The following is a 70,709-nucleotide window of genomic DNA, read 5'->3' as shown; positions in this document are numbered from 1 at the left end:
TGTGGCTGTGTCCACTCGCCCACGGGAGACGGGCAGGCAGCGCGCAGTGCGGATCTGGCTGTGTCCACTCACCCACGGGAGACGGGTAGGCAGGGCGCAGTGCGGATCTGGCTGTGTCCACTCACTGACGGGAGACGGGCAGGCAAGGTGCAGTGCGGATCTGGCTGTGTCCACTCACCCACGGGAGACGGGCAGGCAGGGCGCAGTGCGGATCTGGCTGTGTCCACTCACCCACGGGAGACGGTCAGGCAGGGCGCAGTGCGGATCTGGCTGTGTCCACTCGCCCACGGCAGAGGGGCAGGCAGGGTGCTGTGTGGATCTGGCTGTGTCCACTCACCCACGGGAGACGGGCAGGCAGGGCGCAGTGCGGATCTGGCTGTGTCCACTCACCCACGGCAGACGGTCAGGCAGGGCGCAGTGCGGATCTGGCTGTTTCCACTCACCCACGGCAGACGGGCAGGCAGGGCGCAGTGCAGATCTGGCTGTTTCCACTCACCCACGGCAGACGGTCAGGCAGGGCGTAGTGCGTATCTGGCTGTGTCCACTCACCCCCGGCAGAAGGGCAGGCAGGGCGCAGTGCGGATCTGGCTGTGTCCACTCGCCCACGGGAGACGAGCAGGCAGGGCGCAGTGTGGATCTGGCTGTGTCCACTCACCCACGGCAGGCGGTCAGGCAGGGCGCAGTGCGGATCTGGCTGTGTCGACTCACCCACGGCAGACGGTCAGGCAGTGCGCAGTGCGGATCTGGCTGTCTCCACTTGCCCACGGCAGACGGGCAGGCAGGGCGCAGTGCGGATCTGGCTGTGTCCACTCACTGACGGGAGACGGCAAGCAAGGTGCAGTGCGGATCTGGCTGTGTCCACTCATCCACGGGAGACGGGCAGGCAGGGCGCAGTGCGGATCTGGCTGTGTCCACTCACCCACGGGAGATGGTCAGGCAGGGCGTAGTGCGGATATGGCTGTGTCCACTCGCCCACGACAGACGGGCAGGCAGGGCGCAGTGCGGATATGGCTGTGTCCACTCGCCCACGACAGACGGGCAGGCAGCGCGCAGTGCGGATCTGGCTGTGTCCACTCGCCCACGGGAGACGGGCAGGCAGCGCGCAGTGCGGATCTGGCTGTGTCCACTCGCGCACGGGAGACGGGCAGGCAGGGCGCAGTGCGGATCTGGCTGTGTCCACTCACCCACGGCAGACGGGCAGGCAGGGCGCATTGTGGATCTGGCTGTGTCCACTCACCCACGGCAGACGGGCAGGCAGGGCGCAGTGCGGATATGGCTGTGTCCACTCGCCCACGACAGACGGGCAGGCAGCGCGCAGTGCGGATCTGGCTTTTCCACTCGCCCACTGGAGACGGGCAGGCAGCACGCAGTGCGGATCCGGCTGTGTCCACTCACCCACGGGAGATGGGCAGGCAGGGCGCACTGCGGATCTGGATATGTCCACTCACCCACGGCAGACGGTCAGGCAGGGCGCAGTGCGGATCTGGCTGTGTCCACTCACCCACGGCAGAAGGGCAGGCAGGGCGCAGTGCGGATCTGGCTGTGTCCACTCGCCCACGGGAGACGGGCAGGCAGGGCGCAGTGCGGATCTGGCTGTGTTCACTCACCCACGGCAGAAGGGCAGGCAGGGCGCAGTGCGGATCTGGCTGTGTCCACTCGCCCACGGGAGACGGGCAGGCAGGGCGCAGTGCGGATCTGGCTGTGTCCACTCACCCACGGCAGGCGGTCAGGCAGGGCGCAGTGCAGATCTGGCTGTGTCCACTCACCGACGGCAGACGGTCAGGCAGGGCGCAGTGCGGATCTGGCTGTGTCCACTCGCCCACAGCATAGGGACAGGCAGGGCGCAGTGTGGATCTGGCTGTGTCCACTCGCCCACGGCAGACGGGCAGGCAGGGCGCAGTGCGGATCTGGCTGTGTCCACTCACCTACGGTAGACGGTCAGGCAGGGCGCAGTGCGGATCTGGCTGTGTCCGCTTGCCCAAGGCAGACGGGCAGGCTGGGCGCAGTGTGGATCTGGCTGTGTCCACTCACCCACGGCACACGGTCAGGCAGGGCGTAGTGCGGATATGGCTGTGTCCACTCGCCCACGACAGACGGGCAGGCAGCGCGCAGTGCGGATCTGGCTGTGTCCACTCGCCCACGGCAGACGGGCAGGCAGCGCGCAGTGCGGATCTGGCTGTGTCCACTCACCCACGGCAGACGGTCAGGCAGGGCGCAGTGTGGATCTGGCTGTGTCCACTCGCCCACTGGAGACGGGCAGGCAGTGCGCTGTGCGGATCTGGCTGTGTCCACTCGCCCACTGGAGACGGGCAGGCAGGGCGCAGTGCGGATCTGGCTGTGTCCACTCACCCACGGGAGACGGGCAGGCAGGGCGCAGTGCGGATCTGGCTGTGTCCACTCACTGACGGGAGACGGGCAGGCAAGGCGCAGTGCGGATCTGGCTGTGTCCACTCACCCACGGGAGACGGGCAGGCAGGGCGCAGTGCGGATCGGGCTGTGTCCACTCGCCCACGGGAGAAGGGCAGGTAGGGCGCAGTGCGGATCTGGCTGTGTCCACTCACCCACGGCAGACGGTCAGGCAGGGCGTAGTGCGGATATGGCTGTGTCCACTCGCCCACGACAGACGGGCAGGCAGCGCGCAGTGCGGATCTGGCTGTGTCCACTCGCCCACGGGAGACGGGCAGGCAGTGCGCAGTGCGGATCTGGCTGTGTCCACTCACCCACGGGAGACGGGCAGGCAGGGCGCAGTGCGGATCTGGCTGTGTCCACTCACCCACGGGAGACGGGCAGGCAGGGCGCAGTGCGGATCTGGCTGTGTCCACTCACCCACGGGAGAGGGTCAGGAAGGGCGTAGTGCGGATCTGGCTGTGTCCACTCACCCACGGCAGACGGGCAGGCAGGGCGCAGTGTAGATCTGGCTGTGTCCACTCACCCACGGCAGATGGGCAGGCAGGGCGCAGTGCGGATATGGCTGTGTCCACTCGCCCACGAAAGACGGGCAGGCAGCGCGCAGTGCGGTTCTGGCTGTTTCCACTCGCCCACGGGAGACGGGCAGGCAGCGCGCAGTGCGGATCTGGCTGTGTCCACTCGCCCCCGGGAGACGGGCAGGCAGGGCGCAGTGCGGATCTGGCTGTGTCCACTCGCCCACGACAGACAGGCAGGCAGCGCGCAGTGCGGATCTGGCTGTGTCCACTCGCCCACGGCAGACGGTCAGGCAGGGCCCAGTGCGGATCTGGCTGTGTCCACTCGCCCACAGCATAGGGGAAGGCAGGGCGCAGTGTGGATCTGGCGGTGTCCACTCACCCACAGCAGACGGTCAGGCAGGGCGCAGTGCAGATCTGGCTGTGTCCACTCACCCACGGCAGACGGTCAGGCAGGGCGCAGTGCGGATCTGGCTGTGTCCACTCACCCACGGCAGAAGGGCAGGCAGGGCGCAGTGCGGATCTGGCTGTGTCCACTCACTGACGGGAGACGGGCAGGCAGGGCGCAGTGCGGATCTGGCTGTGTTCACTCACCCACGGCAGAAGGGCAGGCAGGGCGCAGTGCGGATCTGGCTGTGTCCACTCGCCCACGGGAGACGGGCAGGCAGGGCGCAGTGCGGATCTGGCTGTGTCCACTCACCCACGGCAGGCGGTCAGGCAGGGCGCAGTGCAGATCTGGCTGTGTCCACTCACCCACGGCAGACGGTCAGACAGGGCGCAGGGCGGATCTGGCTGTGTCCACTCGCCCACAGCATAGGGGCAGGCAGGGCGCGGTGTGGATCTGGCTGTGTCCACTCACCCACAGCAGACGGTCAGGCAGGGCGCAGTGCGGATTTGGCTGTGTCCACTCACCCACGGGAGACGGGCAGGCAGGGCGCAGTGCGGATCTGGCTGTGTCCACTCACTGACGGGAGACGGGCAGGCAAGGTGCAGTGCGGATCTGGCTGTGTCCACTCACCCACGGGAGACGGGCAGGCAGGGCGCAGTGCGGATCTGGCTGTGTCCACTCACCCACGGCAGGCGGTCAGGCAGGGCGCAGTGCGGATCTGGCTGTGTCCACTCACCCACGGCAAACGGTCAGGCAGGGCGCAGTGCGGATCTGGCTGTGTCCACTCACCCATGGGAGACGGGCAGGCAGGGCGCAGTGCGGATCTGGCTGTGTCCACTCACCCACGGCAGAAGGTCAGGCAGGGCGCAGTGCGGATCTGGCTGTGTCCACTCACCCAGGGCAGAAGGGCAGGCACGGCGCAGTGCGGATCTGGCTGTGTACACTCACTGACGGGAGACGGGCAGGCAGGTCGCAGTGCGGATCTGGCTGTGTTCACTCACCCACGGCAGAAGGGCAGGCAGGGCGCAGTGCGGATCTGGCTGTGTCCACTCGCCCACGGGAGACGGGCAGGCAGGGCGCAGTGCGGATCTGGCTGTGTCCACTCACCCACCGGAGACGGGCAGGCAGGGCGCAGTGCGGATCTGGCTGTGTCCACTCACCCACGGGAGAGGGTCAGGCAGGGCGCAGTGCAGATCTGGCTGTGTCCACTCACCCACGGCAGACGGGCAGGCAGGGCGCAGTGCGGATATGGCTGTGTCCACTCGCCTACGAAAGACGGGCATGCAGCGCGCAGTGTGGATCTGGCTGTTTCCACTCGCCCACGGGAGATGGGCAGGCAGCGCGCAGTGCGGATCTGGCTGTGTCCACTCACCCACGGGAGACGGGCAGGCAGGGCGCAGTGCGGATCTGGCTGTGTCCACTCACTTACGGGAGACGGGCAGGCAAGGTGCAGTGCGGATCTGGCTGTGTCCACTCACCCACGGGAGACGGGCAGGCAGGGCGCAGTGCGGATCTGGCTGTGTCCACTCACCCACGGGAGACGGTCAGGCAGGGCGCAGTGCGGATCTGGCTGTGTCCACTCACCCACGGCAGACGGGCAGGCAGGGCGCAGTGTGGATCTGGCTGTGTCCACACACCCACGGCAGACGGTCAGGCAGGGCGCTGTGCGGATCTGGCTGTGTCCACTCACCCACGGCAGAAGGGCAGGCAGGGCGCAGTGCGGATCTGGCTGTGTCCACTCGCCCCCGGAAGACGGGCAGGAAGGGCGCAGTGCGGATCTGGCTGTGTCCACTCACCCACGGCAGGCGGTCAGGCAGGGCGCAGTGCGGATCTGGCTGTGTCCACTCACCCATGGCAGCGGTCAGGCAGGGCGCAGTGCGGATCTGGCTGTGTCCACTCACCCACGGGAGACGGGCAGGCAGGGCGCAGTGCAGATCTGGCTGTGTCCACTCACCCATGGCAGATGGTCATGCAGGGCGCAGTGCGGATCTGGCTGTGTCCACTCACCCACGGCAGAAGGGCAGGCAGGGCGCAGTGCGGATCTGGCTGTGTCTACTAGCCCACGGGAGACGGGCAGGCAGGGCGCAGTGCGGATCTGGCTGTGTCCACTCACCCACGGCAGGCGTCATGCTGGGCGCAGTGCGGATCTGGCTGTGTCCACTCACCCACGGCAGAAGGGCAGGCAGGGCGCAGTGCGCATCTGGCTGTGTCCACTCACCCACGGCAGGTGGTCAGGCAGGGCGCAGTGCGGATCTGGCTGTGTCCACTCACCCACGGTAGGCGGTCAGGCAGGGCGCAGTGCGGAGCTGGCTGTGTCCACTCGCCCACGGCAGACGGGCAGGCAGGGCGCAGTGCGGATCTGGCTGTGTCCACTTGCCGACTGGAGACGGGCAGGCAGGGTGCAGTGCGGATCTGGCTGTGTCCACTCGCCCGCGGGAGACAGGCAGGCAGGGCGCAGTGCGGATCTGGCTGTGTCCACTCACCCACGGGAGACGGGCAGGCAGGGCACAGTGCGGATATGGCTGTGTCCACTCGCCCACAGCATAGGGGCAGGCAGGGCGTAGTGTGGATCTGGCTGTGTCCACTCACCCACAGCAGACGGTCAGGCAGGGCGCAGTGCAGATCTGGCTGTGTCCACTCACCCACGGCAGACGGTCAGGCAGGGCGCAGTGCGGATCTGGCTGTGTCCGCTCGCCCACGGCAGACGGGCAGGCAGGGCGCAGTGTGGATCTGGCTGTGTCCACTCACCCACGGCAGACGGTCAGGCAGGGCGTAGTGCGGATATGGCTGTGTCCACTCGCCCACGACAGACGGGCACACAGCGCGCAGTGCGGATCTGGCTGTGTCCACTCACCCACGGCAGAAGGGCAGGCAGGGCGCAGTGCGGATCTGGCTGTGTCCACTCACTGACGGGAGACGGGCAGGCAGGGCGCAGTGCGGATCTGGCTGTGTTCACTCACACACGGCAGAAGGGCAGGCAGGGCGCAGTGCGGATCTGGCTGTGTACACTCGCCCACGGGAGACGGGCAGGCAGGGCGCAGTGCGGATCCGGCTGTGTCCACTCACCCACGGCAGGCGGTCAGGCAGGGCGCAGTGCAGATCTGGCTGTGTCCACTCACCGACGGCAGACGGTCAGGCAGGGCGCAGTGCGGATCTGGCTGTGTCCACTCGCCCACAGCATAGGGGCAGGCAGGGCGCAGTGTGGATCTGGCTGTGTCCACTCACCCACAGCAGACGGTCAGGCAGGGCGCAGTGCGGATCTGGCTGTGTCCACTCGCCCACGGCAGACGGGCAGGCAGGGCGCAGTGCGGATCTGGCTGTGTCCACTCACCTACGGTAGACGGTCAGGCAGGGCGCAGTGCGGATCTGGCTGTGTCCGCTCGCCCACGGCAGACGGGCAGGCAGGGCGCAGTGTGGATCTGGCTGTGTCCACTCACCCACGGCAGACGGTCAGGCAGGGCGTAGAGCGGATATGACTGTGTCCACTCGCCCACGACAGACGGGCAGGCAGCGTGCAGTGCGGATATGGCTGTGTCCACTCACCCACGGGAGACGGGCAGGCAGCGCAGTGCGGATCTGGCTGGGTCCACTCACCCACGGGAGACGGGCAGGCAGGGCGCAGTGTGGATCTGGCTGTGTCCACTCACCCACGGGAGACAGGCAGGCAGGGTGCAGTGCGGATCTGGCTGTGTCCACTCACCCACGGGAGAGGGTCAGGCAGGGCGCAGTGCGGATCTGGCTGTGTCCACTCACCTACGGCAGACGGGCAGGCAGGGCGCAGTGCGGATATGGCTGTGTCCACTCACCCACGGCAGGGGGTCAGGCAGGGCGCAGTGCGGATCTGGCTGTGTCCACTCACCCACGGCAGACGGTCAGGCATGGCGTAGTGCGGATATGGCTGTGTCCACTCGCCCACGACAGACGGGCAGGCAGCGCGCAGTGCGGATCTGGCTGTGTCCACTCGCCCACAGCAGACGGGCAGGCAGCGCGCAGTGCGGATCTGGCGGTGTCCACTCACCCACGGCAGACGGTCAGGCAGGGCGCAGTGTGGATCTGGCTGTGTCCACTCGCCCACTGGAGACGGGCAGGCAGTGCGCTGTGCGGATCTGGCTGTGTCCACTCGCCCACTGGAGACGGGCAGGCAGGGCGCAGTGCGGATCTGGCTGTGTCCACTCACCCACGGGAGACGGGCAGGCAAGGCGCAGTGCGGATCTGGCTGTGTACACTCACTGACGGGAGACGGGCAGGCAAGGCGCAGTGCGGATCTGGCTGTGTCCACTCACCCACGGGAGACGGGCATTCAGGGCGCAGTGCGGATCGGGCTGTGTCCACTCGCCCACGGGAGAAGGGCAGGTAGAGCGCAGTGCGGATCTGGCTGTGTCCACTCACCCACGGCAGACGGTCAGGCAGGGCGTAGTGCGGATATGGCTGTGTCCACTCGCCCACGACAGACGGGCAGGCAGCGCGCAGTGCGGATCTGGCTGTGTCCACTCGCCCACGGGAGACGGGCAGGCAGCGCGCAGTGCGGATCTGGCTGTGTCCACTCACCCACGGGAGACGGGCAGGCAGGGCGCAGTGCGGATCTGGCTGTGTCCACTCACCCACGGGAGACGGGCAGGCAGGGCGCAGTGCGGATCTGGCTGTGTCCACTCACCCACGGGAGAGGGTCAGGAAGGGCGTAGTGCGGATCTGGCTGTGTCCACTCACCCACGGCAGACGGGCAGGCAGGGCGCAGTGTAGATCTGGCTGTGTCCACTCACCCACGGCAGATGGGCAGGCAGGGCGCAGTGCGGATATGGCTGTGTCCACTCGCCCACGAAAGACGGGCAGGCAGCGCGCAGTGCGGTTCTGGCTGTTTCCACTCGCCCACGGGAGACGGGCAGGCAGCGCGCAGTGCGGATCTGGCTGTGTCCACTCGCCCCCGGGAGACGGGCAGGCAGGGCGCAGTGCGGATCTGGCTGTGTCCACTCGCCCACGACAGACAGGCAGGCAGCGCGCAGTGCGGATCTGGCTGTGTCCACTCGCCCACGGCAGACGGTCAGGCAGGGCCCAGTGCGGATCTGGCTGTGTCCACTCGCCCACAGCATAGGGGAAGGCAGGGCGCAGTGTGGATCTGGCTGTGTCCACTCACCCACAGCAGACGGTCAGGCAGGGCGCAGTGCAGATCTGGCTGTGTCCACTCACCCACGACAGGCGGTCAGGCAGGGCGCAGTGCGGATCTGGCTGTGTCCACTAGCCCACGGCAGACGGTCAGGCAGGGCGCAGTGCGGATCTGGCTGTGTCCACTCACCCACGGCAGAAGGGCAGGCAGGGCGCAGTGCGGATCTGGCTGTGTCCACTCGCCCCCGGAAGACGGGCAGGCAGTTCGCAGTGCGGATCTGGCTGTGTCCACTCACCCACGGCAGGCGGTCAGGCAGGGCGCAGTGCAGATCTGGCTGTGTCCACTCACCCATGGGAGACGGGCAGGCAGGGCGCAGTGCGGATCTGGCTGTGTCCACTCACCCACGGCAGAAGGTCAGGCAGGGCGCAGTGCGGATCTGGCTGTGTCCACTCACCCACGGCAGAAGGGCAGGCACGGCGCAGTGCGGATCTGGCTGTGTCCACTCACTGAGGGGAGACGGGCAGGCAGGGCGCAGTGCGGATCTGGCTGTGTCCACTCACTGATGGGAGACGGGCAGGCAAGGTGCAGTTCGGATCTGGCTGTGTCCACTCACCCACGGGAGACGGGCAAGCAGGGCGCAGTGCGGATCTGGCTGTGTCCACTCACCCACGGGAGACGGTCAGGCAGGGCGCAGTGCGGATCTGGCTGTGTCCACTCACCCACGGCAGACGGGCAGGCAGGGCGCAGTGTGGATCTGGCTGTGTCCACACACCCACGGCAGACGGTCAGGCAGGGCGCTGTGCGGATCTGGCTGTGTCCACTCACCCACGGCAGAATGGCAGGCAGGGCGCAGTGCGGATCTGGCTGTGTCCACTAGCCCACGGGAGACGGGCAGGCAGGGCGCAGTGCGGATCTGGCTGTGTCCACTCACCCACGGCAGGCATCATGCTGGGCGCAGTGCGGATTTGGCTGTGTCCACTCACCCACGGCAGAAGGGCAGGCAGGGCGCAGTGCGCATCTGGCTGTGTCCACTCACCCACGGCAGGTGGTCAGGCAGGGCGCAGTGCGGATCTGGCTGTGTCCACTCACCCACGGTAGGCGGTCAGGCAGGGCGCAGTGCGGAGCTGGCTGTGTCCACTCGCCCACGGCAGACGGGCAGGCAGGGCGCAGTGCGGATCTGGCTGTGTCCACTTGCCGACTGGAGACGGGCAGGCAGGGTGCAGTGCGGATCTGGCTGTGTCCACTCGCCCGCGGGAGACGGGCAGGCAGGGCGCAGTGCGGATCTGGCTGTGTCCACTCACCCACGGCAGACGGTCAGGCAGGGCGCAGTGCGGATATGGCTGTGTCCACTCACCCACGGCAGAAGGGCAGGCAGGGCGCAGTGCAGATCTGGCTGTGTCCACTCGCCCCCGGGAGACGGGCAGGCAGGGCGCAGTGCGGATCTGGCTGTGTCCACTCGCCCACGACAGACAGGCAGGCAGCGCGCAGTGCGGATCTGGCTGTGTCCACTCGCCCACGGCAGACGCTCAGGCAGAGCCCAGTGCGGATCTGGCTGTGTCCACTCGCCCACAGCATAGGGGAAGGCAGGGCGCAGTGTGGATCTGGCTGTGTCCACTCACCCACAGCAGACGGTCACGCAGGGCGCAGTGCAGATCTGGCTGTGTCCACTCACCCACGGCAGACGGTCAGGCAGGGCGCAGTGCGGATCTGGCTGTGTCCACTAGCCCACGGCAGACGGGCAGGCAGGGCGCAGTGCGGATCTGGCTGTGTCCACTCACCTACGGTAGACGGTCAGGCAGGGCGCAGTGCGGATCTGGCTGTGTCCGCTCGCCCACGGCAGACGGGCAGGCAGGGCGCAGTGTGGATCTGGCTGTGTCCACTCACCCACGGCAGACGGTCAGGCAGGGCGTAGTGCGGATATGGCAGTGTCCACTCGCCCACGACAGACGGGCAGACAGCGCGCAGTGCGGATCTGGCTGTGTCCACTCACCCACGGCAGAAGGGCAGGCAGGGCGCAGTGCGGATCTGGCTGTGTCCACTCACTGACGGGAGACGGGCAGGCAGGGCGCAGTGCGGATCTGGCTGTGTTCACTCACACACGGCAGAAGGGCAGGCAGGGCGCAGTGCGGATCTGGCTGTGTCCACTCGCCCACGGGAGACGGGCAGGCAGGGCGCAGTGCGGATCCGGCTGTGTCCACTCACCCACGGCAGGCGGTCAGGCAGGGCGCAGTGCAGATCTGGCTGTGTCCACTCACCCAAGGCAGACGGTCAGGCAGGGCGCAGTGCGGATCTGGCTGTGTCCACTCGCCCACAGCATAGGATCAGGCAGGGCGAAGTGTGGATCTGGCTGTGTCCACTCACCCACAGCAGACGGTCAGGCAGGGCGCAGTGCGGATCTGGCTGTGTCCACTCGCCTACGGTAGGCGGTCAGGCAGGGCGTAGTGCGGATATGGCTGTGTCCACTCGCCCACGACAGACGGGCAGGCAGCGTGCAGTGCGGATCTGGCTGTGTCCACTCGCCCACGGGAGACGGGCAGGCAGCGCGCAGTGCGGATCTGGCTGTGTCCACTCACCCACGGGAGACAGGCAGGCAGGGCGCAGTGTGGATCTGGCTGTGTCCACTCACCCACGGGAGACAGGCAGGCAGGGTGCAGTGCGGATCTGGCTGTGTCCACTCACCCACGGGAGAGGGTCAGGCAGGGGGCAGTGCGGATCTGGCTGTGTCCACTCACCCACGGCAGACGGGCAGGCAGGGCGCAGTGCGGATATGGCTGTGTCCACTCACCCACGGCAGGCGGTCAGGCAGGGCGCAGTGCGGATCTGGCTGTGTCCACTCACCCACGGCAGACGGTCAGGCAGGGCGCAGTGCGGATCTGGCTGTGTACACTCACCAACGGGAGACGGGCAGGCAGGGCGCAGTGCGGATCTGGCTGTGTCCTCTCACCCACGGCAGACGGTCAGGCAGGGCGCAGTGCGGATCTGGCTGTGTCCACTCACCCACGGCAGAAGGGCAGGCAGGGCGCAGTGCGGATCTGGCTGTGTCCACTCACTGACGGGAGACGGGCAGGCAGGGCGCAGTGCGGATCTGGCTGTGTTCACTCACCCACGGCAGAAGGGCAGGCAGGGCGCAGTGCGGATCTGGCTGTGTCCACTCGCCCACGGGAGACGGGCAGGCAGGGCGCAGTGCGGATCTGGCTGTGTCCACTCACCCACGGCAGGCGGTCAGGCAGGGCGCAGTGCAGATCTGGCTGTGTCCACTCACCCACGGCAGACGGTCAGACAGGGCGCAGGGCGGATCTGGCTGTGTCCACTCGCCCACAGCATAGGGGCAGGCAGGGCGCGGTGTGGATCTGGCTGTGTCCACTCACCCACAGCAGACGGTCAGGCAGGGCGCAGTGCGGATTTGGCTGTGTCCACTCACCCACGGGAGACGGGCAGGCAGGGCGCAGTGCGGATCTGGCTGTGTCCACTCACTGACGGGAGACGGGCAGGCAAGGTGCAGTGCGGATCTGGCTGTGTCCACTCACCCACGGGAGACGGGCAGGCAGGGCGCAGTGCGGATCTGGCTGTGTCCACTCACCCACGGGAGACGGTCAGGCAGGGCGCAGTGCGGATATGGCTGTGTCCACTCACCCACGGCAGACGGGCAGGCAGGGCGCAGTGTGGATCTGGCTGTGTCCACACACCCACGGCAGACGGTCAGGCAGGGCGCAGTGCGGATCTGGCTGTGTCCACTCACCCACGGCAGAAGGGCAGGCAGGGCGCAGTGCGGATCTGGCTGTGTCCACTCGCCCCCGGAAGACGGGCAGGCAGTTCGCAGTGCGGATCTGGCTGTGTCCACTCACCCACGGCAGGCGGTCAGGCAGGGCGCAGTGCGGGTCTGGCTGTGTCCACTCACCCACGGCAAACGGTCAGGCAGGGCGCAGTGCGGATCTGGCTGTGTCCACTCACCCATGGGAGACGGGCAGGCAGGGCGCAGTGCGGATCTGGCTGTGTCCACTCACCCACGGCAGAAGGTCAGGCAGGGCGCAGTGCGGATCTGGCTGTGTCCACTCACCCACGGCAGAAGGGCAGGCACGGCGCAGTGCGGATCTGGCTGTGTCCACTCACTGACGGGAGACGGGCAGGCAGGTCGCAGTGCGGATCTGGCTGTGTTCACTCACCCACGGCAGAAGGGCAGGCAGGGCGCAGTGCGGATCTGGCTGTGTCCACTCGCCCACGGGAGACGGGCAGGCAGGGCGCAGTGCGAATCTGGCTGTGTCCACTCACCCACGGGAGACGGGCAGGCAGGGCGCAGTGCGGATCTGGCTGTGTCCAATCACCCACGGGAGAGGGTCAGGCAGGGCGCAGTGCAGATCTGGCTGTGTCCACTCACCCACGGCAGACGGGCAGGCAGGGCGCAGTGCAGATATGGCTGTGTCCACTCGCCTACGAAAGACGGGCATGCAGCGCGCACTGTGGATCTGGCTGTTTCCACTCGCCCACGGGAGATGGGCAGGCAGCGCGCAGTGCGGATCTGGCTGTGTCCACTCACCCACGGGAGACGGGCAGGCAGGGCGCAGTGCGGATCTGGCTGTGTCCACTCACTGACGGGAGACGGGCAGGCAAGGTGCAGTGCGGATCTGGCTGTGTCCACTCACCCACGGGAGACGGGCAGGCAGGGCGCAGTGCGGATCTGGCTGTGTCCACTCACCCACGGGAGACGGTCAGGCAGGGCGCAGTGCGGATCTGGCTGTGTCCACTCACCCACGGCAGACGGGCAGGCAGGGCGCAGTGTGGATCTGGCTGTGTCCACACACCCACGGCAGACGGTCAGGCAGGGCGCTGTGCGGATCTGGCTGTGTCCACTCACCCACGGCAGAAGGGCAGGCAGGGCGCAGTGCGGATCTGGCTGTGTCCACTCGCCCCCGGAAGACGGGCAGGAAGGGCGCAGTGCGGATCTGGCTGTGTCCACTCACCCACGGCAGGCGGTCAGGCAGGGCGCAGTGCGGATCTGGCTGTGTCCACTCACCCACGGCAGCGGTCAGGCAGGGCGCAGTGCGGATCTGGCTGTGTCCACTCACCCACGGGAGACGGGCAGGCAGGGCGCAGTGCAGATCTGGCTGTGTCCACTCACCCATGGCAGATGGTCATGCAGGGCGCAGTGCGGATCTGGCTGTGTCCACTCACCCACGGCAGAAGGGCAGGCAGGGCGCAGTGCGGATCTGGCTGTGTCTACTAGCCCACGGGAGACGGGCAGGCAGGGCGCAGTGCGGATCTGGCTGTGTCCACTCACCCACGGCAGGCGTCATGCTGGGCGCAGTGCGGATCTGGCTGTGTCCACTCACCCACGGCAGAAGGGCAGGCAGGGCGCAGTGCGCATCTGGCTGTGTCCACTCACCCACGGCAGGTGGTCAGGCAGGGCGCAGTGCGGATCTGGCTGTGTCCACTCACCCACGGTAGGCGGTCAGGCAGGGCGCAGTGCGGAGCTGGCTGTGTCCACTCGCCCACGGCAGACGGGCAGGCAGGGCGCAGTGCGGATCTGGCTGTGTCCACTTGCCGACTGGAGACGGGCAGGCAGGGTGCAGTGCGGATCTGGCTGTGTCCACTCGCCCGCGGGAGACGGGCAGGCAGGGCGCAGTGCGGATCTGGCTGTGTCCACTCACCCACGGCAGACGGTCAGGCAGGGCACAGTGCGGATATGGCTGTGTCCACTCACCCACGGCAGAAGGGCAGGCAGGGCGCAGTGCGGATCTGGCTGTGTCCACTCGCCCCCGGGAGACGGGCAGGCAGGGCGCAGTGCGGATCTGGCTGTGTCCACTCGCCCACGACAGACAGGCAGGCAGCGCGCAGTGCGGATCTGGCTGTGTCCACTCGCCCACGGCAGACGGTCAGTCAGGGCGCAGTGCGGATCTGGCTGTGTCCACTCGCCCACAGCATAGGGGCAGGCAGGGCGCAGTGTGGATCTGGCTGTGTCCACTCACCCACAGCAGACGGTCAGGCAGGGCGCAGTGCAGATCTGGCTGTGTCCACTCACCCACGGCAAACGGTCAGGCAGGGCGCAGTGTGGATCTGGCTGTGTCCACTAGCCCACGGCAGACGGGCAGGCAGGGCGCAGTGCGGATCTGGCTGTTTCCACTCACCTACGGTAGACGGTCAGGCAGGGCGCAGTGCGGATCTGGCTGTGTCCGCTCGCCCACGGCAGACGGGCAGGCAGCGCGCAGTGCGGATCTGGCTGTGTCCACTCACCCACGGTAGAAGGGCAGGCAGGGCGCAGTGCGGATCTGGCTGTGTCCACTCACTGACGGGAGACGGGCAGGCAGGGCGCAGTGCGGATCTGGCTGTGTCCACTCGCCCACGGCAGACGGGCAGGCAGGGCGCAGTGTGGATCTGGCTGTGTCCACTCACCCACGGGAGACAGGCAGGCAGGGTGCAGTGCGGATCTGGCTGTGTCCACTCACCCACGGGAGAGGGTCAGGCAGGGGGCAGTGCGGATCTGGCTGTGTCCACTCACCCACGGCAGACGGGCAGGCAGGGCGCAGTGCGGATATGGCTTGTCCACTCACCCACGGCAGGCGGTCAGGCAGGGCGCAGTGCGGATCTGGCTGTGTCCACTCACCCACGGCAGACGGTCAGGCAGGGCGCAGTGCGGATCTGGCTGTGTACACTCACCAACGGGAGACGGGCAGGCAGGGCGCAGTGCGGATCTGGCTGTGTCCTCTCACCCACGGCAGACGGTCAGGCAGGGCGCAGTGCGGATCTGGCTGTGTCCACTCACCCACGGCAGAAGGGCAGGCAGGGCGCAGTGCAGATCTGGCTGTGTCCACTCACTGACGGGAGACGGGCAGGCAGGGCGCAGTGCGGATCTGGCTGTGTCCACTCGCCCACGGGGGACGGGCAGGCAGGGCGCAGTGCGGATCTGGCTGTGTCCACTCACCCACGGCAGGCGGTCAGGCAGGGCGCAGTGCAGATCTGGCTGTGTCCACTCACCCACGGCAGACGGTCAGACAGGGCGCAGTGCGGATCTGGCTGTGTCCACTCGCCCACAGCATAGGGGCAGGCAGGGCGCGGTGTGGATCTGGCTGTGTCCACTCACCCACAGCAGACGGTCAGGCAGGGCGCAGTGCGGATTTGGCTGTGTCCACTCACCCACGGGAGACGGGCAGGCAGGGCGCAGTGCGGATCTGGCTGTGTCCACTCACTGACGGGAGACGGGCAGGCAAGGTGCAGTGCGTATCTGGCTGTGTCCACTCACCCACGGGAGACGGGCAGGCAGGGCGCAGTGCGGATCTGGCTGTGTCCACTCACCCACGGGAGACGGTAAGGCAGGGCGCAGTGCGGATCTGGCTGTGTCCACTCACCCACGGCAGACGGGCAGGCATGGCGCTGTGCGGATCTGGCTGTGTCCACTCACCCACGGCAGAAGGGCAGGCAGGGCGCAGTGCGGATCTGGCTGTGTCCACTCGCCCCCGGAAGACGGGCAGGAAGGGCGCAGTGCGGATCTGGCTGTGTCCACTCACCCACGGCAGGCGGTCAGGCAGGGCGCAGTGCGGATCTGGCTGTGTCCACTCACCCACGGCAGCGGTCAGGCAGGGCGCAGTGCGGATCTGGCTGTGTCCACTCACCCACGGGAGACGGGCAGGCAGGGCGCAGTGCGGATCTGGCTGTGTCCACTCACCCATGGCAGATGGTCAGGCAGGGCGCAGTGCGGATCTGGCTGTGTCCACTCACCCACGGCAGAAGGGCAGGCAGGGCGCAGTGCGGATCTGGCTGTGTCCACTAGCCCACGGGAGACGGGCAGGCAGGGCGCAGTGCGGATCTGGCTGTGTACACTCACCCACGGCAGGCGGTCATGCTGGGCGCAGTGCGGATCTGGCTGTGTTCACTCGCCCACGGGTGACGGGCAGGCAGGGCGCAGTGCGCATCTGGCTGTGTCCACTCACCCACGGCAGGTGGTCAGGCAGGGCGCAGTGCGGATCTGGCTGTGTCCACTCACCCACGGCAGGCGGACAGGCAGGGCGCAGTGCGGATCTGGCTGTGTCCACTCGCCCACGGCAGACGGGCAGGCAGGGCGCAGTGCGGATCTGGCTGTGTCTACTCGCCCACTGGAGACGGGCAGGCAGGGTGCAGTGCGGATCTGGCTGTGTCCACTCGCCCGCGGGAGACGGGCAGGCAGGGCGCAGTGCGGATCTGGCTGTGTCCACTCACCCACGGCAGACGGTCAGGCAGGGTGCAGTGCGGATCTGGCTGTGTCCACTCGCACACGGCAGAGGGGCAGGCAGGGCGCAGTGTGGATCTGGCTGTGTCCACTCACCCACGTCAGACGGTCAGGCAGGGCGCAGTGCGGATCTGGCTGTGTCCACTCGCCCACGGTAGACGGGCAGGCAGGGCGCAGTGCGGAACTCGCTGTGTCCACTCACCCACCGCAGACGTTCAGGCAGGGCGCAGTGCGGATCGGGCTGTGTCCACTCGCCCACTTCAGACGGGCAGGCAGGGCGCAGTGTGGATCTGGCTGTGTCCACTCACCCACGGCAGACGGTCAGGCAGGGCGTAGTGCGGATATGGCTGTGTCCACTCACCCACGGCAGAAGGGCAGGCAGGGCGCAGTGCGGATCTGGCTGTGTCCACTCGCCCCCGGGAGACGGGCAGGCAGGGCGCAGTGCGGATCTGGCTGTGTCCACTCGCCCATGACAGACAGGCAGGCAGCGCGCAGTGCGGATCTGGCTGTGTCCACTCGCCCACGGGAGACGGGCAGGCAGCGCAGTGCGGATCTGGCTGTGTCCACTCACCCACGGGAGACGGGCAAGCAGGGCGCAGTGCGGATCTGGCTGTGTCCACTCACCCACGGGAGACGGTCAGGCAGGGCGCAGTGCGGATCTGGCTGTGTCCACTCACCCACGGGAGACGGGCAGGCAGGGCGCAGTGTGAATCTAGCTGTGTCCACACAACCACGGCAGATGGTCCGGCAGGGCGCAGTGCGGATCTGGCTGTGTCCACTCACCCACGGCAGAAGGGCAGGCAGGGCGCAGTGCGGATCTGGCTGTGTCCACTCGCCCCCGGGAGACGGGCAGGCAGGGCGCAGTGCGGATCTGGCTGTGTCCACTCACCCACGGCAGACGGTCAGGCAGGGCGCAGTGTGGATCTGGCTGTGTCCACTCGCCCACTGGAGACGGGCAGGCAGGGCGCTGTGCGGATCTGGCTGTGTCCACTCGCCCACTGGAGACGGGCAGGCAGGGCGCAGTGCGGATCTGGCTGTGTCCACTCGCCTACGGGAGACGGGCAGGCAGGGCGCAGTGCGGAACTGGCTGTGTCCACTCACCCACCGCAGACGGTCAGGCAGGGCGCAGTGCGGATCGGGCTGTGTCCACTCGCCCACTTCAGACGGGCAGGCAGGGCGCAGTGTGGATCTGGCTGTGTCCACTCACCCACGGCAGACGGTCAGGCAGGGCGTAGTGCGGATATGGCTGTGTCCACTCACCCACGGCAGAAGGGCAGGCAGGGCGCAGTGCGGATCTGGCTGTGTCCACTCGCCCCCGGGAGACGGGCAGGCAGGGCGCAGTGCGGATCTGGCTGTGTCCACTCACCCACGGCAGACGGTCAGGCAGGGCGCAGTGTGGATCTGGCTGTGTCCACTCGCCCACTGGAGACGGGCAGGCAGGGCGCTGTGCGGATCTGGCTGTGTCCACTCGCCCACTGGAGACGGGCAGGCAGGGCGCAGTGCGGATCTGGCTGTGTCCACTCGCCTACGGGAGACGGGCAGGCAGGGCGCAGTGCGGATCTGGCTGTGTCCACTCACTGACGGGAGACGGGCAGGCAAGGCGCAGTGCGGATCTGGCTGTGTCCACTCACACACGGCAGACGGGCAGGCAGGGCGCAGTGCGGATCTGGCTGTGTCCACTCACTGACGGGAGACGGGCAGGCAAGGCGCAGTGCGGATCTGGCTGTGTCCACTCACCCACGGAGGACGGGCAGGCAGGGCGCAGTGCGGATCGGGCTGTGTCCACTCGCCACGGAAGACGGGCAGGTAGGGCGCAGTGCGGATCTGGCTGTGTCCACTCACCCACGGCAGACGGTCAGGCAGGGCGTAGTGCGGATATGGCTGTGTCCACTCGTTCACGACAGACTGGCAGGCAGCGCGCAGTGCGGATCTGGCTGTGTCCACTCGCCCACGGGAGACGGGCAGGCAGGGCGCAGTGCGGATCTGGCTGTGTCCACTCACCCACGGGAGACGGGCAGGCAGGCGGCAGTGCGGATCTGGCTGTGTCCACTCACCCACGGGAGAGGGTCAGGCAGGGCGCAGTGCGGATCTGGCTGTGTCCACTCACCCACGGCAGACGTGCAGGCAGGGCGCAGTGCGGATATGGCTGTGTCCACTCGCCCACGAAAGACGGGCAAGCAGCGCGCAGTGCGGATCTGGCTGTGTCCACTCACCCACGGGAGACGGGCAGGCAGGGAGCAGTGCGGATCTGGCTGTGTCCACTCACCCACGGGAGACGGGCAGGCAGTGCGCAGTGCGGATCTGGCTGTGTCCACTCACCCACGGGAGAGGGTCAGGCAGGGCGCAGTGCGGATCTGGCTGTGTCCACTCACCCACGGCAGACGGGCAGGCAGGGCGCAGTGCGGATATGGCTGTGTCCACTCGCCCACGAAAGACGGGCAGGCAGCGCGCAGTGCGGATCTGGCAGTTTCCACTCGCCCACGGCAGACGGGCAGGCAGCGCGCAGTGCGGATCTGGCTGTGTCCACTCACCCACGGGAGACGGGCAGGCAGGGCGCAGTGCGGATCTGGATGTGTCCACTCACCGACGGGAGACGGGCAGGCGAGGCGCAGTGCGGATCTGGCTGTGTCCACTCACCCACGGGAGACGGGCAGGCAGGGAGCAGTGTGGATCTGGCTGTGTACACACACCCACGGCAGACGGTCAGGCAGGGCGCAGTGCGGATCTGGCTGTGTCCACTCACCCACGGCAGAAGGGCAGGCAGGGCGCAGTGCGGATCTGGCTGTGTCCACTCGCCCCCGGAAGACGGGCAGGCAGGGCGCAGTGCGGATCTGGCTGTGTCCACTCACCCACGGCAGGCGGTCAGGCAGGGCGCAGTGCGGATCTGGCTGTGTCCACTCACCCACGGCAGACGGTCAGGCAGGGCGCAGTGCGGATCTGGCTGTGTCCACTCACCCACGGGAGACGGGCAGGCAGGGCGCAGTGCGGATCTGGCTGTGTCCACTCACCCACGGCTGACGGTCAGGCAGGGCGCAGTGCGGATCTGGCTGTGTCCACTCACCCACGGCAGAAGGGCAGGCAGGGCGCAGTGCGGATCTGCCTGTGTCCACTCACTGACGGGAGACGGGCAGGCAGGGCGCAGTGCGGATCTGGCTGTGTTCACTCACCCACGGCAGAAGGGCAGGCAGGGCGCAGTGCGGATCTGGCTGTGTCCACTCGCCCACGGGAGACGGGCAGGCAGGGCGCAGTGCGGATCTGGCTGTGTCCACTCACCCACGGCAGGCGGTCAGGCAGGGCGCAGTGCAGATCTGGCTGTGTCCACTCACCGACGGCAGACGGTCAGGCAGGGCGCAGTGCGGATCTGGCTGTGTCCACTCGCCCACAGCATAGGGACAGGCAGGGCGCAGTGTGGATCTGGCTGTGTCCACTCACCCACAGCAGACGGTCAGGCAGGGCGCAGTGCGGATCTGGCTGTGTCCACTCGCCCACGGCAGACGGGCAGGCAGGGCGCAGTGCGGATCTGGCTGTGTCCACTCACCTACGGCAGACGGTCAGGCAGGGCGCAGTGCGGATCTGGCTGTGTCCGCTTGCCCACGGCAGACGGGCAGGCTGGGCGCAGTGTGGATCTGGCTGTGTCCACTCACCCACGGCAGACGGTCAGGCAGGGCGTAGTGCGGATATGGCTGTGTCCACTCGCCCACGACAGACGAGCAGGCAGCGCGCAGTGCGGATCTGGCTATGTCCACTCACCCACGGCAGAATGTCAGGCAGGGCGCAGTGTGGATCTGGCTGTGTCCACTCGCCCACTGGAGACGGGCAGGCAGTGCGCTGTGCGGATCTGGCTGTGTCCACTCGCCCACTGGAGACGGGCAGGCAGGGCGCAGTGCGGATCTGGCTGTGTCCACTCGCCCACGGGAGACGGGCAGGCAGGGCGCAGTGCGGATCTGGCTGTGTCCACTCACTGACGGGAGACGGGCAGGCAAGGCGCAGTGCGGATCTGGCTGTGTCCACTCACACACGGCAGACGGGCAGGCAGGGCGCAGTGCGGATCTGGCTGTGTCCACTCACTGACAAGAGACGGGCAGGCAAGGCGCAGTGCGGATCTGGCTGTGTCCACTCACCCACGGCAGACGGGCAGGCAGGGCGCCGTGCGGATCAGGCTGTGTCCACTCGACCACGGGAGAAGGGCAGGTAGGGCGCAGTGCGGATCTGGCTGTGTCCACTCACCCACGGCAGACGGTCACGCAGGGCGTAGTGCGGATATGGCTGTGTCCACTCGCCCACGACAGACGTGCAGGCAGCGCGCAGTGCGGATCTGGCTGTGTCCACTCGCCCACGGGAGACGGGCAGGCAGCGCGCAGTGCGGATCTGGCTGTGTCCACTCACCCACGGGAGACGGGCAGGCAGGGCGCAGTGCGAATCTGGCTGTGTCCACTCACACACGGCAGACGTGCAGGCAGGGCGCAGTGCGGATCGGGCTGTGTCCACTCGCCCACGGGAGACGGGCAGGTAGGGCGCAGTGCGGATCTGGCTGTGTCCACTCACCCACGGCAGACGGTCAGGCAGGGCGTAGTGCGGATATGGCTGTGTCCACTCGCCCACGACAGACTGGCAGGCAGCGCGCAGTGCGGATCTGGCTGTGTCCACTCGCCCACGGGAGACGGGCAGGCAGCGCGCAGTGCGGATCTGGCTGTGTCCACTCACCCACGGGAGACGGGCAGGCAGGGCGCAGTGCGGATCTGGCTGTGTCCACTCACCCACGGGAGACGGGGAGGCAGGCGGCAGTGCAGATCTGGCTGTGTCCACTCACCCACGGGAAGGGTCAGGCAGGGCGCAGTGCGGATCTGGCTGTGTCCACTCACCCACGGCAGACGGGCAGGCAGGGCGCAGTGTGGATCTGGCTGTGTCCACTCACCCACGGCAGACGCGCAGGCAGGGCGCAGTGCGGATATGGCTGTGTCCACTCGCCCACGAAAGACGGGCAGGCAGCGCGCAGTGCGGATCTGGCTGTTTCCACTCGCCCACGGGAGACGGGCAGGCAGCGCGCAGTGCGGATCTGGCTGTGTACACTCACCCACGGGAGACGGGCAGGCAGGGCGCAGTGCGGATCTGGCTGTGTCCACTCACTGACGGGAGACGGGCAGGCAAGGTGCAGTGCGGATCTGGCTGTGTCCACTCACCCACGGGAGACGGGCAGGCAGGGCGCAGTGCGGATCTGGCTGTGTCCTCTCACCCACGGGAGACGGTCAGGCAGGGCGCAGTGCGGATCTGGCTGTGTCCACTCACCCACGGCAGACGGTCAGGCAGGGCACAGTGCGGATCTGGCTGTGTCCACTCGCCCACAGCATAGGGGCAGGCAGGGCGCAGTGTGGATCTGGCTGTGTCCACTCACCCACAGCAGACGGTCAGGCAAGGCGCAGTGCGGATCTGGCTGTGTCCACTCACCCACGGGAGACGGGAAGGCAGGGCGCAGTGCGGATCTGGCTGTGTCCACTCACCCACGGGAGACGGGCAGGCAGGCGGCAGTGCGGATCTGGCTGTGTCCACTCACCCACGGGAGAGGGTCAGGCAGGGCGCAGTGCGGATCTGGCTGTGTCCACTCACCCACGGCAGACGGTCAGGCAGGGCGCAGTGCGGATCTGGCTGTGTCCACTCACCCACGGCAGACGGTCAGGCAGGGCACAGTGCGGATATGGCTGTGTCCACTCGCCCACAGCATAGGGGCAGGCAGGGCGTAGTGTGGATCTGGCTGTGTCCACTCACCCACAGCAGACGGTCAGGCAGGGCGCAGTGCAGATCTGGCTGTGTCCACTCACCCACGGCAGACGGTCAGGCAGGGCGCAGTGCGGATCTGGCTGTGTCCGCTCGCCCACGGCAGACGGGCAGGCAGGGCGCAGTGTGGATCTGGCTGTGTCCACTCACCCACGGCAGACGGTCAGGCAGGGCGTAGTGCGGATATGGCTGTGTCCACTCGCCCACGACAGACGGGCACACAGCGCGCAGTGCGGATCTGGCTGTGTCCACTCACCCACGGCAGAAGGGCAGGCAGGGCGCAGTGCGGATCTGGCTGTGTCCACTCACTGACGGGAGACGGGCAGGCAGGGCGCAGTGCGGATCTGGCTGTGTTCACTCACACACGGCAGAAGGGCAGGCAGGGCGCAGTGCGGATCTGGCTGTGTACACTCGCCCACGGGAGACGGGCAGGCAGGGCGCAGTGCGGATCCGGCTGTGTCCACTCACCCACGGCAGGCGGTCAGGCAGGGCGCAGTGCAGATCTGGCTGTGTCCACTCACCGACGGCAGACGGTCAGGCAGGGCGCAGTGCGGATCTGGCTGTGTCCACTCGCCCACAGCATAGGGGCAGGCAGGGCGCAGTGTGGATCTGGCTGTGTCCACTCACCCACAGCAGACGGTCAGGCAGGGCGCAGTGCGGATCTGGCTGTGTCCACTCGCCCACGGCAGACGGGCAGGCAGGGCGCAGTGCGGATCTGGCTGTGTCCACTCACCTACGGTAGACGGTCAGGCAGGGCGCAGTGCGGATCTGGCTGTGTCCGCTCGCCCACGGCAGACGGGCAGGCAGGGCGCAGTGTGGATCTGGCTGTGTCCACTCACCCACGGCAGACGGTCAGGCAGGGCGTAGAGCGGATATGACTGTGTCCACTCGCCCACGACAGACGGGCAGGCAGCGTGCAGTGCGGATATGGCTGTGTCCACTCGCCCACGGGAGACGGGCAGGCAGCGCAGTGCGGATCTGGCTGTGTCCACTCACCCACGGGAGACGGGCAGGCAGGGCGCAGTGTGGATCTGGCTGTGTCCACTCACCCACGGGAGACAGGCAGGCAGGGTGCAGTGCGGATCTGGCTGTGTCCACTCACCCACGGGAGAGGGTCAGGCAGGGCGCAGTGCGGATCTGGCTGTGTCCACTCACCTACGGCAGACGGGCAGGCAGGGCGCAGTGCGGATATGGCTGTGTCCACTCACCCACGGCAGGGGGTCAGGCAGGGCGCAGTGCGGATCTGGCTGTGTCCACTCACCCACGGCAGACGGTCAGGCAGGGCGCAGTGCGGATCTGGCTGTGTCCACTCACCAACGGGAGACGGGCAGGCAGGGCGCAGTCTGGATCTGGCTGTGTCCACTCACCCACGGCAGATGGTCAGGCAGGGCGCAGTGTGGATCTGGCTGTGTCCACTCACCCACGGCAGAAGGGCAGGCAGGGCGCAGTGCGGATCTGGCTGTGTCCACTCACTGACGGGAGACGGGCAGGCAGGGCGCAGTGCGGATCTGGCTGTGTTCACTCACCCACGGCAGAAGGGCAGGCAGGGCGCAGTGCGGATCTGGCTGTGTCCACTCGCCCACGGGAGACGGGCAGGCAGGGCGCAGTGCGGATCTGGCTGTGTCCACTCACCCACGGCAGGCGGTCAGGCAGGGCGCAGTGCAGATCTGGCTGTGTCCACTCACCCACGGCAGACGGTCAGACAGGGCGCAGTGCGGATTTGGCTGTGTCCACTCGCCCATAGCATAGGGGCAGGCAGGGTGCGGTGTGGATCTGGCTGTGTCCACTCACCCACAGCAGACGGTCAGGCAGGGCGCAGTGCGGATCTGGCTGTGTCCACTCGCCCACGGCAGACGGGCAGGCAGGGCGCAGTGCGGATCTGGCTGTGTCCACTCACCTACGGTAGACGGTCAGGCAGGGCGCAGTGCGGATCTGGCTGTGTCCGCTCGCCCACGGCAGACGGGCAGGCAGGGCGCAGTGTGGATCTGGCTGTGTCCACTCACCCACGGCAGACGGTCAGGCAGGGCGTAGTGCGGATATGGCTGTGTCCACTCGCCAACGACAGACGGGCAGGCAGCGCGCAGTGCGGATCTGGCTGTGTCCACTCACCCACGGGAGACGGGCAGGCAAGGTGCAGTGCGGATCTGGCTGTGTCCACTCACCCACGGGAGACGGGCAGGCAGGGAGCAGTGTGGATCTGGCTGTGTCCACACACCCACGGCAGACGGTCAGGCAGGGCGCAGTGCGGATCTGGCTGTGTCCACTCAACCACGGCAGAAGGGCAGGCAGGGCGCAGTGCGGATCTGGCTGTGTCCACTCGCCCCCGGAAGATGGGCAGGCAGGGCGCAGTGCGGATCTGGCTGTGTCCACTCACCCACGGCAGGCGGTCAGGCAGGGCGCAGTGCGGATCTGGCTGTGTCCACTCACCCACGGCAGACGGTCAGGCAGGGCGCAGTGCGGATCTGGCTGTGTCCACTCACCCATGGGAGACGGGCAGGCAGGGCGCACTGCGGATCTGGCTATGTCCACTCACCCACGGCAGACGGTCAGGCAGGGCGCAGTGCGGATCTGGCTGTGTCCACTCACCCACGGCAGAAGGGCAGGCAGGGCGCAGTGCGGATCTGGCTGTGTCCACTTACTGACGGGAGACGGGCAGGCAGGGCGCAGTGCGGATCTGGCTGTGTTCACTCACCCACGGCAGAAGGGCAGGCAGGGCGCAGTGCGGATCTGGCTGTGTCCACTCGCCCACGGGAGACGGGCAGGCAGGGCGCAGTGCGGATCTGGCTGTGTCCACTCACCCACGGCAGGCGGTCAGGCAGGGCGCAGTGCAGATCTGGCTGTGTCCACTCACCGACGGCAGACGGTCAGGCAGGGCGCAGTGCGGATCTGGCTGTGTCCACTCGCCCACAGCATAGGGACAGGCAGGGCGCAGTGTGGATCTGGCTGTGTCCACTCACCCACAGCAGACGGTCAGGCAGGGCGCAGTGCGGATCTGGCTGTGTCCACTCGCCCACGGCAGACGGGCAGGCAGGGCGCAGTGCGGATCTGGCTGTGTCCACTCACCTACGGCAGACGGTCAGGCAGGGCGCAGTGCGGATCTGGCTGTGTCCGCTTGCCCACGGCAGACGGGCAGGCTGGGCGCAGTGTGGATCTGGCTGTGTCCACTCACCCACGGCACACGGTCAGGCAGGGCGTAGTGCGGATATGGCTGTGTCCACTCGCCCACGACAGACGGGCAGGCAGCGCGCAGTGCGGATCTGGCTGTGTCCACTCGCCCACGGCAGACGGGCAGGCAGCGCGCAGTGCGGATCTGGCTGTGTCCACTCACCCACGGCAGACGGTCAGGCAGGGCGCAGTGTGGATCTGGCTGTGTCCACTCGCCCACTGGAGACGGGCAGGCAGTGCGCTGTGCGGATCTGGCTGTGTCCACTCGCCCACTGGAGACGGGCAGGCAGGGCGCAGTGCGGATCTGGCTGTGTCCACTCACCCACGGGAGACGGGCAGGCAGGGCGCAGTGCGGATCTGGCTGTGTCCACTCACTGACGGGAGACGGGCAGGCAAGGCGCAGTGCGGATCTGGCTGTGTCCACTCACCCACGGGAGACGGGCAGGCAGGGCGCAGTGCGGATCGGGCTGTGTCCACTCGCCCACGGGAAAAGGGCAGGTAGGGCGCAGTGCGGATCTGGCTGTGTCCACTCACCCACGGCAGACGGTCAGGCAGGGCGTAGTGCGGATATGGCTGTGTCCACTCGCCCACGACAGACGGGCAGGCAGCGCGCAGTGCGGATCTGGCTGTGTCCACTCGCCCACGGGAGACGGGCAGGCAGCGCGCAGTGCGGATCTGGCTGTGTCCACTCACCCACGGGAGACGGGCAGGCAGGGCGCAGTGCGGATCTGGCTGTGTCCACTCACCCACGGGAGACGGGCAGGCAGGGCGCAGTGCGGATCTGGCTGTGTCCACTCACCCACGGGAGACGGTCAGGAAGGGCGTAGTGCGGATCTGGCTGTGTCCACTCACCCACGGCAGACGGGCAGGCAGGGCGCAGTGTAGATCTGGCTGTGTCCACTCACCCACGGCAGATGGGCAGGCAGGGCGCAGTGCGGATATGGCTGTGTCCACTCGCCCACGAAAGACGGGCAGGCAGCGCGCAGTGCGGTTCTGGCTGTTTCCACTCGCCCACGGGAGACGGGCAGGCAGCGCGCAGTGCGGATCTGGCTGTGTCCACTCACCCACGGGAGACGGGCAGGCAGGGCGCAGTGCGGATCTGGCTGTGTCCACTCACTGACGGGAGACGGGCAGGCAAGGTGCAGTGCGGATCTGGCTGTGTCCACTCACCCACGGGAGACGGTCAGGCAGGGCGCAGTGCGGATCTGGCTGTGTCCACTCACCCACGGCAGACGGGCAGGCAGGGCGCAGTGTGGATCTGGCTGTGTCCACACACCCACGGCAGATGGTCAGGCAGGGCGCAGTGCGGATCTGGCTGTGTCCACTCACCCACGGCAGAAGGGCAGGCTGGGCGCAGTGCGGACCAGGCTGTGTCCACTCGTCCCCGGGAGACGGGCAGGCAGGGCGCAGTGCGGATCTGGCTGTGTCCACTCACGCACGGCAGGCGGTTAGGCAGGGCGCAGTGCGGATCTGGCTGTGTCCACTCTCCCACGGCAGACGGTCAGGCAGGGTGCAGTGCGGATCTGGCTGTGTCCACTCGCCCACGGCAGACGGGCAGGCAGGGCGCAGTGTGGATCTGGCTGTGTCCACTCACCCACGGCAGACGGTCAGGCAGGGCGCAGTGCGGATCTGGCTGTGTCCACTCGCCCACGGGAGACGGGCAGGCAGGGCGCAGTGTGGATCTGGCTGTGTCCACTCGCCCACGGGAGACGGGCAGGCAGGGCGCAGTGCGGTTCTGGCTATGTCCACTCACTGACGGGAGACGGGCAGGCAAGGTGCAGTGCGGATCTGGCTGTGTCCACTCACCCACGGGAGACGGGCAGGCAGAGCGCAGTGCGGATCTGGCAGTGTCCACTCACCCACGGCAGGCGGTCAGGCAGGGCGCAGTGCGGATCTGGCTGTGTCCACTCGCCCACGGGAGACGGGAAGGCCGGGCGCGGTGCGGATCTGGCTGTGTCCACTCAGCCACGAAGGACGGTCAGGCAGGGCGCAGTGCGGATCTGGCTGTGTCCACTCACCAATGGGAGACGGGCAGGTAGGGCGCAGTGCGGATCTGGCGGTGTCCACTCACCCACGTGAGACGGGCAGTCAAGCCGCAGAGCGGATCTGGCTGTGTCCACTCACCCACGGGAGACGGTCAGGAAGGGCGTAGTGCGGATCTGGCTGTGTCCACTCACCCACGGCAGACGGGCAGGCAGGGCGCAGTGTGGATCTGGCTGTGTCCACTCACCCACGGCAGACGGGCAGGCAGGGCGCAGTGCGGATCTGGCTGTGTCCACTCACCCACGAAAGGCGGTCAGGCAGGGCGCAGTGCGGATCTGGCTTTGTCTACTTACCCACGGCAGACGGTCAGGCAGTGCACAGTGCGGAACTGGCTGTGTCCGCTCGCCCAGGGCACACGGGGAGGCAGGGCGCAGTGTGGATCTGGCTGTGTCCACTCACCCACGGCAGACGGTCAGGCACGGCGTAGTGTGGATATGGCTGTGTCCACTCGCCCACGACAGACGGGCAGGCAGCGCGCAGTGCGGATGTGGCTGTGTCCACTCGCCCACGGGTGACGGGTAGGCAGCACGCAGTGCGGATCTGGCTGTGTCCACTCGCCCACGGGAGACGGGCAGGCAGGGCGCAGTGCGGATCTGGCTGTGTCCACTCACCCACGGGAGACGGGCAGGCAGGGCGCAGTGCGGATCTGGCTGTGTCCACTCACCCACGGGAGAGGGTCAGCAGGGCGCAGTGCGGATCTGGCTGTGTCCACTCACCCCCGGGAGAGGGTCAGGCAGGGCGCAGTGCGGATCTGGCTGTGTCCGCTCACCCATGGCAGACGGGCAGGCAGGGCACAGTGCGGATATGGCTGTGTCCATTCGCCCACGAAAGACGGGCAGGCAGCGCGCAGTGCGGATCTGGCTGTTTCCACTCGCCCACGGGAGACGGGCAGGCAGGGCGCAGTGCGGATCTGGCTGTGTCCACTCACCCACGGGAGACGGGCAGGCAAGGTGCAGTGCGGATCTGGCTGTGTCCACTCACCCACGGGAGACGGGCAGGCAGGGCGCAGTGCGGATCTGGCTGTGTCCACTCACCCACGGCAGACGGGCCGGCAGGGCGCAGTGTGGATCTGGCTGTGTCCACACACCCACGGCAGACGGTCAGGCAGGGCGCAGTGCGGATCTGGCTGTGTCCACTCACCCACGGCAGAAGGGCAGGCAGGGCGCAGTGCGGATCTGGCTGTGTCCACTCGCCCCCTGAAGACGGGCAGGCAGGGCGCAGTGCGGATCTGGCTGTGTCCACTCACCCACGGCAGGCGGTAAGGCAGGGCGCAGTGCGGATCTGGCTGTGTCCACTCACCCACGGCAGACGGTCAGGCAGGGCGCAGTGCGGATCTGGCTGTGTCCACTCACCCACGGCAGAAGGGCAGGCAGGGCGCAGTGCGGATCTGGCTGTGTCCACTCGCCCACGGGAGACGGGCAGGCAGGGCGCAGTGCGGATCTGGCTGTGTCCACTCACCCACGGCAGGCGGTCAGGCAGGGCGCAAAGCGGATCTGGCTGTGTCCACTCGCCCACGGCCGACGGGCAGGCAGGGCGCAGTGCGGATCTGGATGTGTCCACTCACCCACGGCAGGCGGGAGGGCAGGGCGCAGTGCGGATCTGGCTGTGTCCACTCACCCACGGCAGACGGTCAGGCAGGGCACAGTGCGGATCTGGCTGTGTCCACTCACTTACGGGAGACGGGCAGGCAGGGGGCAGTGCGTATCTGGCTGTGTCCACTCACTGACGGAAGACGGGCAGGCAGGGCGCAGTGCGGATCTGGCTGTGTCCACTCACTCACGGCAGGCGGTCAGGCAGGGCGCAGTGCGGATCTGGCTGTGTCCACTCACCCACGGGAGACGGGCAGGCAGCGCGCAGTGCGGATCTGGCTGTGTCCACTCACCCACGGGAGACGGGCAGGCAGGGTGCAGTGCGGATCTGGCTGTGTCCACTCACCCACGGGAGACAGGCAGGCAGGGCGCAGTGCGGATCTGGCTGTGTCCACTCGCCCACAGCATAGGGGCAGGCAGGGTGCAGTGTGGATCTGGCTGTGTCCACTCACCCACAGCAGACGGTCAGGCAGGGCGCAGTGCAGATCTGGCTGTGTCCACTCGCCCACGGCAGACGGGCAGGCAGGGTGCAGTGCGGATCTGGCTGTGTCCACTCACTTACGGTAGACGGTCAGGCAGGGCGCAGTGCGGATTTGGCTGTGTCCGCTCGCCCACGGCAGACGGGCAGACAGGGCGCAGTGTGGATCTGGCTATGTCCACTCACCCACGGCAGACGGTCAGGCAGGGCATAGTGCGGATATGGCTGTGTCCACTCGCCCACGGGAGACCGGCAGGCAGCGCGCAGTGCGGATCTGGCTGTGTCCACTCACCCACGGGAGACGGGCAGGCAGTGCGCAGTGCGGATCTGGCTGTGTCCACTCACCCACGGGAGACGGGCAGGCAGGGCGCAGTGCGGATCTGGCTGTGTCCACTCACCCACGGGAGAGGGTCAGGCAGGGCGCAGTGCGGATCTGGCTGTGTCCACTCACCCACGGCAGACGGGCAGGCAGGGCGCAGTGCGGATATGGCTGTGTCCACTCGCCCACGAAAGACGGGCAGGCAGCGCGCAGTGCGGATCTGGCAGTTTCCACTCGCCCACAGGAGACGGGCAGGCAGCGCGCAGTGCGGATCTGGCTGTGTCCACTCGCCCACGGGAGACGGGCAGGCAGGGCGCAGTGCGGATCTAGTTGTGTCCACTCACCCACGGGAGACGGGCAGGCAGGGCGCAGTGCGGATCTGGCTGTGTCCACTCACCCACGGGAGACGGGCAGGCAGGGCGCAGTGCGGATCTGGCTGTGTCCACTCACTGACGGGAGACGGGAAGGCAAGGTGCAGTGCGGATCTGGCTGTGTCCACTCACCCACGGGAAACGGGCAGGCAGGGCGCAGTGCGGATCTGGCTGTGTCCACTCACCCACGGCAGACGGGCAGGCAGGGCGCCGTGTGGATCTGGCTGTGTCCACACACCCACGGCAGACGGTCAGGCAGTGCACAGTGCGGATCTGGCTGTGTCCACTCACCCACGGCAGAAGGGCAGGCAGGGCGCAGTGCGGATCTGGCTGTGTCCACTCGCCCCCGGAAGACGGGCAGGCAGGGCGCAGTGCGGATCTGGCTGTGTCCACTCACCCACAGCAGGCGGTCAGGCAGGGCGCAGTGCGGATCTGGCTGTGTCCACTCACCCACGGCAGACGGTCAGGCAGGGCGCAGTGCGGATCTGGCTGTGTCCACTCACCCACGGGAGATGGGCAGGCAGGGCGCAGTGCGGATCTGGCTGTGTCCACTCACCCACGGCAGACGGTCAGGCAGGGCGCAGTGCGGATCTGGCTGTGTCCACTCACCCACGGCAGAAGGGCAGGCAGGGCGCAGTGCGGATCTGGCAGTTTCCACTCGCCACGGGAGACGGGCAGGCAGCGCGCAGTGCGGATCTGGCTGTGTCCACTCACCCACGGGAGACGGGCAGGCAGGGCGTAGTGCGGATCTGGCTGTGTCCACTCACTGACGGGTGACGGGCAGGCAAGGTGCAGTGCGGATCTGGCTGTGTCCACTCACCCACGGGAGACGGGCAGGCAGGGCGCAGTGCGGATCTGGCTGTGTCCACTCACCCCCGGGAGACGGTCAGGCAGGGCGCAGTGAGGATCTGGCTGTGTCCACTCACCCACGGCAGACGGGCAGGCAGGGCACAGTGTGGATCTGGCTGTGTCCACACACCCACGGCAGTCGGTCAGGCAGGGCGCAGTGCGGATCTGGCTGTGTCCACTCACACACGGCAGAAGGGCAGGCAGGGCGCAGTGCGGATCTGGCTGTGTCCACTCGCCCCCTAAGACGGACAGGCAGGGCGCAGTGCGGATCTGGCTTTGTCCACTCACCCACGGCAGGCGGTCAGGCAGGGCGCAGTGCGGATCTGGCTGTGTCCACTCACCCACAGCAGACGGTCAGGCAGGGCGCAGTGCGGATCTGGCTGTGTCCACTCACCCACGGTAGACGGGCAGGCAGGGCGCAGTGCGGATCTGGCTGTGTCCACTCACCCACGGGAGACGGTCAGGCAGGGCGCAGTGCGGATCTGGCTGTGTCCACTCACCCACGGCAGACGGGCAGGCAGGGCGCAGTGTGGATCTGGCTGTGTCCACACACCCACGGCAGACGGTCAGGCAGGGCACAGTGCGGATCTGTCTGTGTCCACTCACCCACGGCAGAAGGGCAGGCAGGGCGCAGTGCGGATCTGGCTGTGTCCACTCGCCCCCGGAAGACGGGCAGGCTGGGCGCAGTGCGGATCTGGCTGTGTCCACTCACCCACGGCAGGCGGTCAGGCAGGGCGCAGTGCGGATCTGGCTGTGTCCACTCACTGACGGGAGACGGGCAGACAGGGCGCAGTGCGGATCTGGCTGTGTTCACTCACCCACGGCAGAAGGGCAGGCAGGGCGCAGTGCGGATCTGGCTGTGTCCACTCGCCCACGGGAGACGGGCAGGCAGGGCGCAGTGCGGATCTGGCTGTGTCCACTCACCCACGGCACACGGTCAGGCAGGGCGCAGTGCGGATCAGGCTGTGTCCACTTGCCCACAGCATAGGGGCAGGCAGGGCGCGGTGTGGATCTGGCTGTGTCCACTCACCCACAGCAGACGGTCAGGCAGGGCGCAGTGCGGATTTGGCTGTGTCCACTCGCCCACGGCAGACGGGCAGGCAGGGCGCAGTGCGGATCTGGCTGTGTCCACTCACCTACGGTAGACGGTCAGGCAGGGCGCAGTGCGGATCTGGCTGTGTCCCCTCGCCCACGGCAGACGGGCAGGCAGGGCGCAGTGTGGATCTGGCTGTGTCCACTCACCCACGGCAGACGGTCAGGCAGCGCGCAGTGCGGATCTGGCTGTGTCCACTCGCCCACGGGAGACGGGCAGGCAGCGCGCAATGCGGATCTGGCTGTGTCCACTCACCCACGGGAGACGGGCAGGCAGGGCGCAGTGCGGATCTGGCTGTGTCCACTCACCCACGGGAGACAGGCACGCAGGGCGCAGTGCGGATCTGGCTGTGTCCACTCGCCCACAGCATAGGGGCAGGCAGGGCGCAGTGTGGATCTGGCTGTGTCCACTCACCCACAGCAGACGGTCAGGCAGGGCGCAGTGCGGATCTGGCTGTGTCCACTCGCCCACGGCAGACGGGCAGGCAGGGCGCAGTGCGGATCTGGCTGTGTCCACTCACTTACGGTACACGGTCAGGCAGGGCGCAGTGCGGATCTAGCTGTGTCCGCTCGCCCACGGCAGACGGGCAGACAGGGCGCAGTGTGGATCTGGCTGTGTCCACTCACCCACGGCAGACGGTCAGGCAGGGCGTAGTGCGGATATGGCTGTGTCCACTCGCCCACGACAGACGGGCAGGCAGCGCGCAGTGCGGATCTGGCTGTGTCCACTCACCCACGGGAGACCGGCAGGCAGCGCGCAGTGCGGATCTGGCTGTGTCCACTCACCCACGGGAGACGGGCAGGCAGGGCGCAGTGCGGATCTGGCTGTGTCCACTCACCCACGGGAGAGGGTCAGGCAGGGCGCAGTGCGGATCTGGCTGTGTCCACTCACTGACGGGAGACGGGAAGGCAAGGTGCAGTGCGGATCTGGCTGTGTCCACTCACCCACGGGAAACGGGCAGGCAGGGCGCAGTGCGGATCTGGCTGTGTCCACTCACCCAAGGGAGACAGTCAGGCAGGGCGCAGTGAGGATCTGGCTGTGTCCACTCACCCACGGCAGACGGGCAGGAGGGGCGCAGTGCGGATCTGGCTGTGTCCACTCACCCACGGGAGAGGGTCAGGCAGGGCGCAGTGCGGATCTGGCTGTGTCCACTCACTTACGGTAGACGGTCAGGCAGGGCGCAGTGCGGATCTGGCTGTGTCCGCTCGCCCACGGCAGACGGGCAGACAGGGCGCAGTGTGGATCTGGCTATGTCCACTCACCCACGGCAGACGGTCAGGCAGGGCATAGTGCGGATATGGCTGTGTCCACTCGCCCACGGGAGACCGGCAGGCAGCGCGCAGTGCGGATCTGGCTGTGTCCACTCACCCACGGGAGACGGGCAGGCAGTGCGCAGTGCGGATCTGGCTGTGTCCACTCACCCACGGGAGACGGGCAGGCAGGGCGCAGTGCGGATCTGGCTGTGTCCACTCACCCACGGGAGAGGGTCAGGCAGGGCGCAGTGCGGATCTGGCTGTGTCCACTCACCCACGGCAGACGGGCAGGCAGGGCGCAGTGCGGATATGGCTGTGTCCACTCGCCCACGAAAGACGGGCAGGCAGCGCGCAGTGCGGATCTGGCAGTTTCCACTCGCCCACAGGAGACGGGCAGGCAGCGCGCAGTGCGGATCTGGCTGTGTCCACTCACCCACGGGAGACGGGCAGGCAGGGCGCAGTGCGGATCTGGTTGTGTCCACTCACCCACGGGAGACGGGCAGGCAGGGCGCAGTGCGGATCTGGCTGTGTCCACTCACCCACGGGAGACGGGCAGGCAGGGCGCAGTGCGGATCTGGCTGTGTCCACTCACTGACGGGAGACGGGAAGGCAAGGTGCAGTGCGGATCTGGCTGTGTCCACTCACCCACGGGAAACGGGCAGGCAGGGCGCAGTGCGGATCTGGCTGTGTCCACTCACCCAAGGGAGACGGTCAGGCAGGGCGCAGTGAGGATCTGGCTGTGTCCACTCACCCACGGCAGACGGGCAGGCAGGGCGCCGTGTGGATCTGGCTGTGTCCACACACCCACGGCAGACGGTCAGGCAGTGCACAGTGCGGATCTGGCTGTGTCCACTCACCCACGGCAGAAGGGCAGGCAGGGCGCAGTGCGGATCTGGCTGTGTCCACTCGCCCCCGGAAGACGGGCAGGCAGGGCGCAGTGCGGATCTGGCTGTGTCCACTCACCCACAGCAGGCGGTCAGGCAGGGCGCAGTGCGGATCTGGCTGTGTCCACTCACCCACGGCAGACGGTCAGGCAGGGCGCAGTGCGGATCTGGCTGTGTCCACTCACCCACGGGAGATGGGCAGGCAGGGCGCAGTGCGGATCTGGCTGTGTCCAGTCACCCACGGCAGACGGTCATGCAGGGCGCAGTGCGGATCTGGCTGTGTCCACTCACCCACGGCAGAAGGGCAGGCAGGGCGCAGTGCGGATCTGGCAGTTTCCACTCGCCCACGGGAGACGGGCAGGCAGCGCGCAGTGCGGATCTGGCTGTGTCCACTCACCCACGGGAGACGGGCAGGCAGGGCGTAGTGCGGATCTGGCTGTGTCCAATCACTGACGGGTGACGGGCAGGCAAGGTGCAGTGCGGATCTGGCTGTGTCCACTCACCCACGGGAGACGGGCAGGCAGGGCGCAGTGCGGATCTGGCTGTGTCCACTCACCCCCGGGAGACGGTCAGGCAGGGCGCAGTGAGGATCTGGCTGTGTCCACTCACCCACGGCAGACGGGCAGGCAGGGCACAGTGTGGATCTGGCTGTGTCCACACACCCACGGCAGTCGGTCAGGCAGGGCGCAGTGCGGATCTGGCTGTGTCCACTCACACACGGCAGAAGGGCAGGCAGGGCGCAGTGCGGATCTGGCTGTGTCCACTCGCCCCCTAAGACGGACAGGCAGGGCGCAGTGCGGATCTGGCTTTGTCCACTCACCCACGGCAGGCGGTCAGGCAGGGCGCAGTGCGGATCTGGCTGTGTCCACTCACCCACAGCAGACGGTCAGGCAGGGCGCAGTGCGGATCTGGCTGTGTCCACTCACCCACGGTAGACGGGCAGGCAGGGCGCAGTGCGGATCTGGCTGTGTCCACTCACCCACGGGAGACGGTCAGGCAGGGCGCAGTGCGGATCTGGCTGTTTCCACTCACCCACGGCAGACGGGCAGGCAGGGCGCAGTGTGGATCTGGCTGTGTCCACACACCCACGGCAGACGGTCAGGCAGGGCACAGTGCGGATCTGTCTGTGTCCACTCACCCACGGCAGAAGGGCAGGCAGGGCGCAGTGCGGATCTGGCTGTGTCCACTCGCCCCCGGAAGACGGGCAGGCAGGGCGCAGTGCGGATCTGGCTGTGTCCACTCACCCACGGCAGGCGGTCAGGCAGGGCGCAGTGCGGATCTGGCTGTGTCCACTCACTGACGGGAGACGGGCAGACAGGGCGCAGTGCGGATCTGGCTGTGTTCACTCACCCACGGCAGAAGGGCAGGCAGGGCGCAGTGCGGATCTGGCTGTGTCCACTCGCCCACGGGAGACGGGCAGGCAGGGCGCAGTGCGGATCTGGCTGTGTCCACTCACCCACGGCACACGGTCAGGCAGGGCGCAGTGCGGATCAGGCTGTGTCCACTCGCCCACAGCATAGGGGCAGGCAGGGCGCGGTGTGGATCTGGCTGTGTCCACTCACCCACAGCAGACGGTCAGGCAGGGCGCAGTGCGGATTTGGCTGTGTCCACTCGCCCACGGCAGACGGGCAGGCAGGGCGCAGTGCGGATCTGGCTGTGTCCACTCACCTACGGTAGACGGTCAGGCAGGGCGCAGTGCGGATCTGGCTGTGTCCCCTCGCCCACGGCAGACGGGCAGGCAGGGCGCAGTGTGGATCTGGCTGTGTCCACTCACCCACGGCAGACGGTCAGGCAGCCCGCAGTGCGGATCTGGCTGTGTCCACTCGCCCACGGGAGACGGGCAGGCAGCGCGCAATGCGGATCTGGCTGTGTCCACTCACCCACGGGAGACGGGCAGGCAGGGCGCAGTGCGGATCTGGCTGTGTCCACTCACCCACGGGAGACAGGCACGCAGGGCGCAGTGCGGATCTGGCTGTGTCCACTCGCCCACAGCATAGGGGCAGGCAGGGCGCAGTGTGGATCTGGCTGTGTCCACTCACCCACGTCAGACGGTCAGGCAAGGCGCAGTGCGGATCTGGCTGTGTCCACTCGCCCACGGCAGACGGGCAGGAAGGGCGCAGTGCGGATCTGGCTGTGTCCACTCACCCACGGCAGACGGTCAGGCAGGGCGTAGTGCGGATCTGGCTGTGTCCACTCGCCCCCGGGAGACGGGCAGGCAGGGCGCAGTGCGGATCTGGCTGTGTCCACTCGCCCACGACAGACAGGCAGGCAGCGCGCAGTGCGGATCTGGCTGTGTCGACTCACCCACGGGAGACGGGCAGGCAGGGCGCAGTGCGGATCTGGCTGTGTCCACTCACCCACGGGAGACGGTCAGGCAGGGCGCAGTGCGGATTTGGCTGTGTCCACTCACCCACGGGAGACGGGCAGGCAGGGCGCAGTGTGGATCTGGCTGTGTCCACACACCCACGGCAGATGGTCAGGCAGGGCGCAGTGTGGATCTGGCTGTGTCCACTCACCCACGGCAGACGGTCAGGCAGGGCGCAGTGTGGATCTGGCTGTGTCCACTCGCCCACTGGAGACGGGCAAGTAGGGCGCTGTGCGGATCTGGCTGTGTCCACTCGCCCACTGGAGACGGGCAGGCAGGGCGCAGTGCGGATCTCGCTGTGTCCTCTCGCCCACGGGAGACGGGCAGGCAGGGCGCTGTGCGGATCTGGCTGTGTCCACTCGCCCACTGGAGACGGGCAGGCAGGGCGCAGTGCGGATCTGGCTGTGTCCACTCACTGACGGGAGACGGGCAGGCAAGGCGCAGTGCGGATCTGGATGTGTCCACTCACACACGGCAGACGGGCAGGCAGGGCGCAGTGCGGATCTGGCTGTGTCCACTCACTGACGGGAGACGGGCAGGCAAGGCGCTGTGCGGATCTGGCTGTGTCCACTCGCCCACTGGAGACGGGCAGGCAGGGCGCAGTGCGGATCTGGCTGTGTCCACTCACTGACGGGAGACGGGCAGGCAAGGCGCAGTGCGGATCTGGCTGTGTCCACTCACGCACGGCAGACTGGCAGGCAGGGCGCAGTGCGGATCTGGCTGTGTCCACTCACTGACGGGAGACGGGCAGGCAAGGCGCAGTGCGTATCTGGCTGTGTCCACTCACCCACGGCAGACGGGCAGGCAGGGCGCAGTGCGGATCGGGCTGTGTCCACTCGCCCACGGGAGACGGGCAGGCAGCGCGCAGTGCGGATCTGGCTGTGTCCACTCACCCATGGGAGACGGGTAGGCAGGGCGCAGTGCGGATCTGGCTGTGTCCACTCACTGACGGGAGACGGGCAGGCAAGGTGCAGTGCGGATCTGGCTGTATCCACTCACCCACGGGAGACGGGCAGGCAGGGCGCAGTGCGGATCTGGCTGTGTCCACTCACCCACGGGAGACGGTCAGGCAGGGCGCAGTGCGGATCTGGCTGTGTCCACTCACCCACGGCAGACGGGCAGGCAGGGCGCAGTGTGGATCTGGCTGTGTCCACACACCCACGGCAGATGGTCAGGCAGGGCGCAGTGCGGATCTGGCTGTGTCCACTCACCCACGGCAGAAGGGCAGGCAGGTTGCAGTGCGGACCAGGCTGTGTCCACTCGTCCCCGGGAGACGGGCAGGCAGGGCGCAGTGCGGATCTGGCTGTGTCCACTCACCTACGGCAGGCGGTTAGGCAGGGCGCAGTGCGGATCTGGCTGTGTCCACTCACCCACGGCAGACGGTCAGGCAGGGTGCAGTGCGGATCTGGCTGTGTCCACTCGCCCACGGCAGACGGGCAGGCAGGGCGCAGTGTGGATCTGGCTGTGTCCACTCACCCATAAAAGACGGTCAGGCAGGGCGCAGTGCGGATCTGGCTGTGTCGACTCGCCCACGGGAGATGGGCAGGCAGGGCGCAGTGTGGATCTGGCTGTGTCCACTCGCCCACGGGAGACGGGCAGGCAGGGCGCAGTGCGGATCTGGCTGTGTCCACTCACTGACGGGAGACGGGCAGGCAAGGTGCAGTGCGGATCTGGCTGTGTCCACTCACCCACGGGAGACGGGCAGGCAGAGCGCAGTGCGGATCTGGCAGTGTCCACTCACCCACGGCAGACGGTCAGGCAGGGCGCAGTGCGGATCTGGCTGTGTCCACTCACCCACGGCAGGCGGTCAGGCAGGGCGCAGTGCGGATCTGGCTGTGTCCACTCGCCCATGGCAGACGGGCAGGCAGGGCGCAGTGCGGATCTGGCTGTGTCCTCTCGCCCACTGGAGACGGGCAGGCAGGGCGCAGTGCTGATCTGGCTGTGTCCAGTCGCCCACGGGAGACGGGCAGGCAGGGCGCAGTGCGGATCTGGCTGTGTCCACTCACCCACGGCAGACGGTCAGGCAGGGCACAGTGCGGATCTGGCTGTGTCCACTCGCCCACTGCAGAGGTGCAGGCAGGGCGCTGTGTGGATCTGGCTGTGTCCACTCACCAACGGGAGACGGGCAGGCAGGGCGCAGTGCGGATCTGGCTGTGTCCACTCACCCACGGCAGACGGTCAGGCAGGGCGCAGTGCGGATCTGGCTGTGTCCACTCGCCCACTTCAGACGGGCAGGCAGTTCGCAGTGTGGATCTGGATGTGTCCACTCACCCACGGCAGACGGTCAGGCAGGGCGTACTGCGTATCTGGCTGTGTCCACTCACCCCCGGCAGAAGGGCAGGCAGGGCGCAGTGCGGATCTGGCTGTGTCCACTCGCCCCCGGGAGACGGGCAGGCAGGGCGCAGTGCGGATCTGGCTGTGTCCACTCACCCACGGCAGGCGGTCAGGCAGGGCGCAGTGCGGATCTGGCTGTGTCCACTCACCCACGGAAGACGGTCAGGCAGGGCGCAGTGCGGATCTGGCTGTGTCCACTCGCCCACGGCAGACGGGCAGGCAGGGCGCAGTGTGGATCTGGCTGTGTCCACTCTCCCACGGGAGACGGGCAGGCAGGGCGCAGTGCGGAACTGGCTGTGTCCACTCACCCATTGCAGGCGGTCAGGCAGGGCGCAGTGCGGATCTGGCTGTGTCGACTCACCCACGGCAGACAGTCAGGCAGTGCGCAGTGCGGATCTGGCTGTCTCCACTTGCCCACGGCAGACGGGCAGGCAGGGTGCAGTGCGGATCTGGCTGTGTCCACTCACTGACGGGAGACGGCAAGCAAGGTGCAGTGCGGATCTGGCTGTGTCCACTCATCCACGGGAGACGGGCAGGCAGGGCGCAGTGCGGATCTGGCTGTGTCCACTCACCCACGGGAGATGGTCAGGCAGGGCGCAGTGCGGATCTGGCTGTGTCCACTCACCCACGGCAGACGGGCAGGTAGGGCGCAGTGCGGATCTGGCTGTGTCCACTCACCCACGGCAGACGGTCAGGCAGGGCGCAGTGCGGATATGGCTGTGTCCACTCGCCCACGCCAGACGGGCAGGCAGCGCGCAGTGCGGATCTGGCTGTTTCCACTCGCCCACTGGAGACGGGCAGGCAGCGCGCAGTGCGGATCCGGCTGTGTCCACTCACCCACGGGAGAAGGGCAGGCAGGGCCCAGTGCGGATCTGGCTGTGTCCACTCACTGACGGGAGACAGACAGGCAAGGTGCAGTGCGGATCTGGCTGTGTCCACTCACCCACGGGAGACGGGCAGGCAGGGCGCATTGCGGATCTGGCTGTGTCCACTCGCCCACGGCAGGCGGACAGGCAGGGCGCAGTGCGGATCTGGCTGTGTCCACTCACCCACGGCAAGCAGTCAGGCAGGGCGCAGTACGGATCTGGCTGTGTCCACTCACCCACGGTAGACGGTCAGGCAGGGCGCAGTGCGGATCTGGCTGTGCACACTCACCCACGGCAGAAGGGCAGGAAAGGCGCAGTGCGGATGTGGCTGTGTCCACTCGCCCACGGGAGACGGGCAGGCAAGGCGCAGTGCGGATCTTGCTGTGTCCACACACCCACGGCAGGCGGTTAGGCAGGGCGCAGTGCGGATCTGGCTGTGTCCACTCACCCACGGCAGACGGTCAGGCAGTGCGCAGTGCGGACCTGGCTGTGTCCACTCGCCCACGGGAGACGGGCAGGCAGGGCGCAGTGCGGATCTGGCTGTGTCCACTCACCCACGGGAGACGGGCAGGCAGGGCGCAGTGTGGATCTGGCTGTGTCCACACACCCACGGCAGATGGTCAGGCAGGGCGTAGTGCGTATCTGGCTGTGTCCACTCACTCCCGGCAGAAGGGCAGGCAGGGCGCAGTGCGGATCTGGCTGTGTCCACTCGCCCCCGGGAGACGGGCAGGCAGGGCGCAGTGCGGATCTGGCTGTGTCCACTCACCCACGGCAGGCGGTCAGGCAGGGCGCAGTGCGGATCTGGCTGTGTCCACTCACCCACGGCAGACGGGCAGGCACGGCGCAGTGTGGATCTGGCTGTGTCCACTGACCAACGGCAGACGGTCAGGCAGGGAGCAGTGCGGATCTGGCTGTGTCCACTCGCCCACGACAGACGGGCAGGCAGCGCGCAGTGCGGATCTGGCTGTGTCCACTCACCCACGGGAGACGGGCAGGCAGGGCGCAGTGCAGATCTGGCTGTTTCCACTCGCCCACGGGAGACGGGCAGGCAGCGCGCAGTGCGGATATGGCTGTGTCCACTCACCCACGGGAGACGGGCAGGCAGGGCACAGTGCGGATCTGGCTGTGTCCACTCACTGACGGGAGACGGGCAGGCAAGGCGCAGTGCGGATCTGGCTGTGTCCACTTACCCACGGGAGACGGGCAGGCAGGGCGCAGTGCGGATCTGGCTGTGTCCACTCACCCACGGCAGACGGTCAGGCAGGGCGCAGTGAGGATCTGGCTGTGTCCACTGGCCCACTGGAGACGGTCAGGCAGGGCGCAGTGCGGATCTGGCTGTGTCCACTCTCCCACGACAGACGGGCAGGCAGGGCGCAGTGCGGATCTGGCTGTGTCCACTCACCGACGGCAGACGGTCAGGCAGGGCGCAGTGCGGATATGGCTGTGTCCAATCGTCCATGACAGACGGGCAGGCAGGGCGCAGTGCGGATCTGGCTGTGTCCACTCACCCACGGGAGACGGGCAGGCAGGGCGCAGTGCGGATCTGGCTGTGTCCACTCACTGACTGGAGACGGGCAGGCAAGGCGCAGTGCGGATTTGGCTGTGTCCACTCACCCACGGCAGACGGGCAGGCAGGGCGCAGTGCGGATCTGGCTGTGTCCACTCACTGACGGGAGACGGGCAGGCAAGGCGCAGTGCGGATCTGGCTGTGTCTACTCACCCACGGCAGACGGGCAAGCAGGGCGCAATGCGGATCTGGCTGTTTCCACTCACCCACGGCAGGCGGTCAGGCAGGGCGCAGTGCGGATCTGGCTGTGTCCACTCGCCCCCGGGAGACGGGCAGGCAGGGCGCAGTGCGGATCTGGCTGTGTCCACTCACTGACGGGAGACGGGCAGGCAAGGCGCAGTGCGGATCTGGCTGTGTCCACTTACCCACGGGAGACGGGCAGGCAGGGCGCAGTGCGGATCTGGCTGTGTCCACTCACCCACGGCAGACGGTCAGGCAGGGCGCAGTGCGGATCTGGCTGTGTCCACTCACCCACGGGAGACGGCAGGCAGGGCGCAGTGCGGATCTGGCTGTGTCCACTCACCCACGGCAGACGGTCAGGCAGGGCGCAGTGCGGATCGGGCTGTGTCCACTCACCCACGGCAGAAGGGCAGGCAGGGCGCAGTGCGGATCTGCTGTGTCCACTCGCCCACGGGAGACGGGCAGGCAGGGCGCAGTGCGGATCTGGCTGTGTCCACTCACCCACGGCAGGCGGTCAGGCAGGGCGCAGTGCGGATCTGGCTGTGTCCACTCGCCCACGGGTGACGGGCAGGCAGGGCGCAGTGCAGATCTGGCTGTGTCCACTCACCCACGGCAGGCGGTCAGGCAGGGCGCAGTGCGGATCTGGCTGTGTCCACTCACACACGGCAGACGGTCAGGCAGGGCGCAGTGCGGATCTGGCTGTGTCCACTCGCCCACGGCAGACGGGCAGGCAGGGCGCAGTCCGGATCTGGCTGTGTCCACTCGCCCACTGGAGACGGGCGGGCAGGGCGCAGTGTGGATCTGGCTGTGTCCACTCGCCCACGGGAGACGGGCAGGCAGGGCGCAGTGCGGATCTGGCTGTGTCCACTCACCCACGGCAGACGGTAAGGAAGGGCGCAGTGAGGATCTGGCTGTGTCCACTCGCCCACGGCAGAGGGGCAGGCAGGGCGCAGTGCGGATCTGGCTGTGTCCACTCACCCACGGCAGACGGTCAGACAGGGCGCAGTGCGGATCTGGCTGTGTCCACTCGCCCACGGGTGATGGGCAGGCAGGGCGCAGTGCGGATCTGGCTGTGTCCACTCGCCCACGGCAGACGGTAAGGCAGGGCGCAGTGCGGATCTGGCTGTGTCCACTCACCCACGGCAGAGGGGCAGGAAGGGCGCAGTGCGGATCTGGCTGTGTCCACTCACCCACGTTAGACGGGCAGGCAGGGCGCAGTGCGGATCTGGCTGTGTCCACTCACCCACGTGAGACGGGCAGGCAAGGCGCAGTGCGGATCTGGCTGTGTCCACTCACCCACGTTAGACGGGCAGGCAGGGCGCAGTGCGGATCTGGCTGTGTCCACTCGCCCACGGGAGACGGGCAGGCAAGGCGCAGTGCGGATCTGGCTGTGTCCACTCACCCACGGCAGACGGGCAGGCAGACTGCAGTGCGGATCTGGCTGTGTCCACTCACCCACGGGAGACCGGCAGGCAGGGCGCAGTGCAAATCTGGCTGTGTCCACTCACCCACGGCAGACGGGCAGGCAGGGCGCAGTGTGGATCTGGCTGTGTCCACTCACCCACGGCAGACGGTCAGGAAGGGCGTAGTGCGGATATGGCTGTGTCCACTCGCCCACGACAGACGGGCAGGCAGCGCCCAGTGCGGATCTGGCTGTGTCCACTCGCCCACGGGAGACGGGCAGGCAGCGCGAAGTGCGGATCTGGCTGTGTCCACTCACCCACGACAGACGGGCAGGCAGCGCGCAGTGCGGATCTGGCTGTTTCCACTCGCCCACGGGAGACGGGCAGGCAGCGCGCAGTGCGGATCTGGCTGTGTCCACTCACCCACGGGAGAAGGACAGGCAGGGCGCAGTGCGGATCTGGCTGTGTCCACTCACCCACGGCAGGCGGTCAGGCAGGGCGCAGTGCGGATCTGGCTGTGTCCTCTCACCCACGGGAGACGGGCAGGCAGGGCACAGTGCGGATCTGGCTGTGTCCACTCACCCACAGCAGACGGTCAGGCAGGGCGCAGTGCGGATCTGGCTGTGTCCACTCACCCACGGCAGAAGGCCAGGCAGGGTGCAGTGCGGATCTGGCTGTGTCCACTCGCCTACGGGTGACGGGCAGGCAGGGCGCAGTGCGGATCTGGCTGTGTCCACTCACCCACGGCAGGCGGTCAGGCAGGGCGCAGTGCGGATCTGGCTGTGTCCAATCACCCACGGCAGACGGTCAGGCAGGGCGCAGTGCGGATCTGGCTGTGTCCACTCGCCCACGGCAGATGGGCAGGAAGGGCGTAGTGCGGATCTGGCTGTGTCCACTCGCCCACTGGAGACGGGCAGGCAGGGCGCAGTGCGGATCTGGCTGTGTCCACTCACTGACGGGAGACGGGCAGGCAAGGCGCAGTGCGGATCTGGCTGTGTCCACTCACCCACGGCAGACGGGTAGGCAGGGCGCAGTGCGGATCTGGCTGTGTCCACTCGCCCACGGAAGACGGGCACGTAGGGCGCAGTGCGGATCTGGCTGTGTCCACTCACTGACGGGAGACGGGCAGGCAGTGCGCAGTGTGGATCTGGTTGTGTCCACTCACCCACGGCAGACGGTCAGGCAGGGCGTAGTGCGGATATGGCTGTGTCCACTCGCCCACGACAGACGGGCAGGCAGCACGCAGTGCGGATCTGGCTGTGTCCACTCGCCCACGGGAGACGGGCAGGCAGCGCAGTGCGGATCTGGCTGTGTCCACTGACCCACGGAAGACGGGCAGGCAGGGCGCAGTGCGGATCTGGCTGTGTCCACTCGCCCACGGCAGACGGTCAGGCAGGGCGCAGTGCGGATCTGGCTGTGTCCACTCGCCCACTGCAGACGGTCAGGCAGGGCGCAGTGCGGATCTGGCTGTGTCCACTCACCCACGGCAGACGGTCGGGCAGGGCGCAGTGCGGATCTGGCTGTGTCCACTCGCCCACGGCAGACGGGCGGGCAGGGCGCAGTGAGGATCTGGATGTGTCCACTCACCCACGGCAGACGGTCAGGCAGGGCGCAGTGCGGATCTGGATGTGTCCACTCACCCACGGCAGACGGTCAGGCAGGGCGCAGTGCGGATCTGGCTGTGTCCACTCACCCACGGCAGGCGGTCAGGCAGGGCGCAGTGCGGATCTGGCTGTGTCCACTCACCCACAGCAGACGGTCTGGCAGTGCGCAGTGCGGATCTGGCTGTGTCCACTCGCCCATGGCAGACGGGCAGGCAGGGCGCAGTGTGGATCTGGCTGTGTCCAATCACCGACGGCAGACGGTCAGGCAGGGCGCAGTGCGGATCTAGCTGTGTCCACTCGCCCACGACAGACGGGCAGGCAGGGCGCAGTGCGGATCTGGCTGTGTCCACTCACTGACGGGAGACGAGCAGGCAGGGCGCAGTGCGGATCTGGCTGTGTCCACTCACACACGGGAGACGGGCAGTCAGGGCGCAGTGAGGATCTGGCGGTGTCCACTCACCCACGAAGGACGTTCAGGCAGGGTGCAGTGCGGATCTGGTTGTGTCCACTCACCCACGGGAGACGGGCAGGCAAGGTGCAGTGCAGATCTGGCTGTGTCCACTCACGCACGGGAGACGGTCAGGCAGGGCGCAGTGCGGATCCGGCTGTGTCTACTCGCCCACGGGAGACGGGCAGGCAGGGCGCAGTGCGGATCTGGCTGTGTCCACTAACCCATGTGAGACGGGCAGGCAAGGCGCAGTGCAGATCTGGCTGTGTCCACTCACGCACGGGAGACGGTCAGGCAGGGCGCAGTGCGGATCCGGCTGTGTCTACTCGCCCACGGGAGACGGGCAGGCAGGGCGCAGTGCGGATCTGGCTGTGTCCACTCACCCACGGGAGACGGGCAGGCAGGGCGTAGTGCGGATCTGGCTGTGTCCACTCACTGACGGGAAACGGGCAGGCAGGGCGCAGTGTGGATCTGGCTGTGTCCACTAACCCACGGCAGAAGGGCAGGCAGGGCGCAGTGCGGATCTGGCTGTTTCCACTAGCCCACGGGAGACGGGCAGGCAGGGCACAGTGCGGATCTGGCTGTGTCCACTCACCCACGGGAGACGGGCAGGCAGGGCGCAGTGCGGATCTGGCTGTGTCCACTCACTGACGGGAGACGGGCAGGCAGGGCGCAGTGCGGATCTGGCGGTGTCCACTCACCCACGGGAGACGGGCAGGCAGGGCACAGTGCGGATCTGGCGGTGTCCACTCACCCACGAAGGACGGTCAGGCAGGGTGCAGTGCGGATCTGGCTGTGTCCACTCACCCACGGGAGACGGGCAGGTAGGGCGCAGTGCGGATCTGGCTGTGTCCACTCACCCACGGCAGACGGGCAGGCAGGGCGCAGTGCGGATCTGGCTGTGTCCTCTCGCCCACGGGAGACGGGCAGGTAGGGCGCAGTGCGGATCTGGCTGTGTCCATTCACTGACGGGAGACGGGCCGGCAGGGCGCAGTGCGGATCTGGCTGTGTTCACTCACCCACGGCAGAAGGGCAGGCAGGGCGCAGTGCGGATCTGGCTGTGTCCACTCGCCCACGGGAGACGGGCAGGCAGGGCGCAGTGCGGATCTGGCTGTGTCCACTCGCCCACGGCACACGGACAGGCAGGGCGCACTGTGGATCTGGCTGTGTCCACTCACCGACGGCAGACGGTCAGGCAGGGCGCAGTGCGGATCTGGCTGTGTCCACTCACCCACGGCAGACGGTCAGGAAGGGAGCACTGCGGATCTGGCTGTGTCCACTCGCCCACGGCAGACGGGCAGGCAGGGCGCAGTGTGGATCTGGCTGTGTCCACTCACCCACGGCAGATGGTCAGGAAGGGCGCAGTGCGGATCTGGCTTGTCCACGCGCCCACGGCAGGCGGTCAGGCAGGGCGCAGTGCGGATCTGGCTGTGTCGAATCACCCACGGCAGACGGTCAGGCAGTGCGCAGTGCGGATCTGGCTGTGTCCACTCGCCCACGGCAGACGGGCAGGCACGGCGCAGTGTGGATCTGGCTGTGTCCACTCACCGACGGCAGACGGTCAGGCAGGGCGCAGTGCGGATCTGGCTGTGTCCACTCGCCCACGACAAACGGGCAGGCAGGGCGCAGTGCGGATCTGGCTGTGTCCACTCACCCACGGGAGACGGGCAGGCAGGGCGCAGTGCGGATCTGGCGGTGTCCTCTCACCCACGAAGGACGGTCTGGCAGGGTGCAGTGCGGATCTGGCTGTGTCCACTCACTCACGGGAGACGGGCAGGTAGGGCGCAGTGCGGATCTGGCTGTGTCCAATCACCCACGTGCGTCGGGCAGGCAAGGCGCAGTGCGGATCTGGCTGTGTCCACTCACCCACAGGAGACGGTCAGGCAGGGCGCAGTGCGGATCTGGCTGTGTCCACTCACCCACGGCAGACGGGCAGGCAGGGCGCAGTGCGGATATGGCTGTGTCCACTCGCCCACGACAGACGGGCAGGCAGCGCGCAGTGCGGATATGGCTGTTTCCACTCGCCCACGGGAGACGGGCAGGCAGCGCGCAATGCGGATCTGGCTGTGTCCACTCACCCACGGGAGACGGGCAGGCAGGGCGCAGTGCGGATCTGGCTGTGTCCACTCACTGACGGGAGACGGGCAGGCAAGGTGCAGTGCGGATCTGGCTGTGTCCACTGACCCACGGAAGACGGGCAGGCAGGGCGCAGTGCGGATCTGGCTGTGTCCACTCACCCACGGGAGACGGGCAGGCAGGGCGCAGTGCGGATCTGGCTGTGTCCACTCACTGACGGGAGACGAGCAGGCAGGGCGCAGTGTGGATCTGGCGGTGTCCACTCACCCACGGGAGATGGGCAGGCAGGGCACAGTGCGGATCTGGCGGTGTCCGCTCGCCCACGGCAGACGGGCAGGCAGGGCGCAGTGTGGATCTGGCTGTGTCCACTCACCCACGGCAGAGGGGCAGGCAGGGCGCAGTGCGGATCTGGCTGTGTCCACTCACCCACGGGAGACGGGCAGGCAGGGCGCAGTGCGGATCTGGCTGTGTCCACTCACCCCCGGAAGACGGGCAGGCAGGGCGCAGTGCGGATCTGGCTGTGTCCCCTCGCCCACGGGAGCCGGGCAGGCAGGGCGCAGTGCAGATCTGGCTGTGTCCACTCCCCCACGGGAGACGGGTAGGCAGGGCGCAGTGCGGATCTGGCGGTGTCCACTCACCCACGAAGGACGGTCAGGCAGGGTGCAGTGCGGATCTGGCTGTGTCCACTCACCCACGGGAGACGGGCAGGTAGGGTGCAGTGCGGATCTGGCTGTGTCCACTCACCCACGTGAGACGGGCAGGCAAGGTGCAGTGCGGATCTGGCTGTGTCCACTCGCCCACGGGAGACGGGCAGACAGGGCGCAGTGTGGATATGGCTGTGTCCACTCGCCCACGGGTGACGGGCAGGCAGTGCGCAGTGCGGATCTGGCTGTGTCCACTCGCCCACGGCAGACGGTAAGGCAGGGCGCAGTGCGGATCTGGCTGTGTCCACTCACCCACGGCAGAGGGGCAGGGAGGGCGCAGTGCGGATCTGGCTGTGTCCACTCACCCACGTTAGACGGGCAGGCAGGGCGCCGTGCGGATCCGGCTGTGTACACTCACCCACGTGAGACGGGCAGGCAAGGCGCAGTGCGGATCTGGCTGTGTCCACTCACCCACGTTAGACGGGCAGGCAGGGCGCAGTGCGGATCTGGCTGTGTCCACTCGCCCACGGGAGACGGGCAGGCAAGGCGCAGTGCGGATCTGGCTGTGTCCACTCACCCACGGCAGACGGGCAGGCAGACTGCAGTGCGGATCTGGCTGTGTCAACTCACCCACGGGAGACCGGCAGGCAGGGCGCAGTGCAAATCTGGCTGTGTCCACTCACCCACGGCAGACGGTCAGGCAGGGCGCACTGCGGATCTGGCTGTGTCCACTCGCCCACGGCAGAGGGGCAGGCAGGGCGCAGTGCGGATCTGGCTGTGTCCACTCACCCACGGCAGACGGTCAGGCAGGGCGCAGTGCGGATCTGGCTGTGTCCACTCGCCCACGGCAGACGGGCAGGCAGGGCGCAGTGCGGATCTGACTGTGTCCACTCACCCACGGCAGAGGGTCAGGCAGGGCGCAGTGCGGATCGGGCTGTGTCCAGTCACCCACGGCAGACGGGCAGGCAGCGCGCAGTGCGGTTCTGGCTGTGTCCACTCACCCAAGGGAGACGGGCAGGCAGCGCGCAGTGCGGATCTGGCTGTGTCCACTCACCCACGGCAGACGGGCAGGCAGCGCGCAGTGCGGATCTGGCTGTGTCCACTCACCCTCGGGAGACGGGCAGGCAGCGCGCAGTGCGGATCTGGCTGTGTCCACTCACCCACGGCAGGCGGTCAGGCAGGGCGCAGTGCGGATCTGGCTGTGTCCACTCACACACGGCAGACGGTCAGGCAGGGCGCAGTGCGGATCTGGCTGTGTCCACTCGCCCACGGCAGACGGGCAGGCAGGGCGCAGTCCGGATCTGGCTGTGTCCACTCGCCCACTGGAGACGGGCAGGCAGGGCGCAGTGTGGATCTGGCTGTGTCCACTCGCCACGGGAGACGGGCAGGCAGGGCGCAGTGCGGATCTGGCTGTGTCCACTCACCCACGGCAGACGGTCAGGAAGGGCGCAGTGAGGATCTGGCTGTGTCCACTCGCCCACGGCAGAGGGGCAGGCAGGGCGCAGTGCGGATCTGGCTGTGTCCACTCACCCACGGCAGACGGTCAGACAGGGCACAGTGCGGATCGGGCTGTGTCCACTCGCCCACGGCAGACGGGCAGGCAGGGCGCAGTGCGGATCTGGCTGTGTCCACTCACCGACGGCAGACGGTCAGGCAGGGCGCAGTGCGGATCTGGCGGTGTTCACTCACCCACGGCAGAAGGGCAGGCATGGCGCAGTGCGGATCTGGCTGTGTCCACTCGCCCCCGGGAGACGGGCAGGCAGGGCGCAGTGCGGATCTGGCTGTGTCCACTCACCGAAGGCAGGCGGTCAGGCAGGGCGCAGTGCGGATCTGGCTGTGTCCACTCACCCACAGCAGACGGTCAGGCAGGGCGCAGTGCGGATCTGGCTGTGTCCACTCGCCCACGGCAGACGGGCAGGCAGGGCGCAGTGCGGATCTGGCTGTGTCCACTCACTGACGGGAGACGGGCAGGCAGGGCGCAGTGCGGATCTGGCTGTGTCCCCTCGCCCACGGGAGCCGGGCAGGCAGGGCGCAGTGCAGATCTGGCTGTGTCCACTCCCCCACGGGAGACGGGTAGGCAGGGCGCAGTGCGGATCTGGCGGTGTCCACTCACCCACGTAGGACGGTCAGGCAGGGTGCAGTGCGGATCTGGCTGTGTCCACTCACCCACGGGAGATGGGCAGGTAGGGTGCAGTGCGGATCTGGCTGTGTCCACTCACCCACGTGAGACGGGCAGGCAAGGCGCAGTGCGGATCTGGCTGTGTCCACTCGCCCACGGGAGACGGGCAGACAGGGCGCAGTGTGGATATGGCTGTGTCCACTCACCCACGGGTGACGGGCAGGCAGGGCGCAGTGCGGATCTGGATGTGTCCACTCGCCCTCGGGTGACGGGCAGGCAGGGCGCAGTGCGGATCTGGCTGTGTCCACTCGCCCACGGCACACGGTAAGGCAGGGCGCAGTGCGGATCTGGCTGTATCCACTCACCCACGGCAGAGGGGCAGGGAGGGCGCAGTGCGGATTTGGCTGTGTCCACTCACCCACGTTAGACGGGCAGGCAGGGCGCAGTGCGGATCTGGCTGTGTCCACTTACCCACGTGAGACGGGCAGGCAAGGCGCAGTGCGGATCTGGCTGTGTGCACTCACCCACGTTAGACGGGCAGGCAGGGCGCAGTGCGGATCTGGCTGTGTCCACTCGCCCACGGGAGACGGGCAGGCAAGGCGAAGTGCGGATCTGGCTGTGTCCACTCACCCACGGCAGACGGGCAGGCAGACTGCAGTGCGGATCTGGCTGTGTCCACTCACCCACGGGAGACCGGCAGGCAGGGCGCAGTGCAAATCTGGCTGTGTCCACTCACCCACGGCAGACGGTCAGGCAAGGCGCAGTGCGGATCTGGCTGTGTCCACTCGCCCACGGCAGAGGGGCAGGCAGGGCGCAGTGCGGATCTGGCTGTGTCCACTCACCCACGGCAGACGGTCAGGCAGGGCGCAGTGCGGATCTGGCTGTGTCCACTCGCCCACGGCAGACGGGCAGGCAGGGCGCAGTGCGGATCTGACTGTGTCCACTCACCCATGGCAGAGGGTCAGGCAGGGCGCAGTGCGGATCGGGCTGTGTCCACTGACCCACGGCAGACGGGCAGGCTGCGCGCAGTGCTGTTCTGGCTGTGTCCACTCACCCAAGGGAGACGGGCAGGCAGCGCGTAGTGCGGATCTGGCTGTGTCCACTCACCCACGGCAGACGGGCAGGCAGCGCGCAGTGCGGATCTGGCTGTGTCCACTCACCCTCGGGAGACGGGCAGGCAGCGCGCAGTGCGGATCTGGCTGTGTCCACTCACCCACGGCAGACGGTCAGGCAGGGCGCAGTGCGGATCTGGCTGTGTCCACTCACTGACGGGAGACGGGCAGGCAAGGCGCAGTGCGGATCTGGCTGTGTCCACTTACCCACGGGAGACGGGCAGGCAGGGCGCAGTGCGGATCTGGCTGTGTCCACTCACCCACGGCAGACGGTCAGGCAGGGCGCAGTGCGGATCTGGCGGTGTCCACTCACCCACGGGAGACGGCAGGCAGGGCGTAGTGCGGATCTGGCTGTGTCCACTCACCCACAGCAGACGGTCAGGCAGGGCGCAGTGCGGATCGGGCTGTGTCCACTCACCCACGGCAGAAGGGCAGGCAGGGCGCAGTGCGGATCTGCTGTGTCCACTCGCCCACGGGAGACGGGCAGGCAGGGCGCAGTGCGGATCTGGCTGTGTCCACTCACCCACGGCAGGCGGTCAGGCAGGGCGCAGTGCGGATCTGGCTGTGTCCACTCGCCCACGGGTGACGGGCAGGCAGGGCGCAGTGCAGATCTGGCTGTGTCCACTCATCCACGGCAGGCGGTCAGGCAGGGCGCAGTGCGGATCTGGCTGTGTCCACTCACACACGGCAGACGGTCAGGCAGGGCGCAGTGCGGATCTGGCTGTGTCCACTCGCCCACGGCAGACGGGCAGGCAGGGCGCTGTCCGGATCTGGCTGTGTCCACTCGCCCACTGGAGACGGGCAGGCAGGGCGCAGTGTGGATCTGGCTGTGTCCACTCGCCCACGGGAGACGGGCAGGCAGGGCGCAGTGCGGATCTGGCTGTGTCCACTCACCCACGGCAGACGGTCAGGAAGGGTGCAGTGAGGATCTGGCTGTGTCCACTCGCCCACGGCAGAGGGGCAGGCAGGGCGCAGTGCGGATCTGGCTGTGTCCACTCACCCACGGCAGACGGTCTGACAGGGCGCAGTGCGGATCGGGCTGTGTCCACTCGCCCACGGCAGACGGGCAGGCAGGGCGCAGTGCGGATCTGGCTGTGTCCACTCGCCCACGGCAGGCGGTCAGGCAGGGCGCAGTGCGGATCTGGCTGTGTCGAATCACCCACGGCAGACGGTCAGGCAGTGCGCAGTGCAGATCTGGCTGTTTCCACTCGCCCACGGCAGACGGGCAGGCACGGCGCAGTGTGGATCTGGCTGTGTCCACTCACCGACGGCAGACGGTCAGGCAGGGCGCAGTGCGGATCTGGCTGTGTCCACTCGCCCACGACAGACGGTCAGGCAGGGCGCAGTGCGGATCTGGCTGTGTCCACTCACCCACGGGAGAGGGGAAGGCAGGGCACAGTGCGGATCTGGCTGTGTCCACTCACTGACGGGAGACGGGCAGGCAAGGTGCAGTGCGGATCTGGCTGTTTCCACTGACCCACGGAAGACGGGCAGGCAGGGCGCAGTCCGGATCAGGCTGTGTCCACTCGCCAACTGCAGACGGTCAGGCAGGGCGCAGTGCGGATCTGGCTGTGTCCACTCGCCCACTGCAGACGGTCAGGCAGGGCGCAGTGCGGATCTGGCTGTGTCCACTCACCCACGGCAGACGGTCAGGCAGGGCGCAGTGCGGATCTGGCTGTGTCCACTCGCCCACGGCAGACGGGCATGCAGGGCGTAGTGAGGATCTGGATGTGTCCACTCACCCACGGCAGACGGTCAGGCATGGCGCAGTGCGGATCTGGCTGTGTCCACTCACCCACGGCAGGCGGTCAGGCAGGGCGCAGTGCGAATCTGGCTGTGTCCACTCACACACAGCAGACGGTCAGGCAGTGCGCAGTGCGGATCTGGCTGTGTCCACTCGCCCAGGGCAGACGGGCAGGCAGGGCGCAGTGTGGATCTGGCTGTGTCCACTCACCGACGGCAGACGGTCAGGCAGGGCGCAGTGCGGATCTAGCTGTGTCCACTCGCCCACGACAGACGGGCAGGCAGGGCGCAGTGCGGATCTGGCTGTGTCCACTCACTGACGGGAGACGAGCAGGCAGGGCGCAGTGCGGATCTGGCTGTGTCCACTCACACACGGGAGACGGGCAGGCAGGGCACAGTGCGGATCTGGCGGTGTCCACTCACCCACGAAGGATGGTCAGGCAGGGTGCAGTGCGGATCTGGCTGTGTCCACTCACCCAAGGGAGACGGGCAGGCAAGGTGCAGTGCGGATCTGGCTGTGTCCACTCACCCATGTGAGACGGGCAGGCAAGGCGCAGTGCGGATCTGGCTGTGTCCACTCACCCACGGGAGACGGTCAGGCAGGGCGCAGTGCGGATCTGGCTGTGTCTACTCGCCCACGGGAGACGGGCAGGCAGGGCGCAGTGCGGATCTGGCTGTGTCCACTCTCCCACGGGAGACGGGCAGGCAGGGCGCAGTGTGGATCTGGCTGTGTCCACTCACCCACGGCAGACGGTCAGGCAGGGCGTAGTGCGGATATGGCTGTGTCCACTCGCCCACGGGAGACGGGCAGGCAGGGCGCAGTGCGGATCTGGTTGTGTCCACTCACCCACGGGAGAGGGTCAGGCAGGGCGCAGTGCGGATCTGGCTGTGTCCACTCACCCACGGCAGACGGGCAGGCAGGGCGCAGTGTGGATCTGGCTGTGTCCACTCACCCACGGCAGACGGGGATGCAGGGCGCAGTGCGGATATGGCTGTGTCCACTCGCCCACGACAGACGGGCAGGCAGCGCGCAGTGCAGATCTGGCTGTGTCCACTCGCCCACGACAGACGGGCAGGCAGGGCGCAGTGCGGATCTGGCTGTGTCCACTCGCAAACGGGAGACGGGCAGGCAGCGCGCAGTGCGGATCTGGCTGTGTCCACTCACCCACCGGAGACGGGCAGACAGGGAGCACTGCGGATCTGGCTGTGTCCACTCACCGACGGGAGACGGGCAGGCAGAGCGCAGTGCGGATCTGGCTGTGTCCACTCACCCACGGGAGACGGGCAGTCAGGGTGCAGTGCGGATCTGGCGGTGTCCACTCACCCACGGGAGACGGGCAGGCAGGGCGCAGTGTGGATCTGGCTGTGTCCACTCACGGACGGCAGATGGTCAGGCAGGGCGCAGTGCGGATCTGGCTGTGTCCACTCGCCCACGGGAGACGGGCAGGCAGCGTGCAGTGTGGATCTGGCTGTGTCCACTCACCCACGGGAGACGGGCAGGCAGGGCGCAGTGCGGATCTGGCTGTGTCCACTCACTGACGGGAGACGGGCAGGCAGGGCGCAGTGCGGATCTGGCTGTGACCACTCACCCACGGGAGACGGGCAGGCAGTGCGCAGTGCGGATCTGGCGGTGTCCACTCACCCACGAAGGACGGTCAGGCAGGGTGCAGTGCGGATCTGGCTGTGTCCACTCACCCACGTGAGACGGGCAGGCAAGGTGCAGTGCGGATCTGGCTGTGTCCACTCACCCACGGGAGACGGGCAGGCAGGGCGCAGTGCGGATCTGGCTGTGTCCACTCACCCACGGTAGACGGGCAGGCAGGGCGCAGTGTGGATCTGGCTGTGTCCACTCACCCACGGCAGACGGGCAGGCAGGGCGCAGTGCAGATATGGCTGTGTCCACTCGCCCACGACAGACGGGCAGGCAGCGCGCAGTGCGGATCTGGCTGCTTCCACTCGCCCACGGGAGACGGGCAGGCAGCGCGCAGTGCGGATCTGGCTGTGTCCACTCACCCACGGGAGATGGGCAGGCAGGGCACAGTGCGGATCTGGCTGTGTCCACTCACTGACGGGAGACGGGCAGGCAAGGCGCAGTGCGGATCTGGCTGTGTCCACTCACCCACGGCAGACGGGCAGGCAGGGCGCAGTGCGGATCTGGCTGTGTCCACTCACTGACGGGAGACGGGCAGGCAAGGCGCACTGCGGATCTGGCTGTGTCCACTCACCCATGGCAGACGGGCAGGCAGGGCGCAGTGTGGATCTGGCTATGTCCACTCACCCACGGCAGACGGTCAGGAAGGGCGTAGTGCGGATATGGCTGTGTCCACTCGCCAACGACAGACGGGCAGGCAGCGCGCAGTGCGGATCTGGCTGTGTCCACTCGCCCACGGGAGACGGGCAGGCAGCGCGAAGTGCGGATCTGGCTGTGTCCACTCACCCACGACAGACGGGCAGGCATCGCGCAGTGCGGATCTGGCTGTTTCCACTCGCCCACGGCAGACGGGCAGGCAGGGCGCAGTGTGGATCTGGCTGTGTCCACTCACCCACGACAGACGGGCAGGCAGGGCGCAGTGCGGATATGGCTGTGTCCACTCGCATACGACAGACGGGCAGGCAGCGCGCAGTGCAGATCTGGCTGTTTCCACTCGCCAACGGGAGACGGGCAGGCAGCGCGCAGTGCGGATCTGGCTGTGTCCACTCACCCACGGGAGACGGGCAGGCAGGGCGCAGTGCGGATCTGGCTGTGTCCACTCACTGACGGGAGACCGGCAGGCAGGGCGCAGTGCGGATCTGGCTGTGTCCACTCACCCACGGCAGACGGGCAGGCAGTGCGCAGTGTGGATCTGGCTGTGTCCACTCACCCACGGCAGACGGTCAGGCAGGGCGCAGTGCGGATCTGGCTGTGTCCACTCACCCACGGCAGACGGGCAGGCAGAGCGCAGTGCGGATCTGGCTGTGTCCACTCGCCCAGGGGAGACGGGCAGGCAGGGCGCAGTGCGGATCTGGCTGTGTCCACTCACCCACGGAAGGCGGTTAGGCAGGGCGCAGTGCGGATCTGGCTGTGTCCACTCACCCACGGCAGACGGTCAGACAGGGCGCAGTACGGATCTGGCTGTGTCCACTCACCCACGGCAGACGGGCAGGCAGGGCGCAGTGTGGATCTGGCTGTGTTCACTCTCCCACGGCAGACGGGCAGGCAGGGCGCAGTGGGGATCTGGCTGTGTCCACTCGCCCACGGGTGACGGGCAGGCAGGGCGCAGTGCGGATCTGGCTGTGTCCACTCGCCCACGGCAGGCGGTCAGGCAGGGCGCAGTGCGGATCTGGCTGTGTCCACTCACCCACGGCAGACGGTCAGGCAGGGCGCAGTGCGGATCGGGCTGTGTCCACTCGCCCACGGCAGACGGGCAGGCAGGGCACAGTGCGGATCTGGCTGTGTCTACTCACCGACGGCAGACGGTCAGGCAGGGCGCAGTGCGGATCTGGCTGTGTCCACTCACCCACGGCAGAAGGGCAGGCAGGGCGCAGTGCGGATCTGGCGGTGTCCACTTGCCCCCGGGAGACGGGCAGGCAGGGCGCAGTGCGGATCTGGCTGTGTCCACTCACCCACGGCAGGCGGTCAGGCAGGGCGCAGTGCGGATCTGGCTGTGTCCACTCACCCAAAGCAGACGGTCAGGCAGGGCGCAGTGCGGATTTGGCTGTGTCCACTCGCCCACGGCAGACGGGCAGGCAGGGCGCAGTGCGGATCTGGCTGTGTCCACTCACTGACGGGAGACGGGCAGGCAGGGCGCAGTGCGGATCTGGCTGTGTCCACTCACCCACGGGAGACGGGCAGGCAGGGCGCAGTGCGGATCTGGCGGTGTCCACTCATCCACGAAGGACGGTCAGGCAGGGCGCAGTGCGGATCTGGCTGTGTCCACTCACCCACGGGAGACGGGCAGGCAGGGCGCAGTGCGAATCTGGCGGTGTCCACTCACCCACGGCAGACGGTCAGGCAGGGCGCAGTGTGGATCTGGCTGTGTCCACTCACCCACGGCAGACGGTCAGGCACGGCGCAGTGCGGATCTGGCTGTGTCCACTCGCCCACGGCACAGGGGCAGGCAGGGCGCAGTGTGGATCTGGCTGTGTCCACTCACCCACGGCAGACGGTCAGGGAGGGCGCAGTGCGAATCTGGCTGTGTCCCCTCGCCCACGGGAGACGGGCAGGCAGGGCGCAGTGTGGATCTGGCTGTGTCCACTCACCCACGGCAGACGGTCAGGCAGAGCGCAGTGCAGATCTGGCTGTGTCCACTCACCAACGGCAGGCGGTCAGGCAGGGCGCAGTGCGGATCTGGCTGTGTCCACTCACCCACGGGAGACGGGCAGGCAGGGCGCAGTGCGGATCTGGCAGTGTCCACTCACCCACGAAGGACGGTCAGGCAGGGCGCAGTGCGGATCTGGTTGTGTCCACTCACCAATGGGAGACGGGCAGGTAGGGCGCAGTGCGGATCTGGCGGTGTCCACTCACCCACGTGAGATGGGCAGTCAAGCCGCAGTGCGGATCTGGCTGTGTCCAGTCACCCACGGGAGACGGTCAGGAAGGGCGCAGTACGGATCTGGCTGTGTCCACTCGCCCACGGGAGACGGGCAGGCAGCGCGCAGTGCGGATCTGGCTGTGTCCACTCGCCCACGGGAGACGGGTAGGCAGCGCGCAGTGCGGATCTGGCTGTGTCCACTCGCCCACGGGAGACGGGCAGGCAGGGCGCAGTGCGGATCTGGCTGTGTCCACTCACCCACGGGAGACGGGCAGGCAGGGCGCAGTGCGGATCTGGCTGTGTCCACTCACCCATGGGAGAGGGTCAGGCAGGGCGCAGTGCGGATCTGGCTGTGTCCACTGACCCACGGGAGAGGGTCAGGCAGGGCGCAGTGCGGATCTGGCTGTGTCCGCTCACCCACGGCAGACGGGCAGGCAGGGCGCAGTGCGGATATGGCTGTGTCCATTCGCCCACGAAAGACGGGCAGGCAGCGCGCAGTGCGGATCTGGCTGTTTCCACTCGCCCACGGGAGACGGGCAGGCAGCGCGCAGTGCGGATCTGGCTGTGTCCACTCACCCACGGGAGACGGGCAGGCAGGGTGCAGTTCGGATCTGGCTGTGTCCACTCACTGATGGGACACGGGCAGGCAAGGTGCAGTGCGGATCTGGCTGTGTCCACTCACCCACGGGAGACGGGCAGGCAGGGCGCAGTGCGGATCTGGCTGTGTCCACTCACCCACGGGAGACGGTCAGGCAGGGCGCAGTGCGGATTTGGCTGTGTCCACTCACCCACGGCAGACGGGCAGGCAGGTCGCAGTGTGGATCTGGCTGTGTCCACACACCCACGGCAGACGGTCAGGCAGGGCGCAGTGCGGATCTGGCTGTGTCCACTCACCCACGGCAGAAGGGCAGGCAGGGCGCAGTGCGGATGTGGCTGTGTCCACTCGCCCCCGGAAGACGGGCAGGCAGGGCGCAGTGCGGATCTGGCTGTGTCCACTCACACATGGCAGGCGGTAAGGCAGGGCGCAGTGCGGATCTGGCTGTGTCCACTCACCCACGGCAGACGGTCAGGTAGGGCGCAGTGCGGATCTGGCTGTGTCCACTCACCCACGGCAGAAGGGCAGGCAGGGCGCAGTGCGGATCTGGCTGTGTCCACTCGCCCACGGGAGACGGGCAGGCAGGGCGCAGTGCGGATCTGGCTGTGTCCACTCACCCACGGCAGACGGTCAGGTAGGGCGCAGTGCGGATCTGGCTGTGTCCACTCACCCACGGCAGAAGGGCAGGCAGGGCGCAGTGCGGATCTGGCTGTGTCCACTCGCCCACGGGAGACGGGCAGGCAGGGCGCAGTGCGGATCTGGCTGTGTCCACTCACCCACGGCAGGCGGTCAGGCAGGGCGCAAAGCGGATCTGGCTGTGTCCACTCGCCCACGGCAGACGGGCAGGCAGGGCGCAGTGCGGATCCGGATGTGTCCACTCACCCACGGCAGGCGGTCAGGCAGGGCGCAGTGCGGATCTGGCGGTGTCCACTCACCCACGGCAGACGGTCAGGCAGGGCGCAGTGCGGATCTGGCTGTGTCCACTCGCCCACGGCAGACGGACAGGCAGGGCGCAGTGCGGATCTGGCTGTGTCCACTCGCCCACTGGAAACGGGCAGGCAGGGCGCAGTGCGGATCTGGCTGTGTCCACTCGCCCACGGGAGACGGGCAGGCAGGGCGCAGTGCGGATCTGGCTGTGTCCACTCACCCACGGCAGACGGTCAGGCAGGGCGCAGTGCGGATCTGGCTGTGTCCACTCGCCCACGGCAGAGGGGCAGGCAGGGCGCAGTGTGGATCTGGCTGTGTCCACTCACCCACGTCAGACGGTCCGGCAGGGCGCAGTGCGGATCTGGCTGTGTTCACTCACCCACGGCAGACGGGCAGGCAGGGCGCAGTGCGGATCTGGCTGTGTCCACTCACCCACGGCAGACGGTCAGGCAGGGCGCATTGCGGATCTGGCTGTGTCCACTCACCCACGGCAGACGGGCAGGCAGAGCGCAGTGCGGAACGGGCTGTGTCCACTCGCCCACGGGAGACGGGCAGGTAGGGCGCAGTGCGGATCTGGCTGTGTCCACTCACTGACGGGAGACGGGCAGGCAGGGCGCAGTGCGGATCTGGCTGTGTCCACTCACTGACGGGAGACGGGCAGGCAGGGCGCAGTGCGGATCTGGCTGTGTCCACTCACTGACGGAAGACTGGCAGGCAGGGCGTAGTTCGGACCTGGCTGTGTCCACTCACTCACGGCAGGCGGTCAGGCAGGGCGCAGTGCGGATCTGGCTGTGTCCACTCACCCACGGCAGACGGTCAGGCAGGGCGCAGTGCGGATCTGGCTGTGTCCACTCACCCACGGGAGACGGGCAGGAAGGGCGCAGTGCGGATCTGGCTGTGTCCACTCACCCACGGCAGACGGTCAGGCAGGGCGCAGTGCGGATCTGGCTGTGTCCACTCACCCACGGCAGAAGGGCAGGCAGGGCGCAGTGCGGATCTGGCTGTGTCCACTCACTGACGGGAGACGGGCAGGCAGGGCGCAGTGCGGATCTGGCTGTGTTCACTCACCCACGGCAGAAGGGCAGGCAGGGCGCAGTGCGGATCTGGCTGTGTCCACTCGCCCACGGGAGTCGGGCAGGCAGGGCGCAGTGCAGATCTGGCTGTGTCCACTCACCCACGGCAGGCGGTCAGGCAGGGCGCTGTGCAGATCTGGCTGTGTCCACTCACCCACGGCAGAAGGGCAGGCAGGGCGCAGTGCGGATCTGGCTGTGTCCACTCACTGACGGGAGACGGGCAGGCAGGGCGCAGTGCGGATCGGGCTGTGTCCACTCGCCCACGGCAGACGGGCAGGCAGGGCACAGTGCGGATCTGGCTGTGTCTACTCACCGACGGCAGATGGTCAGGCAGGGCGCAGTGCGGATCTGGCTGTGTCCACTCACCCACGGCAGAAGGGCAGGCAGGGCGCAGTGCAGATCTGGCTGTGTCCACTTGCCCCCGGGAGACGGGCAGGCAGTGCGCAGTGCGGATCTGGCTGTGTCCACTCACCCACGGCAGGCGGTCAGGCAGGGCGCAGTGCGGATCTGGCTGTATCCACTCACCCACAGCAGACGGTCAGGCAGGGCGCAGTGCGGATTTGGCTGTGTCCACTCGCCCACGGCAGACGGGCAGGCAGGGCGCAGTGCGGATATGGCTGTGTCCACTCACTGACGGGAGACGGGCAGGCAGGGCGCAGTGCGGATCTGGCTGTGTCCACTCACCCACGGGAGACGGGCAGGCAGGGCGCAGTGCGGATCTGGTGGTGTCCACTCATCCACGAAGGACGGTCAGGCAGGGCGCAGTGCGGATCTGGCTGTGTCCACTCACCCACGGGAGACGGGCAGGCAGGGCGCAGTGCGAATCTGGTGGTGTCCACTCACCCACGGCAGACGGTCAGGCAGGGCGCAGTGTGGATCTGGCTGTGTCCACTCACCGACGGCAGACGGTCAGGCACGGCGCAGTGCGGATCTGGCTGTGTCCACTCACCGACGGCAGACGGTCAGGCACGGCGCAGTGCGGATCTGGCTGTGTCCACTCGCCCATGGCACAGGGGCAGGCAGGGTGCAGTGTGGATCTGGCTGTGTCCACTCACCCACGGCAGACGGTCAGGGAGGGCGCAGTGCGCATCTGGCTGTGTCCACTCACCCACGGCAGACGGTCAGGCAGGGCGCAGTGCGGATCAGGCTGTGTCCACTCACCTACGGCAGACGGGCAGGCAGGGCGCAGTGTGGATCTGGATGTGTCCACTCACACACGGCAGACGGTCAGGCAGGGCGCAGTGCGGATCTGGCTGTGTCCACTCACCTACGGCAGAAGGGCAGGCAAGGCGCAGTGTGGATCTGGCTGTGTCCCCTCGCCCACGGGAGACGGGCAGGCAGGGCGCAGTGCGGATCTGGCTGTGTCCACTCACCCACGGCAGACGGGCAGGCAGGGCGCAGTGTGGATCTGGCTCTGTCCACTCACCCACGGCAGACGGTCAGGCAGAGCGCAGTGCAGATCTGGCTGTGTCCACTCACCAACGGCAGGCGGTCAGGCGGAGCGCAGTGCGGATCTGGCTGTGTCAACTCACTGACGGGAGACGGGCAGGCAGGGCGCAGTGCGGATCTGCCTGTGTCCACTCACCCACGGGAGACGGGCAGGCAGGGCGCAGTGCGGATCTGGCGGTGTCCACTCACCCACGAAGGACGGTCAGGCAGGGCGCAGTGCGGATCTGGCTGTGTCCACTCACCAATGGGAGACGGGCAGGTAGGGCGCAGTGCGGATCTGGCGGTGTCCACTCACCCACGTGAGATGGGCAGTCAAGCCGCAGTGCGGATCTGGCTGTGTCCACTCACCCACGGGAGACGGTCAGGAAGGGCGCAGTGCGGATCTGGCTGTGTCCACTCGTCAACGGGAGACGGGCAGGCAGCGCGCAGTGCGGATCTGGCTGTGTACACTCGCCCACGGGAGACGAGTAGGCAGCGCGCAGTGCGGATCTGGCTGTGTCCACTCGCCCACGGGAGACGGGCAGGCAGGGCGCAGTGCGGATCTGGCTGTGTCCACTCACCCACGGGAGACGGGCAGGCAGGATGCAGTGCGGATCTGGCTGTGTCCACTCACCCACGGGAGAGGGTCAGGCAGGGCGCAGTGCGGATCTGGCTGTGTCCACTCACCCACGGGAGAGGGTCAGGCAGGGCGCAGTGCGGATCTGGCTGTGTCCACTCACCCACGGCAGACGGGCAGGCAGGGCGCAGTGCGGATATGGCTGTGTCCATTCGCCCACGAAAGACGGGCAGGCAGCGCGCAGTGCGGATCTGGCTGTTTCCACTCGCCCACGGGAGACAGGCAGGCAGCGCGCAGTGCGGATCTGGCTGTGTCCACTCACCCACGGCAGGCGGTCAGGCAGGGCGCAGTGCGGATCTGGCTGTGTCCACTCACTGACGGGAGACGGGCAGGCAAGGTGCAGTGCGGATCTGGCTGTGTCCACTCACCCACGGGAGACGGGCAGGCAGGGCGCAGTGCGGATCTGGCTGTGTCCACTCACCAACGGCAGACGGGCAGGCAGGGCGCAGTGTGGATCTAGCTGTGACAACACACCCACGGCAGACGGTCAGGCAGGGCGCAGTTCGGATCTGGCTGTGTCCACTCACCCACGGCAGAATGGCAGGCAGGGCGCAGTGCGGATCTGGCTGTGTCCATTCGCCCCCGGAAGACGGGCAGGCAGGGCGCAGTGCGGATCTGGCTGTGTCCACTCACCCATGGCAGGCGGTAAGGCAGGGCGCAGTGCGGATCTGGCTGTGTCCACTCACCCACGGCAGACGGTCAGGCAGGGTGCAGTGCGGATCTGGCTGTGTCCACTCACCCACTGCAGAAGGGCAGGCAGGGCGCAGTGCGGATCTGGCTGTGTCCACTCGCCCACGGGAGACGGGCAGGCAGGGCGCAGTGCGGATCTGGCTGTGTCCACTCACCCACGGCAGGCGGTGAGGCAGGGCGCAAAGCGGATCTGGCTGTGTCCACTCGCCCACGGCAGACGGGCAGGCAGGGCGCAGTGCCGATCTGGATGTGTCCACACACCCACGGCAGGCGGTCAGGCAGGGCGCAGTGCGGATCTGGCTGTGTCCACTCACCCACGGCAGACGGTCAGGCAGGGCGCAGTGCGGATCTGGCTGTGTCCACTCGCCCACGGCAGACGGACAGGCAGGGCGCAGTGCGGATCTGGCTGTGTCCACTCGCCCACTGGAAACGGGCAGGCAGGGCGCAGTGCGGATCTGGCTGTGTCCACTCGCCCACGGGAGACGGGCAGGCAGGGCGCAGTGCGGATCTGGCTGTGTCCACTCACCCACGGCAGACGGTCAGGCAGGGCGCAGTGCGGATCTGGCTGTGTCCACTCGCCCCCGGAAGACGGGCAGGCAGGGCGCAGTGCGGATCTGGCTGTGTCCACTCACCCACGGCAGGCGGTCAGGCAGGGCGCAGTGCGGATCTGGCTGTGTCCACTCACCCACGGCAGACGGTCAGGCAGGGCGCAGTGCGGATCTGGCTGTGTCCACTCACCCACGGGAGACGGGCAGGCAGGGCGCAGTGCGGATCTGGCTGTGTCCACTCACCCACGGCAGACGGTCAGGCAGTGCGCAGTGCGGATCTGGCTGTGTCCACTCACTGACGGGAGACGGGCAGGCAGGGCGCAGTGCGGATCTGGCTGTGTTCACTCACCCACAGCAGAAGGGCAGGCAGGGCGCAGTGCGGATCTGGCTGTGTCCACTCGCCCACGGGAGACGGGCAGGCAGGGCGCAGTGCGGATCTGGCTGTGTCCACTCGCCCACGGCAGACGGGCAGGCAGGGCGCAGTGCGGATCTGGCTGTGTCCACTCACCCACGGCAGACGGTCAGGCAGGGCGCAGTGCGGATCTGGCTGTGTCCACTCGCCCACTGGAAACGGGCAGGCAGGGCGCAGTGCGGATCTGGCTGTGTCCACTCGCCCACGGGAGACGGGCAGGCAGGGCGCAGTGCGGATCTGGCTGTGTCCACTCACCCACGGCAGACGGTCAGGCAGGGCGCAGTGCGGATCTGGCTGTGTCCACTCGCCCACGGCAGAGGGGCAGGCAGGGTGCAGTGTGGATCTGGCTGTGTCCACTCACCCACGTCAGACGGTCAGGCAGGGCGCAGTGCGGATCTGGCTGTGTTCACTCACCCACGGCAGACGGGCAGGCAGGGCGCAGTGCGGATCTGGCTGTGTCCACTCACCCACGGCAGACGGTCAGGCAGGGCGCAGTGCGGATCTGGCTGTGTCCACTCACCCACGGCAGACGGGCAGGCAGAGCGCAGTGCGGAACGGGCTGTGTCCACTCGCCCACGGGAGACGGGCAGGTAGGGCGCAGTGCGGATCTGGCTGTGTCCACTCACTGACGGGAGAGAGGCAGGCAGGGCGCAGTGCGGATCTGGCTGTGTCCACTCACTGACGGAAGACTGGCAGGCAGGGCGTAGTTCGGATCTGGCTGTGTCCACTCACTCACGGCAGGCGGTCAGGCAGGGCGCAGTGCGGATCTGGCTGTGTCCACTCACCCACGGCAGACGGTCAGGCAGGGCGCAGTGCGGATCTGGCTGTGTCCACTCACCCACGGGAGACGGGCAGGAAGGGCGCAGTGCGGATCTGGCTGTGTCCACTCACCCACGGCAGACGGTCAGGCAGGGCGCAGTGCGGATCTGGCTGTGTCCACTCACCCACGGCAGAAGGGCAGGCAGGGCGCAGTGCGGATCTGGCTGTGTCCACTCACTGACGGGAGACGGGCAGGCAGGGCGCAGTGCGGATCTGGCTGTGTTCACTCACCCACGGCAGAAGGGCAGGCAGGGCGCAGTGCGGATCTGGCTGTGTCCACTTGCCCCCGGGAGACGGGCAGGCAGTGCGCAGTGCGGATCTGGCTGTGTCCACTCACCCACGGCAGGCGGTCAGGCAGGGCGCAGTGCGGATCTGGCTGTATCCACTCACCCACAGCAGACGGTCAGGCAGGGCGCAGTGCGGATTTGGCTGTGTCCACTCGCCCACGGCAGACGGGCAGGCAGGGCGCAGTGCGGATATGGCTGTGTCCACACACTGACGGGAGACGGGCAGGCAGGGCGCAGTGCGGATCTGGCTGTGTCCACTCCCCCACGGGAGACGGGCAGGCAGGGCGCAGTGCGGATCTGGTGGTGTCCACTTATCCACGAAGGACGGTCAGGCAGGGCGCAGTGCGGATCTGGCTGTGTCCACTCACCCACGGGAGACGGGCAGGCAGGGCGCAGTGCGAATCTGGCGGTGTCCACTCACCCACGGCAGACGGTCAGGCAGGGCGCAGTGTGGATCTGGCTGTGTCCACTCACCGACGGCAGACGGTCAGGCACGGCGCAGTGCGGATCTGGCTGTGTCCACTCACCGACGGCAGACGGTCAGGCACGGCGCAGTGCGGATCTGGCTGTGTCCACTCGCCCACGGCACAGGAGCAGGCAGGGTGCAGTGTGGATCTGGCTGTGTCCACTCACCCACGGCAGACGGTCAGGGAGGGCGCAGTGCGCATCTGGTTGTGTCCACTCACCCACGGCAGACGGTCAGGCAGGGCGCAGTGAGGATCGGGCTGTGTCCACTCACCTACGGCAGACGGGCAGGCAGGGCGCAGTGTGGATCTGGATGTGTCCACTCACACACGGCAGACGGTCAGGCAGGGCGCAGTGCGGATCTGGCTGTGTCCACTCACCTACGGCAGAAGGGCAGGCAAGGCGCAGTGTGGATCTGGATGTGTCCCCTCGCCCACGGGAGACGGGCAGGCAGGGCGCAGTGCGGATCTGGCTGTGTCCACTCACCCACGGCAGACGGGCAGGCAGGGCGCAGTGTGGATCTGGCTGTGTCCACTCACCCACGGCAGACGGTCAGGCAGAGCGCAGTGCAGATCTGGCTGTGTCCACTCACCAACGGCAGGCGGTCAGGCGGAGCGCAGTGCGGATCTGGCTGTGTCAACTCACTGACGGGAGACGGGCAGGCAGGGCGCAGTGCGGATCTGGCTGTGTCCACTCACCCACGGGAGACGGGCAGGCAGGGCGCAGTGCGGATCTGGCTGTGTCCACTCACCCACGGGAGAGGGTCAGGCAGGGCGCAGTGCGGATCTGGCTGTGTCCACTCACCCACGGCAGACGGGCAGGCAGGGCGCAGTGCGGATCTGGCTGTGTCCACTCACCAATGGGAGACGGGCAGATAGGGCGCAGTGCGGATCTGGCGGTGTCCACTCACCCACGTGAGATGGGCAGTCAAGCCGCAGTGCGGATCTGGCTGTGTCCACTCACCCACGGGAGACGGTCAGGAAGGGCGCAGTGCGGATCTGGCTGTGTCCACTCGTCAACGGGAGACGGGCAGGCAGCGCGCAGTGCGGATCTGGCTGTGTCCACTCGCCCACGGGAGACGAGTAGGCAGCGCGCAGTGCGGATCTGGCTGTGTACACTCGCCCACGGGAGACGGGCAGGCAGGGCGCAGTGCGGATCTGGCTGTGTCCACTCACCCACGGGAGACGGGCAGGCAGGATGCAGTGCGGATCTGGCTGTGTCCACTCACCCACGGGAGAGGGTCAGGCAGGGCGCAGTGCGGATCTGGCTGTGTCCACTCACCCACGGGAGAGGGTCAGGCAGGGCGCAGTGCGGATCTGGCTGTGTCCACTCACCCACGGCAGACGGGCAGGCAGGGCGCAGTGCGGATATGGCTGTGTCCATTCGCCCACGAAAGACGGGCAGGCAGCGCGCAGTGCGGATCTGGCTGTTTCCACTCGCCCACGGGAGACAGGCAGGCAGCGCGCAGTGCGGATCTGGCTGTGTCCACTCACCCACGGCAGGCGGTCAGGCAGGGCGCAGTGCGGATCTGGCTGTGTCCACTCACTGACGGGAGACGGGCAGGCAAGGTGCAGTGCGGATCTGGCTGTGTCCACTCACCCACGGGAGACGGGCAGGCAGGGCGCAGTGCGGATCTGGCTGTGTCCACTCACCCACGGGAGATGGTCAGGCAGGGCGCAGTGCGGATCTGGCTGTGTCCACTCACCAACGGCAGACGGGCAGGCAGGGCGCAGTGTGGATCTAGCTGTGTCCACACACCCACGGCAGACGGTCAGGCAGGGCGCAGTTCGGATCTGGCTGTGTCCACTCACCCACGGCAGAATGGCAGGCAGGGCGCAGTGCGGATCTGGCTGTGTCCATTCGCCCCCGGAAGACGGGCAGGCAAGGCGCAGTGCGGATCTGGCTGTGTCCACTCACCCATGGCAGGCGGTAAGGCAGGGCGCAGTGCGGAACTGGCTGTGTCCACTCACCCACGGCAGACGGTCAGGCAGGGTGCAGTGCGGATCTGGCTGTGTCCACTCACCCACTGCAGAAGGGCAGGCAGGGCGCAGTGCGGATCTGGCTGTGTCCACTCGCCCACGGGAGACGGGCAGGCAGGGCGCAGTGCGGATCTGGCTGTGTCCACTCACCCACGGCAGGCGGTCAGGCAGGGCGCAAAGCGGATCTGGCTGTGTCCACTCGCCCACGGCAGACGGGCAGGCAGGGCGCAGTGCCGATCTGGATGTGTCCACTCACCCACGGCAGGCGGTCAGGCAGGGCACAGTGCGGATCTGGCTGTGTCCACTCACCCACGGCAGACGGTCAGGCAGGGCGCAGTGCGGATCTGGCTGTGTCCACTTGCCCACGGCAGACGGACAGGCAGGGCGCAGTGCGGATCTGGCTGTGTCCACTCGCCCACTGGAAACGGGCAGGCAGGGCGCAGTGCGGATCTGGCTGTGTCCACTCGCCCACGGGAGACGGGCAGGCAGGGCGCAGTGCGGATCTGGCTGTGTCCACTCACCCACGGCAGACGGTCAGGCAGTGCGCAGTGCGGATCTGGCTGTGTCCACTCACTGACGGGAGACGGGCAGGCAGGGCGCAGTGCGGATCTGGCTGTGTTCACTCACCCACAGCAGAAGGGCAGGCAGGGCGCAGTGCGGATCTGGCTGTGTCCACTCGCCCACGGGAGACGGGCAGGCAGGGCGCAGTGCGGATCTGGCTGTGTCCACTCGCCCACGGCAGACGGGCAGGCAGGGCGCAGTGCGGATCTGGCTGTGTCCACTCACCTACGGTAGACGGTCAGTCAGGGCGCAGTGCGGATCTGGCTGTGTCCGCTCGCCCACGGCAGACGGGCAGGCAGGGCGCAGTGTGGATCTTGCTGTGTCCACTCACCCACGGCAGACGGTCAGGCAGGGCGTAATGCGGATATGGCTGTGTCCACTCGCCCACGAAAGACGGGCAGGCAGCGCGCAGTGCGGATCTGGCAGTTTCCACTCGCCCACGGGAGACGGGCAGGCAGCGCGCAGTGCGGATCTGGCTGTGTCCACTCACCCACGGGAGACGGGCAGGCAGGGCGCAGTGCGGATCTGGCTGTGTCCACTCACCGACGGGAGACGGGCAGGCAAGGTGCAGTGCGGATCTGGCTGTGTCCACTCACCCACGGGAGACGGGCAGGCAGGGCGCAGTGCGGAACTGGCTGTGTCCACTCACCCACGGGAGACGGTCAGGCAGGGCGCAGTGCGGATCTGGCTGTGTCCACTCACCCACGGCAGACGGGCAGGCAGGGCGCAGTGTGGATCTGGCTGTGTCCACACACCCCGGCAGACGGTCAGGCAGGGCGCAGTGCGGATCTGGCTGTGTCCACTCACACACGGCAGAAGGGCAGGCAGGGCGCAGTGCGGATCTGGCTGTGTCCACTCGCCCCCGGAAGACGGACAGGCAGGGCGCAGTGCGGATCTGGCTGTGTCCACTCACCCACGGCAGGCGGTCAGGCAGGGCGCAGTGCGGATCTGACTGTGTCCTCTCACCCACGGCAGACGGTCAGGCAGGGCGCAGTGCGGATCTGGCTGTGTCCACTCACCCACGGGAGACGGGCAGACAGGGCGCAGTGCGGATCTGGCTGTGTCCACTCAACCATGGGAGACGGTCAGGCAGGGCGCAGTGCGGATCTGGCTGTGTCCACTCATCCACGGCAGAAGGGCAGGCAGGGCGCAGTGCGGATCTGGCTGTGTCCACTCACCCCCGGAAGACGGGCAGGCAGGGCGCAGTGTGGATCTGGCTGTGTCCACTCACACATGGCAGGCGGTAAGGCAGGGCGCAGTGCGGATCTGGCTGTGTCCACTCACCCACGGCAGACGGTCAGGTAGGGCGCAGTGCGGATCTGGCTGTGTCCACTCACCCACGGCAGAAGGGCAGGCAGGGCGCAGTGCGGATCTGGCTGTGTCCACTCGCCCACGGGAGACGGGCAGGCAGGGCGCAGTGCGGATCTGGCTGTGTCCACTCACCCACGGCAGGCGGTCAGGCAGGGCGCAAAGCGGATCTGGCTGTGTCCACTCGCCCACGGCAGACGGGCAGGCAGGGCGCAGTGCGGATCCGGATGTGTCCACTCACCCACGGCAGGCGGTCAGGCAGGGCGCAGTGCGGATCTGGCTGTGTCCACTCACCCACGGCAGACGGTCAGGCAGGGCGCAGTGCGGATCTGGCTGTGTCCACTCGCCCACGGCAGACGGACAGGCAGGGCGCAGTGCGGATCTGGCTGTGTCCACTCGCCCACTGGAAACGGGCAGGCAGGGCGCAGTGCGGATCTGGCTGTGTCCACTCGCCCACGGGAGACGGGCAGGCAGGGCGCAGTGCGGATCTGGCTGTGTCCACTCACCCACGGCAGACGGTCAGGCAGGGCGCAGTGCGGATCTGGCTGTGTCCACTCGCCCACGGCAGAGGGGCAGGCAGGGCGCAGTGTGGATCTGGCTGTGTCCACTCACCCACGTCAGACGGTCAGGCAGGGCGCAGTGCGGATCTGGCTGTGTTCACTCACCCACGGCAGACGGGCAGGCAGGGCGCAGTGCGGATCTGGCTGTGTCCACTCACCCACGGCAGACGGTCAGGCAGGGCGCAGTGCGGATCTGGCTGTGTCCACTCACCCACGGCAGACGGGCAGGCAGAGCGCAGTGCGGAACGGGCTGTGTCCACTCGCCCACGGGAGACGGGCAGGTAGGGCGCAGTGCGGATCTGGCTGTGTCCACTCACTGACGGGAGACGGGCAGGCAGGGCGCAGTGCGGATCTGGCTGTGTCCACTCACTGACGGGAGACGGGCAGGCAGGGCGCAGTGCGGATCTGGCTGTGTCCACTCACTGACGGAAGACTGGCAGGCAGGGCGTAGTTCGGATCTGGCTGTGTCCACTCACTCACGGCAGGCGGTCAGGCAGGGCGCAGTGCGGATCTGGCTGTGTCCACTCACCCACGGCAGACGGTCAGGCAGGGCGCAGTGCGGATCTGGCTGTGTCCACTCACCCACGGGAGACGGGCAGGAAGGGCGCAGTGCGGATCTGGCTGTGTCCACTCACCCACGGCAGACGGTCAGGCAGGGCGCAGTGCGGATCTGGCTGTGTCCACTCACCCACGGCAGAAGGGCAATCAGGGCGCAGTGCGGATCTGGCTGTGTCCACTCACTGACGGGAGACGGGCAGGCAGGGCGCAGTGCGGATCTGGCTGTGTTCACTCACCCACGGCAGAAGGGCAGGCAGGGCGCAGTGCAGATCTGGCTGTGTCCACTCGCCCACGGGAGTCGGGCAGGCAGGGCGCAGTGCAGATCTGGCTGTGTCCACTCACCCACGGCAGGCGGTCAGGCAGGGCGCTGTGCAGATCTGGCTGTGTCCACTCACCCACGGCAGAAGGGCAGGCAGGTCGCAGTGCGGATCTGGCTGTGTCCACTCACTGACGGTAGACGGGCAGGC

The sequence above is a fragment of the Microcebus murinus genome, chromosome 14, assembly GCF_040939455.1.
Source record: "Microcebus murinus isolate Inina chromosome 14, M.murinus_Inina_mat1.0, whole genome shotgun sequence".
Taxonomy (NCBI): Eukaryota; Metazoa; Chordata; class Mammalia; order Primates; family Cheirogaleidae; genus Microcebus; species Microcebus murinus.
The sequence above is the reverse complement of the archived record's forward strand: the minus strand, read 5'-3'. Positions refer to the sequence as shown.